A 72,089-nucleotide genomic window follows, 5' to 3' on the forward strand; every position below is an offset into this window, starting at 1 on the left:
AATTTGTATGCACTACAACACATATATTTTTGCTCACTTATCTATCATCATGAGAGAAGGGTTGTCTCGCCTGCTTACCAAACTGGCATGCTTCACAGGCTTTATAAAATTTTGCAACTCTAAAAGAAGGCAACCCTGTAACCAATCCTCTGGACTGCATTGATTTCAGCCTTTGCACATTTGCATGTCCAATACGTTTATGCCATATTTCAATGTCTACAACCACTCCTTTTCCCTTAGCATACATAGCAGCATCCATTGTAGGAATTCCAGCATCTAAAGTGAACATGCGGACGACTGACAGATGATTTTTTATGCCGAGAAGTGTTTAAAAATAGCCAAAATTTACAAATTTCAGGGAAAAATAGAATTCATCGAAGGCGTGTGAAAAAGTATGGAATGCATCATCATCCGACTTCTTTATTAATCTAGTACTAGTGTGAGTTGCATGGATTATCCAAAAATACTAGATTTTTTGGATAATTTTAGTCTATTTTTTATATTATTTATTGTAAAAATCCAAAAAATTTAGAAAAAGATTCTAGATTAGGATGGCATGCAAAAAGCTAGTTGCTTTTTCAGCCAATTAGGGGATTTTCACAAGAAGGACAGATTGACGAAATCGGGTGTGTCGCGATCACTGTAAATAGGTTGAAAACTGCAGATTGAACTAAAAGAAGAAGAAGGAGTGATCTGGGAGATCCGAGACCAGGTGTCTTGGCATCCTGGGGTTTTACCCCCCTTTAGAAGCCAACGGAGCCATCAGATTTAAGTTCGGAGCAGTAGAGAAAGAGCTGATTTTTTTTATCCACGTTTTTGGTCTACGAAGGAGCTCTAGGAGAACTAATGCCTAGAGATTGCTTCTAGTAGTGCAAAGATTCCAGGTTCTTTCAATACATATTGATTCAATTCATTGTGATTTGTTTTTGTAGTGTTTACCACTTGGGTATTCTCTATCTTCTTTTCCATCTCCTATCTCTACTTCCTTCTACTTCTGATCCCTGGTGGATTCGACTTTTCGACAAAAACCCCTCCGACATTGGTGAACCCGACGTGAAAGGTTGTCACAAAAGAAGGAAAGACAAGATGGGAGAATCTTCGAATACATTCTCCAGTGATATTTTGCAATAGTTGGTGCAAAATATGAATATGCTTATGCAGGTACAACAACAACAACAGGTGATGCAAGCTTCAGCTCAAACAGAAAGTGTTGTGATGAATGCTTTGCAAGCAGTTGAGCGTGAGGTGAAGTTATTCAATGGCAGGAATGTATCTACATATGTACATACCTATGCTCAGAAGATGAAATTCTTTGGAGTGGCTCAATCTGCATGGAGCCGGTATTTTGTATGTGTTACTGTTCATGAACTGAAATCACGGATTTCTGAATTATACTTGCAGGATGCAGAGTGGGTAGCCTTCAAGAAGACACTCAAGGAAGAATTTTACATTGAGGACACCAGTTTGATTACGCACAAGACTTTTCAAGAGTGGGTTTTACAACCCAATAAGAGTCTTGTGGCTACGGAATTGTTAAGAGAATTTGAAAGTCGATTTGAGCAGCTGGATCTTGTAGAACAACAAGCTCTTGCAAGTCAGAAAATTGAATTGTTTCTACAGGCAGCTGATCCTGAGCTTCAAGAGAAGCTTGATGATTTCCTGGAGGATTAGACTACAGAGACAGGTTTGAAAACAAGATGGAGACATGTCAAGGAAGTTGTTACTGCACTTGTGAAGAAGCATAGAAGAAGAGAAAGATTGCATGTCTCTAGCTTGCCCACTGTTACGGGCAAAATAGTTGAAGTATCCAGTAAGCCACCCACTTCTGTGGCTAACCCTATGGCTGTACCTGCTATTGTTCCCTCTGTTAGGGAAGATGTCTTGGATGAATTGCTCAAAGGGATGCGGGATCTTCAATTGAAGGTTGCAAAATTGGATGAAAAAGGACAAGAGGAAAGGAGACGGGCAGCAGCCCCTAAGCCTGGAAAAAGATGTATGTGGTGTGACAGTTTGCAGCACGAGAGAAAGGATTGTGCTGCCTATCAGGAGGCATTGGCACGACAGCTTATCTTTTGGAAAGATGGCAACATCCATGCACAAGAAACGGGATTACCTCTTGCTTTGAATTTTGGAAAGGGAGGTATGCAGAAGTTGTTGGAAGAATTGGCTGTTTGAAATGCTTATGTGGCAGTACATGCTTCTACTTTTGGTTTACAGTTGGATAGAATGCATGGCCAAGTGATGGTTGGTCCAAAGGCTGAAATATGGACACATGCTTTACATGCAACTAAAAAGAGAAAGGTCACTGACAGTGAAATGTCTCATGCAGGGCAAGACATTCGTGGCATAACTGGTTGGGAATCACCGGTAGATGCATATTCAGTGTATGCATATTTAGCGAAGGTACAAAACACGGATGTACTTGTGAAAGAAAAATGAAAAAGAGATGAAGATATTGCAGGGATATCTAAAAGAATGACAAGAAGAAGTGTGGATCAGCCTAAAGCTGCAAATCAACCACCTCCGAGCATGTTATAAAAGAGGTCAGTTAGGAGCAAAAACAGGATAACAAACAAGAGGGCAAAAAGAAGGGCAAGCAACCAGGATATAAGTTGCAATCTGACATTGAGACAGCACAGATCTTAAGAAGGTTCTTGAAGAACGGATCTTAAACAGTCAGGTGGAATTTACCTTGGGAGAGGTTCTTGGCATTGCCAAGCGAGAATTTCATGATGAGATCATTGACATAATTAAAAGGAAGCGTCAGTTTCTTGGTGATACCACTAGTGCATTGCTGCAATTTGAAGAGGAAACTAGTTTTTTGGGTATTCAGGCTGAATATGAGCATGAAGTAAGTACTAGATTATCTATGCAGGATGCTACTAATCAGTGGACAGCATGTGGAAAAGAGAAGAAAGTGGTTGAAAATGCATTGTCTTGTAGCAATATGCATGGTGGAGTAAGGCAAATGCAACAATATGGAGAAGAGACTCTAGGATTTATTCCTCGAAGTCACTACACAAGAAATCATTGGGCTAGAGCTACCACTGAAACGGTAGTGAAAATAGGGGAACGTGAAACTCCTTGTGTTGCTTTACTTGACCATGGGTCTGAGATAAATGTCATTGAGCGGGGATTGTATGAAAATGGTGCATGGCCTATGGACACTGATCATGGTTGGCATATGAGGGCTACAAATAATTCTTCAGGGGAGCTCTATGCTGCATGTCCTAATGTAAAAGTGATGATTGGTGATGTACAGGAAGAGCAACACTTCTTTGTGCAAGATAATTCCTCATATGTAGTGATTTTGGGATAGCCCTATATTACAGGTGTGCGTATGGAAACAAAGGTGCTTGATGATGGTTGTGCTTATGCAAGAGTCAGAAGCAAGGATGGGAGAAAAGCAGTCCAATTTCTTACTGTTTGTGTTAATCATCCTAGAAATCGTGATACGCTTCGAGAGTCTCCTTTGGTTCCAAATGCAAGGGAATTCAAAGATCTGGATTTTCATTAAGCACTGTTGTAGTAGTGATGTTCAGAGGGTGTACTCACCTCTTGATGAAATGAAGCATGTATTTACTATTGGTAATTCTCAGTTTACAGCAAACAGTTCATGTTGGTTTAAGCCTATGGAAGCTATGTGTAGGGCTGAACGCATATCTATGAAATGGGCTATTAAGAAACTGAGAGCATTGGGGCTGTTAGCTGAAAATGATGGCATTTCAGGCATCTTTTATGGGCTGAATATTACTGACACTATGGTTGAAATTTCAGCAACTATACATGCAGAAAATGAGGCTGAAAACAGAGTGTTGTCAGTATGTTCTTTGGATATGTATGATGTTATAGCATTGTTTGCTAGCAGGAAGGATTACAATGGGCTGAAGCACTTGTAGAGACAAAGTATAAGACAGTTGACAAAAAGGTGAAACCAATTGCTTTGCCACTTCCACGAGAGAGTGAGGGTATGTATGAAAAAGTGTCAAGGCAGCCAAGCTTACGAGTTCCTAAAGATATAGGTCATCAATTTACATCTGAAACATTACAAGAATTGAAAGTTGGTGCAAAAGGGTTTCTTTTGCCTGCTCTAAGAGAGACTGTTTTATGCAGATGTTGGCTAGACATGGGAAGTCATTTGCATTTCAGCCAAGTGAAATAGGTTGTGTGGATCCAAATGTTGTCTCTCCTATGGTCATATTTATTGTGCCATATGTACCATGGAACTTGAGGCCTATTCTAGTGCCTAAAGCTTACTTGCTAAAGTTGATGGATTTGCTAAATGAAAAGATTCGCATGAAGATCTTGGAGCCTTCTTCAGACCCATACTCAAATCGTTGGTCTACTGTAACCAAAAAGAATGGGGCTTTGAGATTTATTCAAGACATGCAACCGGTCAATAAAGTGACCATAAGAAATGTGGGTGCATGTCCTGTGGTTGATGAATTTGTAGAGGCTTTTGCAGGCAGAGCGATCTATTCTTTGGGTGATCTTTACTTGGGTTATGATCAGTTTCAGCTTGCAATTGAAAGTAGGGATATCACAACCATGAAGACTCCTTTGGGGTTAGTACAGATGTGTACTCTCCCACAGGGTGCAACAAACTTAATGGCACACATGACAAATGCTATGAATAGGGTACTCATGGATTCTATACCACAATTGACTATGCCCTTCTTGGATGATGTTCCAATCAAAGGGTGTGCAGTGGATGAAAAGAATGAAGAGATGGATGCTCATGGATGTAGATAGTTTGTTGCAGACCATATTGTGGATTGTGAGAGGATTTTGACACGTCTAGAAGAGGTGCATTTAACTCTTTCTGGACAAAAGTCTGTCTTTGGAGTTGAAGAGGTTTTGATTGTTGGGCATATGTGTGGGCCTTATGGGCGAAGGCCATCACCAGCAAAAATAGATGGGATTGATAGAATGCGAGATGTATGCACGAATGTATCAGAGGTGCATAGATTCTTGGGTGCATGTGTGTTCTATTTTATATGAATTCCTCACTTTGCACATGTAGCCGATGCTCTTTATGAGCTTCTAAGGAAAGGTCAGAAATTTCATTGGGAAAGGAAGCATTAGAAAGCAATGAAGAAATTGAAGCAACTCTTAAAATATTCTCCTACATTGAGAAAGGCTGACTATTCACATGGAAAGCCTATCATTATTACTATTGATACAAGCCCAATCGGGATTAGATGGGCGATTGGGAAAGATGATGAGGAAGGGCAAAGATATGCAATACGCTTTGGTGCTAAAGTATTGACTGAACGACAGAGAAGATATCCACAGGTTAAAAGAGAATTATAGAGAAATGTGACAGCCCTTAAATGTGATAAGGAGTATTTTATGGGTGCTCATGTAGTCATTGAGACCAATTGTTTGCCGGTATTGGGTATGATTACTAGTTGTGCTACTCCGGACATTGCTATGATCCGATGGATTGCATACATCAAATCTTTGAACCCTGAATTTCAGCATATTGCAGGAAGAGATAACCCAGTGGTGGGCAGACATGTTATCTCGAGCACGCTATGAGAATGAAGATGGGATGATGGATGAGGAGGAAGAAGATGACTTTTTTATGACTAAAAATGATGTTGCAAGAGTGAATTTAGCAATGTAAAGTGTTGCTGTAGCATTAACAGAAGCTTGGACAACAAAGAGAAGACACTTTAGGTGTTTTGCATCTTGTGTAGAAGTGTTTGTGGAAGACAAATATGCAGGAGAGTGACTGAGAATTGGTCAATATCTCAGTACATTAACAAAGAGAGATTAATGTCAGATGAGGAGTTTAAGAAGATCAAGAGGAAAGCCTATGGATTTTTCTTAAAAGATGGATACTTATGGAAACATGCTAAAAAGAAACAGGGTATGCCATTGCGAGTTTTGGGTGACAGAGCTTCACAAGTAAAAGTAATGCAAGAATTTCATGAAAGCTTGTGGGCTGGTCATAGAGGTGTTTGGGGTGCTTTTACAAAGATCAAAGAAAGATATTGGTGGCAGGGTATGTATAAGGATGTTGCTCACTTTGTGGAAACATGTAAGATATGTCAAATGTATTCAACTATGAGACATCAGGATGGATTGCAACCCACATATCCATTGTCTCTTCATTTTAAGTGGGTGGTGGATTTGGTCACAATGCCTACATGTCTTTGGCAAATGAGATATCTTGTGCTTGCTCATGAAGACTTGACTAATCAAGTGGAAGGGAGAGCTCTACATACTAAGATGACAAATACCGTATGTACTTTTCTCTTAGAAGAGATCTTTTGTCGATATGGTTGTGTGGGAAAAATTACAACAAATAGGGGTGAGCTAGATGCAAATGAGGCTCATGATTTCTTTGCACGGTTGGGAATAAAGATTGCTTTAACATCAGCCTATAACCCAAAGGAAATGGAAAAAGTGAAAGAGGTCATCCACCTATTGTGAAGGCATTGGCAAAAGCATGTGGAGAGAAGATAAAAGAGTGGCCACGATTGCACCCTTATGCTTTGTGGGCTGACAGAACAACTCACAGTGCTGTTACAAGATATATGCCTATAGAATTGATGTATGGTCAAAAACCTATCATGCCGATAGAAGAGATGACAGTCACATTGAGTGTGTTACCTTGGGAGGAGGAGTTGAATCGAGAGGAGTTGTTGGCCTTACGCATTAGACAGTTGGAAAGAAAGTCAGAAGACATAGAGGCAGCAACTGCAAAGTTAAGGGCAGCAACGATACAGAATAAGAAACGGTTTGACAAAAGACATAGACTGAGACCAAGAACCATACAAGATAGGGATTGGGTATTGGTTTATGATAGCAGTTTAGATAACCAGCGTAGCACCATGCGTAAAGTTTCCAAAGGATGGTTTGGACCCTATGTGGTAAGACAGGTGTTTGATAATGCTACTTATGCATTAAATGAGCTGGATGGAACAGCCATCAAACTTCCGGTAGTAGGGAAAAGAATCAAATTATTCAAAAGGTAGGAATCTACTACCTATGAGTTGCCAGAATTGGAAGAAAATAGTGGTCATGATATAGGGGCTAGCCAGGAAGATATGGAAGATGAAGAAGTAAAGGATATGGTTGCAGAGGATAAGGAGGACTCAAAATCCGGTGACAACTAGGATTTTGGCACATACCGGAGGATGTGCAGGTTCAGAGGGGGTGAATGTCATGATTTTATGAGGACACAGTGTGAAAAAGTATGGAATGCATCATCATCCAACTTCTTTATTGATCTAGAGAGTCAATGTGATCTGAGCTATTAGTACTAGTGTGAGTTGCATGGATTATCCAAAAATACTAGATTTTTTGGATAATTTCAGTCTCTTTTTTATATTATTTATTGCAAAAATTCAAAAAAGTTAGAAAAAGCTTCTAGATTAGGATGGCATGTAAAAAGCTAGTTGCTTTTTCAGCCAATTAGGGGATTTTCACAAGAAGGACAGATTGACAAAATCACGCATGTCGCGATCACTGTAAACAAGCTGAAAACTACAGAATGAACTGAAAGAAGAAGAAGGAGTGATCTGGAAGATCCAAGACCAGGCGTCCTGGCGTCCTAGGGTTTTACCCCCCCTTTCGGAGCCAACGAAGCCATCAGATTTGGATTCCAGCAGAGCAGAGAAAGAGCTGATTTTTTTTATCCACGTTTTTTGTCTACAAAGGAGCTCCAGGAGAACTAATGCTTGGAGATTTCTTCTAAGTAGTGCAAAGATTCCAGGTTCTTTCAATACATATTGATTCAATTCATTGTGATTTGTTTTTGTAGTGTTTACCACTTGGGTATTCTCTATCTTCTCTTCCATCTCCTATCTCTACTTCCTTCTACTTTTGATCCCCGGTGGATTCGACCTTTCAAAAAAAAACCCTCTGACAACAGGCCCTGATTTGTAGACCCGCAACAAGTTTCAAAACCCGAAATAATGAAAAATACATTATAATGACATTTTTACAAAGAAAATTGCTCTTTTTTCGCATTTGATGAGGTTTGCAATGTTCATATGGGCTGAAATTTGATGGACATGTTGTTTGCTGTTGGTTTTAGTCTTTCATAATTAAAAAATCAGAAAATATGCACTTAAAGTGTGGAAAATAAATGAAAAAAACCCGAAAATCATGGTTTTTAGAGTAAATGGGGTTTTTGGGCTTAAAATCGAAAAAGCATGAAACAAAACACCAATAAAATCTACATGGTTGTTGTTTAAGGACTTAAGAGCCACAGCTCTGAAATAATGCTAATTTTCTTCCATTTTTATTGATAATAAATAGGGAAAAATCAGGAAAAATGCTCTTTAAAATAGGAAAAAATAGGAAACGGACGAGAAAAATTATGGAAAATTATGGATGTGTCTGTGAGTGTACAATGAGGGTAAAGCATGAGGGTTTGCCTCAGGTTATCCCCATTTATATGTTTTTGTGAGTATTTACTGCTTATTTTGTGCGAAATACACATGAAATTACCCTTTTACCTATCACCGCAAGCAAAACATTAAACAGTAGGGAGAGAGGGGAGTTTGAGCATTGAAATATGATATTAAATATGATGTATTTGCTACATTGTTCATATAGGATGATGTTAAGTTAAATAAATGAAAGTACGGCATGAGTGTAAGGCTCTGTGTCTTCTCTCATCGTAGCAATCATGAGTTAGTATATGGAAGCATGAAAAGAATGGATTTGCACAATGCATGAGGCTGTTTTTTAATTGTTTGAGCACTTAATCATATATACATTTGCATCAAGCATCATTAAAAGGTATCAATTACAAGCTCTTGGATGCATAGCACTTGGTTTCTTTAGGACTTCACCCACATAGAGAGAGTGAGCAACCCGGTTGTAGGTCTAGACGGTGGGTTAAAAGGGGATGGATAAGTGAGAATAAGTGCATTCTTGGAACGTTAAATATATTGGCACTAAGAGTGGAGTTTGTTTCGAATGTGTTTGTGTGTGAAAGCAGCGCATCGAGGGGCCAATCCCCAAGATGTAGGAGAGCTACGGTAGGGCCACGGCAATCAACCGATGGGGTCCCCTTATGTGTGTAATACGTGGCATTCATTGCCGATATATGTTTAATCTCTCTCTGAGGAGATGGGATAAAGGGGACATCCATTGGATTACAGACTATAAATGCGCAGTGATTAGTGTTTAGGATAGTGTATCCCTCGACAGACGCTCTCGGTCCGCAAGGCCGTGAGGTGGGGTTGTTTGTTGAGGGTATGAGGTCTGGCTAGTACCTTAGCCAGTGCTGGCCCATTTTAGATCCCATCAGTGGTGCATCTGTCGGGAGCCGCCAACAAGTGGTGGTTCTCGATTCTAGGGACCAAATAGTTGGTTTATGTCCTCTAACAAGGACCGTCAAGCCAAAATACAAAAAGCAAAATGTGCTGAGAGGGCTAGACAGCAGTTGGAGATCGTAAGTCGTTATTCTCCTCAAAGGAGCAGCCCATTGCACATAAGTGGCAGTGGTTCTAGTAACCTAAGTGTCATAAGTAGCTCTTTGAGTGCAAGTGGAAGTCCTAGTACTTCCCTACTTCTAATTAATCAACCCACAACAAGTGGGGGTGTAGTTTTACCTACACAAACTCATGTTGTCAATCCAATTGTAGCCATGGCATAAACTATCGCAATTCCAGCAGGGACAACCTATGGCACAACCTATCGCAATTCCAGCAGGGACAACGGATTTGCTGGCATTAGGAGCATCGTTGCCCATTTTCCATGGGTTAGCAGAAGAAGATGGAGAACTCCACATTAAGGAGTTTCAAACACTCATGTTCAATTATCGAATCCAAGACGAAGGACACCTACTAATGATGTTCTTTAACATGGCGTTAAAAGGAAGAGCGGCAGTACAATACCATGGTCTCGAAGCCGGAACCATAACTAGCAGTGCCCAATTCTTTATGGCTTTTCGTAGAGATTTTGCCCCTAAAAAGGGTGGACAATATTGGTTGCGTGTCTTGAATGTAACACACCAAGAACCAAATGAGAATGTCTGGGCCTATGCCAAGAAATTAAAGCAAGTTCTTCGTAAACTAAATACTTATATCCCCATTCCAGCGGCTGCCCAATTACAATATTTCCTACATGGATTGGATTTTAATATCTAGGTGCAGCTGAGTAGTGTTGCTTTGGCCGACATTGACATCGCTATTACCCAAGCAGAAGGAGTAGAGTTGTGCTTGCAAGCGGCTTATGCAGCAAGGATAAATTAGAATGGTAATAACTTAGCCTTGACCAATGGGAGTCAAGAGGATCCCATGTCAAACGCGAATGGGAGAGGAGGTATCATGCTGAATTTGCCTATGTTACCAGCTCCTCCTAGCATGACTATGCTCATATCTAGTCAGGCGGCCTCAGTAAATAGTGGGGGCCAAACAATGAATCCTAATGTTGTCCCAGTAGGTCAACGGCCAATCCGTAATCAAGTGGTTAGGCCCATGGGATGACAAATTGACAATCGCGGCTACGAGTCGAGTGCCTCTAATGTCCTTGGTGAGTCAAGGACATGATGAAGCACTACACCGATATGATCTCTGAACAGTATTAACAAATAGCTGTGGATGTCAATTTTCTTAGGAAGCAACAGAATTTGATAGGGAATCGACGCCCTGAAGAGGTTGGCCCTTCAAGATTCGACTGTAAGTGGTGTGCTAGCCAACATTTCCCTAGGAAGTACCCGAATGTCAAATGTGATATTTGCGAAAAGTCTGGCCACTTAGCTGCTACCTGTTGGAGTAAGATCAGTTCTCTCCAACAAGGAAGTAAACAACCTAGTCCAGTTAACCATCGCGCACAAGGGAATAATCTCCAGCAAGATGAAGGAACAAGGCAAATACTACAATGAGAAAAGGTTGTTGTAGAGGAGTTGCCTCATGGTAGTGGAGTCAGCCTTATTGAGGCTGTACATGTCAATGATGTTGAAACTTCTAATCTAGGAGCCGTAACAAGAGGGCAAAAGATTAAAGAGGGTGATAAAGGAACTGTAAAACCTGTCGAGGGAAACCCTAAGCAGGATTCTAGGGAAAAGCAAGTGTGCTGAATCCGGATATGGATGGTGGACCTCTAAGGCCTGTTGACGGTAAAGTGGATCCCGAGAAGGATAGAGAGGTACCAAGAAAGAAGACAAAAGTCAAAAAAGAGGCACTAAAGCCGACAGTCCAATGACCAAAGGAAAGAATGGTTTGGCACGAGAAGATAACTTTGGCTAATTACCATGACTTTGGCCTAGCAAGTTCTCTTTGCAAAGTCAAACCAGATGTGAATCTCTTGCAATTGATTAAACTTTCTCCAGGGGAACGCAAGGAATTCAAGAAAATCCTGCATATGGGGTATATAGTAGAACCTTTGGGCATAGCTAGAGTGGGAGAAGATTGGTTCGATCATGCTGAAAAGCATTGCCCTAGGGTTCCAGCATATGTGGATGGCATGTGTGGATGGAATATTAGTGGAGCACGCTATCGTGGCCACTGGATCCTCTATCAATATCATAAGTTCAGACTTGATGGAGCGGCTAGGTCTCGAAATTCAAAAAGACGGCTCCACGCTTCTTAGGATGGCGGATGATAGTTTAAGACAACCGAAGGTTACATCACGAAAGTCCACATTACTGTGGCAAGCGTGGAATGCTATCTGGACATTAGGGTGATAAGGTTTGCAGGATATCCTAGCTATCAAATTTTGCTACAAAGGCCCTGGATTTTACAAACAGACTGTCAAGTCGATATACCCGCTAGTCGAGTGATTCTAGGTCAAGGTGCCCATCGTGTACTAGTAGATGCTTACCCTGAGTTTCCTCACAGTGAGAGAGCTCCTTTATCCTCCATTGAATTAGAAACAGTAAATGATCCATCTAATAGTGAAACATCATCGAGTGATGGATCTAAGGAAGGGTCCACTACATAGGATATTTATTAGATAACCTTGAATGAGCCGATAGAGCCTCATGATCGAATAAGAGACGTAGATGTTGTTGAGCTGGACCTTGTTACGCCCAATGATTCGGGCCAATAAAATTGGGTTCTATGCTTAGTTCGGAAGAGAGAGAGGACTATGTATCCCTGATTCAGGAGTTCCGTGACATCTTTTCTTGGAGCTATGACGAACTTAGGGGTATTCCTCCCAGTCTAGCTTTGCATACTATTCCTGTAAAGGAAGATACACGCCCTATACATCAGAAAGTAAGGCGTATGCCTTTTGAATTAAGGGACGGGTTGTTCGAGGAACTACAGAAGTTGCGGAAAGCACGTTTGATCTTCCATGTTCAGCATACTGAATGGTGCTCACCAGTTGTGATAAAGGAAGAAGAAGAACAATCAGATCCAACTTTGCTTAGATTTTAGAGAGTTGAATAAGAAAAATGTTAAAGATTACTACCCATTGCCGTTTATTGACCAAATTTTGGATCAACTGGCAAGTAGGGAAATCTATTCATTTATGGATTGCTTTGCAGGGTATAACCAAATGGCGATTGCTGAGCAAAAGACAAGCTAAAAACGACATTTATTACTGTCTTCAGTACCTTTGCATACCATGTGATGGCATTTGGGTTATGTAATGCACCAAGTTCATGGCAGAGAACAGCCAACAAGACCTTTGGTGACATTTCCCTTGTGGAGTTGAAAGTATTCATTGAAAATCTAGGGGCAGTCACCGTAAGGGATAGACAATTAATTATCTTACGGAAGTGTTCTGAGTGTTGCAGACAATTCTGCATAGCTCTCAACCCAGGGAAGTGTGTCTTCAGAGTCCCTTATGGGCTCTTATTAGGCCATGTGGTCAGTTCCGTAGGGATTGCAACTAATCCTAAAAAGATAAAGGTCATAGTCACCATGAGTCCACTGTGTACTCCAAAGGAAGTGCATAGCTTTCTGTCATCGGTAGGGTATTATCAGAGGTTTATCAATGCCTTGGCAGAAAGAACGTTGCCACTGACGAACTTATTGTCCTTTAATTGTCAATTTTCATGGAGTGATGCTTGCAAAGTATCTTTTGACGATGTAAAGTAGGAGCTTACCAAAGCACCTATTTTCAAAGCACCAAAAAGGGGTGAAATGTTCTATACATTTTCAACAGCAACTATGTATAGTATTAGCTGCTGTTTGGCCCAAATTTGGGAGGAAAAGTGGTACCATTCGATAGCTTTTGCTAGTAGGAAGTTGGGCATATCAGAAATTAACTACACCTATATGGAAAAGTGCCTCGCGATGGTATTTGCGACCAAGAAGTTCAAGCACTACATTCTTTATGAGAGGGTGGTTTTTTATACAAAGATAGAAGGGCTTTGTTGAATAAGTTGCAGCTGCCTGATCGTTTAGCAAAGTGGTTGGTTAATCACTTTGCAGGAGTTTGATTACGAGATTAAGAGCAAGCCGCCGAAGCTTCAGGGCATTGTTGAGTGTCTTGTGGATTTCGAAGAGCCAAAAGAGGTTGTGGTTGAAGGAAGTGACATGGAAACATTGTTTAAGATTGATACGGTGTCTATCCCCTCCTAGTATGCTGCTATAACGCACTATCTTTCTACGGGAGAGACTGGAGCTACTCTATCAAAAACCCGCGAAGAGGAAGATTAAACAGCAGGCATTGAAATTTTCCTTGATCACATGGACATTATATCGGCAAGGTGTTGATGATATCTATTGCCGATGTGTGATGCCTGATGAGGTTCCCTTTATTTTGGAAGAGTGTCATGATTTCACTTGTGGAGGGCACTTTGTTGGGCGGTTGATGGCACAAAAGGCTTTACGAGCTGGTTATTGGTGGCCATCCATCTTCCAAGATTCATTTAACTATGTTAAGAGATGTGATACATGTCAAAGACATGACAGTCGAGAGAATAGAAAGCGTCCACTTATGCCTATTATGGCTATCCTTCCATTTGAGAAGTGGGGCATCGATTTTGTGGGACCTATTACCCCGTCGTCTACTACCCAAAAAAGATACATTATAGTATCAAACAACTGATTACTTTACAAAGTGGTCAGAAGCACATGCGATGAGGCAGGACAATGCAAAAGAGACTGCTAGTTTCCTACTTGAGCAGGTCATCTGCCGTTTTGGTCCGCCAAAGAAAATAGTATCGAACGCACTTTTTGAATAAGGTAATTAGAAGCCTGACTAAAGCATGGAGCATTGAGCATAACAAGATGACCCCCTATAATCTGCAAGCCAATGGACAGGTTGAAAGTACCAATAAGCAGCTTGTGGGTATCCTATCCAAGATAGTCTCTGAAAAGAAATGGAACTGGGATACAAAATTATATGTGGCGGTTTGGGCATACAATACGACATTTAAATGAGCCACTGGCCACACCCCATTCAAATTAGTTTACGGGGAGGAGTGTGTCTTGCCCTTAGAAATTGAGTTTCCGACCATAAGATTTGCAATCAATCATTCTTTGGGTGATGAAGATGCCTTATTTGAGCGGTTTATGACTATAGCCCACTTGGACGAGCTCAAATTGCAGAGTTTGTTGCACCAGGAGGTAGTTAAACGTCAGATGAAGCGGTTGCATGATCTAAAGGCGAAGAAGTATACCTTTAAAAAAGGGCAATTAGTTCTGTATTACGATGTGCATAGGGAGTTATTTCCAGGAAAGCTGGAACCTCGATGGGATGGCCCTTACAAGATAGTTCGGATAGGTAAAAATAAGTCCACGGTTTTATTAGCTGATCTACAAGGAGTGGAATTTAAGAATAAGGTTAATCTTAATAAGATTAAACCTTATTATTTCTAAATATTTTAACGTGCTAAATGCATTGCAAGTCCATGCTGGGGCTGATTTGAGACCTGCAAGAGAGCTTAAACTGGTCGATGGGGCAGTTAATCCCTTATTTAGAGCACCCATATCTAGAGCAAAGATATCATCATGGGAGGCTTATTTTGTGGAGCAAGGGATACAAAGTGGTTGAGCAAGAAGATGATAGCTTTGTGTGGGAGATTAAAGTTTTCTGCCATCACTGTTTACAAATCTTGACAAGCATCCCTGTTGAGTTTAATGAAGAAGGTGGGATGGAGTCGTCAGTTCATCTTCTAAATATGTTGAATTTTGATTATCATACTTATGAATAGAGGAGTTCCTGATGGTTGGCTGTGTGAACCCCTTGTGGATGTACACGTTATACTTTGATGGAGCGTCCAGGGGGCCTCATAGAAAAGGGAGTGTTGGAGTAGTCATCCAAGATCCCCAACATAGAGTTACAATGAAATTAGCTGCTTATCTCGGGGTGGGATTCACTAACAACATGGTGGAGTATAAAGCTATGATTGTGGGATTGAATATTGCCAAGAAAGGTGGCATTAGGTGATTGTTAGTAAAAGGGGATTCCCAACTGATCTTAAATCAACTTACTGGGACATACATAGTGTGGAATCCTCTCCTTTGTATGTGTCGTCGAACTGCTATAACCCTACTTGATGAATTTGAGAGCATGTCTCTTTAGCTCATTCCACATTATTGGAATCAGTTTGCGGATTCATTAGCCAATCTTGCTTATGAGAAGGACCTCTTTTTCAATTGTGATCCTAGTCCAGATGTTGTTGTTGATAATGAGACGGGACCTAGTCGCTTGTGGGGAATGTTATCAAACCACGCGTTATATGGCAGGTGATGATTGATATGGGTAATGAGAAGAGTAGCCGAGACCCATCTACTACTACTATCTTGGACCCATAGGTTGATTCGACGACATGTTATGCATATGCCTCTTGTTGTATATGCAAGAGGAATGGGTCATAACTTGATGCATTTAGTTTAGGGCTGAGCGCCCTGTCTTTTCCCTTGGAGTGGAGCGTGTGTTTGTATATCTACCTTCTTCCAAGGAGGGATCTATATGAGCAGATTTGCTTGATTTCTTTAGGCCAAGAGGGCTAGTTGTTTTCAGGTTTTAATGATCTATTTCCTTAGGCCAGGAGGGCCAGCTGCTTTAAAGTTGGTAATGTCTGATTTCTTTAGGCCAAGAGGGCCATTCATCTGTTTGGTGCGGGTACAATTAATGGTTTTTTGTTGTAGTGCTTGCATCATACAGGTTAACGAAGTCACTGGAGGGAGCCTTTGCTGCAAAGGAGCTTCTTGTTGAAAGGTGAGAAGGATCGAAGCTTGCACTCGAGAGCTATGGCAGGAGAGCAAGAGCAAGAAAGAGAGAGACAAGAAATGGGAACTCCAACAGTCACAATGTGTGACCAGGCCTTCCTTTATTCAAACTGTCACTAAAAGAATAAAGAATAAAGTGACAGTGACAGGCGTCCACCACCTGCAGTGTGCAGTGGCGATGACTGTCAGTGTAGTAATACACAAGCGGCTAGGCGGAGGCACCTTTACCCCCAACAACCTCCCACTTAAAGGCAAATCTACCCTAGTGATGAGTGAAAAGGAAAAGAAAAGAGACAGTACAACATGTACACATGTACAACAAGATGAGGAAAGATGTCATCTCATCCCACGCCCATCAATCTCCTGAAGAAGGCAAAGCGCTCCGTAGAAAGGCTTTCGTGAGTAGATCTGCAGGATTCTAGTCAGTCGAGATCTTGACAAGATCAACAGACTTGTCCTCAATGACCCCACGTATGAAGTGATACCTCACCTCAATGTGTTTTGTCTTTGCATGGAAGACCGAATTCTTGGCTAATTGAATAGCACTCATAGAATCCGAATGCAGTCTAGGGGTAGCATCAATACCAAGGTCAGCAACCAAATGGCCTCCTTGCAAGCCTCAGTGACTGCAACATACTCGGCCTCTGTAGTAGAAAGGGCCACGCATTTCTACACCCTGGACATCCAAGAAATAGTACCTCCAGCATAGGTGAATGCATAGCCGAAAGTGGACTTCCTACTATCTACATGTCCTACATAATCAGAGTTAGTGTACCCCACGACTCCTGTATCCTAGTTGCCATAGCATATGCACATATCTGCAATGCCCTTCACGTACCTCATGATACCCTTCACGGCATCCCAATTCTTCTTTCTAGGTGTAGCCATCTAGCATGCCACAACACCAACTGCAAAGGCAATATCTGGATGAGTGGCTATCATGGCATACATAAGACTGCCCATTGCAAATGCATAGGGAATCTTGGCCATCTCGGCCCTCTGGTCATCTATCTACGGAAAATCAGCCTGTGATACCTTCACATAAGAAGGCAATGGATAGCCAATAGGCTTTACATCCTGCATGCGGAAGCGGTCAAGGACTTTATGAATGTACTCCCTCTGTGACAAGTAGAGGATTCCCTGATGCCTATCGCGTCTAATGCGCATACCAAATATATGAGCGGCCTGTCCTAGATCTTTCATCTCAAAGCTCTTTTTGAGCTGAGCCTTAAGAGCATCTAGCTCATCATGAGCTTTCCCTTCTATCAGCATATCATCCACATAGAGTACCAAAATCAATAAAGAACCATCATGGGCTTTCTTCGTGTAAAGACACGGATCCATATCACTCCTGCTCTAGCCCTATGACTACATAAAGGCATAATCAGAGTCAGTGTACCCCACGACTCCTGTATCTTGGCTACCATAGCATATGCACATATCTGCAATGCCCTTCAGGTACCTCATGATACCCTTCACGGCATCCCAATGCTTCTTGCCAGGTTTAGCCATATAGCATGCCACAACACCAACTGCAAAGGCAATATCTGGATGAGTGGCTATCATGGCATACATAAGACTGCCCACTGCGGATGCATAGGGAATCTTGGCCATCTCGGCCCTCTGGTCATCTATTTGCGGACAATCAGCCTGTGATACCTTCACATAAGAAATGGACAGCCAATAGGCTTTACATCCTGCATGCGGAAGCGCTCAAGGACTTTATGAATGTACTCCCTCTGTGACAAGTAGAGGAGTCCCTGATGCCTATCACGTCTAATGTGCATACCAAGTATGTGACCGGCCTATCCCAGATCTTTCATCTCAAAGCTCTTCTTGAGCTGAGCCTTAAGAGCATCTAGCTCATCATGAGCTTTCCCTGCTATCAGCATATCATCCACATAGAGTACCAAAATCAATAAAGAACCATCACAGGCTTTCTTCGTGTAAAGACACGGATCCATAGCACTCTTGCTATAGCCCTGTGACTGCATAAAGGCATCAAACTTATGATACCACTCCCTAGGTGCCTGTTTTAAGCCATAAAGACTTTTCTTCAATTTGCACACTAGGTGCTCTCTGCCAGGTTCTGCAAAGCCCTTAGGCTACTTCATATAAATCTCATCATGCAAGTCCCCATGTAAGAAAGCCGTCTTGACATCCATCTGGTATAAATCCAAGTCAAGCTGAGCAATTAAAGCCAAGACTAAGCGCAAGGTGGTCATCTTAACCACAGGAGAAAAGACCTCATCAAAGTCCACACCATACTTCTGCTTAAAACCCTTTGTTACCAATCTAGCCTTGTATGCTGGCTTGGGGTGTCCAGGGGTACTTTTTAGCTTGTACACCTACTTGCATGCCAAAGCCTTCTTGCCCTTAGGCAAGGAAACCAAATCCCAAGTCTCATTCTTATATAAGGAGTCTATCTCAAAGTGCATAGCCCTCTCCCAGGAGTGACTGTCACCCCTGCGCATAGCCTCATCATAAGTGAAAGGCTCTCCTGCATCTGTAACCAATACATAATGCATCGAGGGCTAAAATCTATCAGGTGGGCATCTATCTCTAGTAGACCGTCTCACGGTAGGCTCTGTTGCCTGCCCAGCTGCCTGTCCAACACCCTGACCATGAGTATCTGCTGCAGCCGTAGGCTGTCCAACTGGCTGTGCAGGAGCTCCTGGCTCCTCCTGAAATATGACCCTGTGGATCTCAACAACTCCCTAGGCTGCCTATGCATCTTGTCTTCATGGAAGACTACATCATGACTGCGGATGACTTTCCGCGCCTGCGAATCCTAGAGATGGTAACCCATCTCGCCTGCATCCCCATAATCAAGGAAAATGCATTTGACACTCTTAGGATCCAGCTTACTTCTCTTGTCCTTGGGCACATGGCAAAATGCCTCACATCCAAAGACACGGAGATGCGCATAAGAGGGAGGTTTTCCAATCCATACCTCCTCTACAACCTGAAAATCCAAACCACTAGAAGGTGATCTGTTTATGACATGCACAGCTGTACTAATGGCCTCAGCTCGAAAGCTCTGTGGTAGGCCTTCGTGGCTAAGCATACTACGTTCACACTCCTGGATGGTTCTATTCATCCGCTCAGCCAAACCATTCTGGGGGGGGTGTAGGGGGCGGTTAACTAACTCTTAATACCCCTCTCATCACATAACTGCTTAAAAGCACATGAGACATACTCACCCCCATTATCTGTCCTTAGGCATTTGATCCTGTACCCAGACTGGTTCTCAACTAATGCAAGCCATCTCTGAAACACAGCCAAGACATCGGATTTTAGCTTAATGGGATAAGCCCAAACTTTCTATGAAAAATCATCTATGAAAGTAACAAAATACTTGGCAGCATCCATAGACTGACAAGGCATGGGCCCACAGACATCCGAATGTACCAATGCCAAGGGCTCACTCATGCGTGGCCTACCAAACTTTTTATTCGTAGACCTAGTCTGCCTGCCATAAAGACAATGCCCACATGAATCAAAACATTCATAATCAAGGGGCAGTAAGTACTGCAAACCAGAAAGCATTTTCATTCCCTTCAAAGACATATGGCCCAAACGGGCATGCCAAAGAGATACATGTGGGATAGAACCCATAGACAAAACATGATCAAGGGAAGAAGCTGATACAATCAAGGGATAGAGGCTGACAGCCTTGGCACCTCTCGCAATCACAAGTTTGCCAGGAGCGATCTTCCATGCAGAGTCTCCAAAAGATACATGATAACCTGTGTCATCAAGCTGTCCAGCTGACATGAGACTACATGTCAAAGCAGGTATATGACGTACATCCTGCATAACAAAACTGCTACCAGAAGGAAACTGCAACCTAACATCACCAATCCCCACAATATCAAGAGAGCTGTCATCACCCAAGCGCACAAAACCCGAAACAGTACGGTATGAATGAAATCACTCCCAGAAAGGTGTCACATGAAAGGACACACCTGAGTCTAAGAGCCAACATTGTGCATATATAGAGTGTACCTCTGTCATTTGCGAAGCACTGGAAGAAGCTGCAAGGATATAATCATCATCATCAGCATCCTCACGCTGCATAACATTGATCTCTTCAATTTTAACACTGGACTTTGCAGGCACTATGCTGCGATCAGAAGACTTATCATGCACTTTGTCTTTCCCCTTATCTTTGCGCCTTTCATTGCGCAGTTCATGGCATTGTGGCCTAGTATGGCCCTTTTTCCCACAATGGTGACAAGTAACATCTGCATTCCTGCCACGGGATTTGCTACGTGACTTCCCACGAGACTTGGACCGAGATTTCTGAGAATCCCGTCCACGGCCACTGCCACTGCCATGCTTTCCATATCCATCATTCCTGTCTCTAACTGTCCTAGCATACGACATATGAGAGGCACCCAAATTCTTATGGTTAACCTCTTCCTGCAGAAGAGTACTCTCAACATCAAATAATTTCAAGGTGGCAATAGAGGCATATAATGCAGTGCGGAATACATCCCATGACTCATTAAGAGTACCAAGCAAGAAAAGAGAAGTGACATCCTCTGCAAAAGTGATGTCCTGCGAAGTCAAGTTCTTGAGTATAGCATGAAATTGGCTCAAGTGAGCAGACATAGTCACATTCTCATTCATGCGCAAATCCATAAGTTGCTTCAGCCAATACATCTGACTCGCTGGACTTTTCTTGTCATAGAGATTCCTGATTTTATCCCACAACTGCCATGCACTCTGTTCTTCCTCAAATACATTGTAATGAACCTATTCTGTGAGAGATAATACAATAGTGGACTTGCATAACTCATCAAGCTCAAGCCATTCCTCATCTGGCATAGTTGCAGACGGATGCCCGCTCAACCTCAAAGGTTTGATTTGCGATTTCTGCACCAACATCTGCCAAATCTGGCTCTTCCAATAAGAGTAATTCGTACTATCAAGCTTAGTGATGTTGAAAATAGCATGCTCAGTGGTGGACAAACTCGCCATAATGCAGGCTAGAAGATTGTAGATAGTTTAAAACTGCTTGCTGTTTACTGCAGAAAATGACCAAAAAGTCACCAAAATCGAGAGAAAATGGCGAGAAAAGTGTAACAAAAGCTGCTGCCACCAAGTACTAGTGAAAATACATCATTTCAAAATATTTCAGCATGAAAAATCCATGTCAGTCCATACACATATGCTTGCTGTAATAAATTACAGATTTCAGTAAATGAGAACTAACAGTGCCAAAATTGGATCCCAAGTAAATCAGATACTGCCAAGACCAAAGCCGACATCATGCGGGCATAACATAGGCATATAACAGTCGATAAGCAGGAATCCAACACCCAAACATGTCATACAAACATCTTCCCAACTCTGGCTCCTTTTCTTCACCTGAAACAAACTCATAAAGGCCCTTTCCAATGAGGAAGTTTGTCACACTGAACTTCCATGAAGGGTAGTTGTTCTTATCGAGCTTCTCAATAATGGGATTTCCACTATTCTCTGCCATTATCACAAAAAAGGATACAACACAGCAAGCTAGTCTTCTATATTATTTCACAACAAGTGTACAGCAATACACCAAGCAACCTTTTTCACCGATTGCTCAATAGTACATGTAATCTGCAACCTGTTTGCAAATGAACCTTCTGTTTGCTTCCTGGAAAACACCTCAAAAATTACAAATTCAAAATCTATAGCCTGTGCACCCACTTTCAGTCAATACAGCCAAAATCATAGTCTACCTTGAATCTGCTGTCCGCAACCTTGCGGCTCTGAAACAGGACCTGAAACGGCCTCAAATGCCAAAAAGTATCGCGATATATCCCTAAAGGGTTGATTTATAGAATATATAGTGCTCTGTTCGCACATCAAATCTCACAACAATCTGAGATTTTCACTCTACCCTACTTCCGATGCCTCCATAGGCACTATCCAAGAGAGAGAATGGAAGAATGGGAGAGCTTCTTACCCATTGCTTGATTGCTCAAACCTTGCTTCTTCTCCTTCACTTCATCCTTCAAAATCAGTCTCTCTCAATGACGCAGCTCTGATACCATATCAAGAATCGTGTGGTGGGGGACTTGCTTAAGCTATTGCGCCAAACACACGTTCTATACACAAGACAAAGCTCACTTAAGAACACAAGAAGAGAAATGCATGCCAAAACGTTTTCTTGCTTATTTCTTCTTCTTTTTTCACACACTATACAATGTACACAAAGTATAGATAAGATACAACATAAAGGAAAGTGGCCTACTAAGTCAAACAGTGCATAACAGACTACACTAATCGACTGGCCCTATATCTTTGTCAGTTGTAGGTAGGTGTAACAAACTAAATATAATAAGTGATAAATTAGTGGCCATGTGAGTTTTATAATGGCCACCAACGTGCTAACTGTAGATGTGTGGACCCATCTAGCCAGGCGGTCCATCATCAATGTCTGCACGTGTTGAGCTTGCCATCTCAATACTAGAAGGATACTTATTGACATGGTCTCTCTTGTCCTTGTGTGCATCAAGTAGTTCCTTTATAAATCTCTCATCATCCTCTCACTAGGGTTCTTACATGATTCTAGAATATGTTGTTAGCCCTTCCTTGGCAAGGTTGCCTTTATTGAAAGAAGTGATCAACTTGATGCTTTGGAAATATCAAGTATATTTGATGTGCTGCATAGTCCACTTCACATTTGGTTGCATGCTTGAGAGGTTTTCCAAGAAGAACTTTCTTTCCATATCGTCTCGATTTGAAAGCACATAGATAATGATTGGTGTACTTTCAATCTGTATAGTCATAATTACATTTGCCTAGGAGGGGGCATGGTGATCCTCTGTAAGGTTTGTTAGTTGTATTTGTAGGGACAAGATCAAGTTGGCCTATACATCATAAGTCAAGATATTGTAACCTAAACCTTTGTTAATGAAAGCATAATAACGATCTCTCAATTAGTAGTTATTTTGACCTCCCCATCCCCTCCCAAGAATGTAGGAGGCTTTAGCTCTTCATCATCGAGGTTAGTGTTTATGGATTTGGACTTTCGAATGTTGGTACTTTGTAGACCTAGTTAGGCTGCTACTATGGATGCCTTGTGTATTGGATAATCATGATGATCCAACACTCATTGGTAGCTCAAGCTTGTTCCTAACTCTTACTCCAACTATGCAAGGACAAACATCTATGCTATACAGTTTGGGGCAAAGGTCTTGAATGAGAGGCATAGAAGATACTCATAGATTAAAAGAGAGCTTTGGGGAGTAATGACTACTCTTAAGAGTGACAAAGAATACTTGGTTTTGCTTTTGTTGTGGTTAAGAATGATTTTTTTCCTTTGTTGTTGATGATCACTAGTTGCTCTTCTACACTTAATATTGCTATGCTTCGATGGATAGCATATATAAAGTCCATGAATCTATAATTTAGATATGTTGCAAGAAAGAAAATCTCGTTGCTAATATACTATCTAGAGCCAGATTTGAGAGCGAGGATACACTTATTCCAAATGATGGAGAGGTTGAGAACTTAACTATGATTGATCACACATGTCATGTCTCTTTAGTTTAGGATTTTTTAGAGGATCTCTATATAAGCTAATGATTGAAAATAGGTCAATACTTGAGTACATTGACAAAAAGACCTATCGGTATTTCTTGAGGGATGGGCTGCTATGGAAGATTCATAAAAAGAGGTAAGATACCTTTGAGAGTAGTCTGTGAATAGAACTACACAATTGTAGGCTTTGAAAGAGTTTCATGAGAGCTCATAGGTTGGATGCAAAGGTGTGTGGGCTACATACAAGGAGATCAAAGAATGTTATTGGTGGAAAGGGATGTGCAAAGATGTATCTCACTTTTTTAAGGCATGCAAGGATCACCTGTTATATTCTTCAATATGGTATAGAGATGAGCTTCATCTAACTTACCCACTTTGTATGCATTATAAGTGGGTGATTAACTTGGTTACTATGCTAATCGGGCTTTGGTAGATAAGGTACATTGTTCTAGCAAGGGAAGATCTTACCAATCAAGTTGAGCGTAGAGCATTGACGACAAATGAGTGAGATATGCAAGTCTCTACTTGAGGAGATCTTTTGCAAGTATGGATGTGTTGGAAAGATCACTACATATCAAGATAAGTTGGATGTGGATGAGGCTATGATAGCAACCTAGAAAATTAGCATACCACTACCCAAAGGATGGTGAAGAGGTGGTTTGGGCCTTATGTAGCAAAGCATGCCTATGGCAATGCTACTTATGTGCTTATAGAGCTTGATGGGACAGTCTTGAAAATGCCTATTGTAGGCAAAAGGATTAAATTCTTCAAGAGAAGTGATGAAGAAGCATATGCAATAGAAAACTTGGAAAAGGAATATCATATTGATAAACAAGTTGAAGAAGAAGTAGTGGATGATATAAAAGATGAAGATAAAACTTTGGATACAAAGAAAGAGGGGCTCAAGTTGATCATGGAACTTGGAGGTGATGAGGATGGGTAGTTGTGGCCCATCTAGAGGATGTCTAGGTTTAGGGGGGATGGATGTTGTGATTGTCAGAAGATGTAGATTTAGAGCATGGCATGAGCTATGGAGGATGGAAGATGTAGACAAGACTCATGTAGGCATAAACATTCATCCTTTACAAAAGTTAGAAAACTTTCCCAAAATCACATATACATTCCTCAGAACACTTATAGAAGATCTACATAACAGAATAGAACAGAACAGACACAGAGGCTCTACAAAAGTTCATCGGAGGGTTACAGAAGGTCATCAGAGAACAGCAGAACCTCATAACTCATACTAAAACCATTCCAAACTATCAAAAACTATTCAATAATCTTTCAAAATATTTCAACCTTCATCAATCATCAATCCATGCTTCATACAGAAGAAAATCAGAAAAAAACAGAAGCTAAACATAAGGTATCATAACCAATCAGAACCTCAACAAAACCTATCAGAACATCTCAGAGCTTCATATTTCTATTGAGAATCATCATGAGCTTCCAAAACATGATCAATATCATCCAAAACACTCTCAAAAATTTCCAAAACAACTAATCGTCACTCAAAATCCATCAAAATCAACCATTTAGGCCTCAAGAACAACAAAAATCAATCAAAAAGTTAGTCTTTTTCCACTCTCAACATATCCCCACACTTAGAAAGGAAGCGTCCTCGAGACCTAAGGAAAAGAAGAATACAAGTTTAATAAAGATCTCAATTTGAGCTTTTTTTAGTATCTTCAATAATCACCCAACCACGACCCCAACATATCACCTGTATCTAAGAAAGAATACAACTAAAGGAAAACACTGTTATGCATTAACATATCGTATAAACAATAGAAAGTCATAACAAATTTGTAAAGGATATAAGAGGTTCTTTATTGTTGCATCATAGGTTTTCCATCCACCATCAACATCAGTGTCAATAGTCGAAAAGAGAGCTCTCGAAAAAATCCATTATTCAACCAGCACGAACTCATTACATAAAAATTAATACAGCATAAACACAAAACAACCATTTGAATGGCACCTCCAAAAGAGAGATATAGCATTAAGAAGCATAAAAGATACATCTAGGGGAATCAATGAAGATGATCCCTCTTTAAAGCTTGATGATTATGAAAATGATCCATGGATAAGAATTCATCTACAAAATATTTTGGAGGATTCTGAAAGAATTGAAGGCAGCACATCCGTTCTAGCAAGACAAGATATCTGCTAGGTAAACAAAGGGCATGAAAATATAGGACATCCAGTTGTTGGGAATCAATGTTCACATTGACATTCATACAAAGCTTAGGAATGGCCTTTTGATCGTTATGGGAATGCCTATGCATATATGCTAGGTACCAAACAAAATGGGCTGTCAACCTCACTGAAGGATCTAGAGATTATGAATATTGTTGGGCAAAATGGAGATAATTGTGGTACGCTTGACTAGCAGTTATCCAGTCCCCTAGAATCAATGGCCAATTAATCTGTGGTCCCGTAAGAAAATCAGTTGAGCTCCATCCTCTTCTTCTTGGAATCTGTTGATCAGATCCTTCATATCCACTAACCAACTAAGGGGGTTGAGAAATTGAAGTGGTAGGAGATGGAAGAGGAATGAGTAAAAGAGGATGAAGAGAGGGGTAGGCAAAATCATAAAATAAGGAATAAGCTAAAGAAAGATTAGCTGAAAATTTACGCAAATCAGTTAAGAAAGGTGTTAATTGATAAGCAAGAAAAGTAGAAGGTATTTGGATAGATGGGGAAGGACAAGGCAGAGAAGGGGAAAATACTCGATCTTCAATGAAAGAACAATAGGTAAAGATTGGAATTTGAGGAGCAATGGGCCATTAGTTGATAATAAAATAAGCTAGGAATAGAGGGACCTAAAACAAATCTTTGATGGTTCTTGGAAAGATAAGTTAAAAGATCCACCCTCAATTGGCTAGTGTTCTGCACATGAGTAGAGGCTATATTCTATCATTAGTTCAAGACTATAGAATCAATCATTGAATGCCATAAAGTGTCAGGGCAAGTAGTCACTTTAGAAGAATAGCACTGGAACATTTCATCTATCCTCAACTCCAAATGGTTGACATATAAGGCAGCTTGTAAGACCACATCCCCTATATACCAAGTCAGATCTACATCATTTGGAATTAACAAATCACCTGGTAGATACATATAAGATAGCAACATGGTATCCAAAGTCACAAAATCTTCAAAGACCATACGAACAACTTCTGCCAATAAATCAAAAGATCAGGCTCCACTCCAACCATCATCTGGAAGAGGTAGATCCATCGTTGAGATCTTAATATAGAAGGCCAACTTCTGCAGCTGATAATGGACAAAAAAGGAATGGTCGGGAGGAACATACTCCTGAAATTGCTCAAATGTAGACCATAATAAATCCATCTTGGATTGTAATCTTTCCACTTTAGCTTGAAACAACGGACATAACGTGGCCTATCTCTAGAATGTTGAGAATCAGCAATCACACTCACTCAAACAGCCTCTTTGTATGGAGCTTCAGGGTCAAGGATATGCAGGCTAACTTATCCCATATGCACAATGGTGCCTACTGCAGTTTCCTACTTTCCTATAAAGCTTTGTACTTGCTTCCTTTTCTTAATGCAATGATAGTACTCTTTTATTTTCAGTGAACTGTCAGTGTCATTGTCCACATACACAAGATTGTGTTTATGAGTCCAAGTCTCAATCTTGGAACCTAATTCACTTGTGTAACAAACAGTGTCTTTTCCATTATGAGTCCACACTTCTCCTTCCATCCTCCATAGCTTCCGTCTTTGCCATGCTCTAGATCCCGCATTTCTCACATGGTATCAGAGCCCAGCTGGGCATGGCATTGCTTCTCCAACCTCTCTTGATTCCTCTCAACCTCAATCTAGCTCAATATCAGCTCATGACTTCATCTCCCAACTCTACTCTCACTGAAGCTTCCATGGCAGCCATAGCCAGCAGCACCCTGTCAGATTGAGCTGCTTATATCTCACTCCACAGGTCAAATCTCTTGGAGCTTCCTTCTGGAAAAGTATTTCCCAACTCACAAAGCTTCCCTGTATCACATCAATCTAGGACATTTGACCATCTGGAGCTCAGCATTGTGAAAATTCTCAATCTCTGCTCTGTGTCTGCCATAGCCAGACAGGACCTACCTCACTTGGAGCTCCAATAACTTCTCAATCAGGCCATTTCAGCTCTTGATTTCTTCTAGGGAGTTGTTCCTCTACTCAAGGCGCTTCATCCTGGCACGTAAATCAACAACATTGCTGCGCCCTGACCCTGGCATTACAGAAATCGTGGAAACCTGTCCTGAACTGTGCCGAATCTGTTCGCGCCCTCTGCGTGCTTCATACAGCCAGCAATCTTGACGATTATCATGGGGTTTTGATAGCCCATGAAGTCAGCTTCCTAGGCATGTAAAATTTTTTGAAAATGATCAAGTATAGCTCCTGCAATGTTGAAAAAACAAGGCCCCTGTCTCAGAAACCCTAATTCCACCATAGCCAAAAATTTCTCAAGCTTTTTTTTCTCAGTTTTTCTTTCTCCTGACACTTAACCCAAGTCTCTGTCGCTCTAATCCATTGACCCAGCATCAAATCAAGGAGGGGAAGGACCTGAGAAGATTGAAGAACAACCGAACGATCCCGAACAAGAAGAATCAAGCTCAACACTGACATAGCGTGTTTTCACACTGTCACTAACTGTGTCTCTTGGCACACTGCATTCTGCTCTTCTACTGATAAAATCTCAGAATTATGGTGTTGATTTGCTGCTGATCTTGCAACCTCAACATGGGAAAAGACTCTCCAAATGCTCGATTCAAAGGAGTCGGGTTTCACACCTGGCAAACCCGCATCAAGCTCATCTTGATGAAAAAGGGTCTCTGGGCCATCACAAATAGCAAAGAGAAGAAACCTCGGGACGCGGACCTTGCAACTACTTGGCAAAAGAATGATGACAGAGCCCAGGCCATTATCAAACTGGAGCTAGACGACAGTTATATCCACCATGTGGATAACTGTGAGACCTCACAGGATACATGGAAAAGACTTGACACCCTGTTCGGTGCACAATCTAAATCATCAAAGTATGGTCTCCTGATTGAGTTCTTCAGGCTTGAAATGAAGTCCAGCACATCACTTGCCACACATCTCAATTACATGGAAGGACTCCTAACCCAACTTGCAGGAATCAACATTAAAATGGATGAAGATGTTTGCATCGGTGTTCTACTTAAGAGTTTGCCTCCTGAATATAATAATGTATCAACAAATTTAATCAACATGCCAAATCCTCAACTTGTTGATATCCAGGCATCTCTGTTAGAAGAAGAAAAGAAACTCAAAAGCAAAGAAGAGCCCAGCACTTCAAAGGATGAACAAATGTTATATGTAAACAACAGATACAAAGGTAAAAAGGAACCGCTCTTCTGTGACTTCTGCAAAAGGACCGGACATACTGAGAAGATCTGTCATGCTAGGAAGAGGTCCCAAAAGGCCTATCTTGCAGCTGTAAAAGAAGAAGAAGACCATGGACCAAAAGATGAAGATGAAGATGAAGATGAAGACCACCAGGATCGGAAGGACAAGACTCATCAGTCCTTCTACTCTCATAACTCTGATAGACTGTTTTAAAAGCCTTGTATTTCCTTGCCCTAATGCTTCTTGCCATAAGCTTTATAAACTCCTCATGTAACTTGGCATTACAGTCCCTGTACACTTTGTGAGGCCCCTGCTACAGCCTCTAGATGTCCATCATGTTTTGGTGCCCACACTTAGCCTTTTCTGCAACAGCCTCTGGTGTCTACCATGTTTGTGGTGTGCCCACACTTTGCAGGTGGTTCTCATTACAGCCTCTACACAATTTGTGCCTTTCTAGTTGTGATTGAGGAGGGGTGTTGAGAATCAGCAATCACACTCACTCAAACAGCCTCTTTGTATGGAGCTTCAGGGTCAAGGATATGCAGGCTAACTTATCCCATATGCACAATGGTGCCTACTGCAATTTCCTACTTTCCTATAAAGCATTGTACTTGCTTCCTTTTCTTAATGCAATGATAGTACTCTTTTCTTTTCAGTGAAGTGTCAATGTCATTGTCCACATACACAAGATTGTGTTTATGAGTCCAAGTCTCAATCTTGGAACCTAATTCACTTGTGTAACAAACAGTGTCTTTTCCATTATGAGTCCACACTTCTCCTTCCATCCTCCATAGCTTCCGTCTTTGCCATGCTCTAGATCCCGCATTTCTCACATAGAAGACTTCCAAGTCCGCAGGGGTCAAAGAATGAACTGGTTGCACAATAGGGCTGTGTGAAGAAGAACGTGACTGGACCAGTTGCTTGTTAAGGTGCTAAATTTGGTTTCGGCTCTGGTCTAAGCTGGTATTTGCTATTTTAAGCTCCTCTGTCTGGGTGCGTAACAAAGCCTGAAGCTCGTGAGATTCTTTCAATAATCTATCTTGTTCCTCAGTTACATTAACCACTTGAGTGTTAGTGTCAGCCAACTGAGTATGCAAACTAGAAATTTCCATTTTCTGAGCATCAATGATCTTAGTCTATTGCTCCATTTGGGTACAAAGATCAGAAAAGGATTCATGACAAGAACCTAGCTCTACATTTGCCTTTGTCGACTCTTCTTTGGTCTGTTGTACTTCATCATAACAAGAGGAATAGAGTTGTTGGATACATGCAGTTACTGAGAGCTCAATAGAACGTTGAACATCTTGACATAGGAAGGGAATTGCGTCTCCAGCTACCAAGCATTGTACTGAAGGGATGGAAACCCTCATGATGTGCTCTAAAAAGATTCAGCATTGTGAGGAAAACTGGTAGGTGACTACTAGATTGATCAAGAACGGAGACTGGAGGAGGAGCTGGAGCTGATTCAGCCACTCGTTTTAAGCATTTCCTCTGAACTACCACAGGAGGGATAGGATCAAGATTCTCACTGACAACATCAGAGTGTTCAGTAGGGGGAGGAGCATCTGGTGGATCAACTATCAAGGTAGGAATTTCCTTCGAAGGGGCGGCATATGCCAAAAAGATAGAAAGATAGGATCCAAATGTAACATTAGTTACATTACCCCTGGTAACTTTGACAAAGTGTTGATCCATTTTGGACAAAAGGCAGGAACTCCAATCAATCGTAATGCCTTTCAACACTATTCTAGAAGTTCTAAACAACTCCTTTGAAAGGTAATTAGAGGGTGTCTTGGCAGGCATAAACCTATCCTGAAGGAACTGACATAGCTACTTCCACACAGGATTGGAGATCATGGAGACACTAATACCAGAAGTGGTAAGAACTTTCTTGGGATCCAACATATCCTGGGTCTGCTTCTACAACAATTTAAGGATATCCTCATTCAAGAACAGTTGTCTAGCAGTAGGGAAAGAGTCTCCCCGATAGGGTAACGACAGAGCCTTGCCCAAACTTTTAGGCATCAATTGGACAACGGTTCCTCTAACATAACCAGACCTCTTACTGTAAGAGGCTAGAAACTGATCACAAGTATCAGTATCCTCTGGAATGAGTGGTAATGAGAGTGTGATGAACTTTGTTAAGCCTACTTTGCCAATAAGTTCAGACTCCAGCAATAAAGAATAATCATGAGAGACCAATGGAACGTATTGGACTGGAGGAGGAGCTTGAGGTGCCATTCAGATAGATTACACACACACCACACTCACAAACAATCACAGGGAATTCTTGCAAAACAACAGAATATCTATCAAAAAGAAATTGACCAGAATAAGCGCACACAAACATGACTAACCGACTGACCACCCCAAAAAATCCACATCCTAGAAAAAATTCGGCATGACCTCTACATATATGCTACCGAAAGCTTCATGCTATTGCAACAAACATGCACCCGAGACCCCGTATCAGGCAGAAAAGAAAACTACAGACCGCACCCGTAATCGTATCATACAATCAAACCATAATACCTCAATAACCCACTCCAGACATAACCAGAACTTCTATAAGCAATGACAGCTCAAAAGACTGCATGTGCCCATCCCACGAAGCGCATTTATTAAAAAGAGAAAAAAGTGCAATGAGGGGAATGATTTTAGTGAAGGATTTGTTTTAATAAATTATTAACAATGAGTGAAATTTTATTAGGTTGTAAACCTAAATAAGAAAATGGCGGTTCCTTCTTACAATATTAATTACAAATTATTAGGGTGAAACGGTGCTTTTAACAAATCCCGAACTTCAATACCCAGACTCGTGTCTCTAAATGCATATTCATTAATTAAAAATTAAGTGTGTGTTTAGCTCTTTTTGTGTAGTGCGTGTACTTGTGACGGCGAGTTTATTTTGAATAAACTTAGATGTGTCTGTAGCGCACAAAGTGTGTGCTAAGTAAACAGCTGGGGGGAAAGCTAGCAAGAGTAGGAACTCATCATTTGAGGGGGATGTTGAGAAATAGACAAATGATGTATGCTCCAGGAAGAGATGTCCTGAATCCCATATGCACAGTGAGGAGAGTGTAACAACCCAACTACTATAAAGCATTATACTTGCAAGATGAGTAATGGAACATTATGGTACTTTTGTCCTTTCAGTTGAGAGTCTGTGAGTCATTGTCCAACCACACAAGATTGTGTTTATGAGTCCAAGCTAATCAATCTTGGAACCTAATTCACTTGTGTGACATTCCATCTTCAACTCTATGTCTTCATGAGTTCACTCTCTCTCTTTAAGCCACCATAGCCATGCTCTAGATCTGTTATTTTGTCAATAGTGCAACATGATCCCTCTTTCTCACTACAAAATGGGAGACTTTGCTACCTTTTGAATGACTTACGCAAGTTGGACAATCATCTTGCTATGAGTGTATTGGTATTCACCATATGTCTTTTGGGAATCTTGAGAAATTGTGCATGCATTGTTCTGCATTGCTTTTAGGTGTGGAGACTGAGATTGTGCCTTCTCATACATTTCACAAAAATTGTTTGAAAATGGTAAAGTTGTTTGACCGTCCTTGCACGATCAACCTTAAAATTTGTGTGATCTTTTTGATGATCTTCATAAGTATAGCCATGAATTTAAAAATAACTTTTGAGGGTATAATAGTGCCCTCTCATTTGTTTCAATGGGGGCACATGTAGATGAGGTTATAGGCTGTGCTAGAAATGGATATACTTTTTCAATGCATGGTTCAATGTATCATTGAATTGGTCCAAATGTTGCCTACCGACAAGCAATAAGGAAGAATATGATTTGCTCAAGTGTATGTGTATAAAACATATCATGAACTAGTTAATATAATTGCAAGCGAGGCCTTCCTTGATACACTTGAGCTCTTGTAGGAGCTTTAAAGTATGATGCATAGTTGTAATATATATGTGCACACTTGTCACTCTGTTGGGGATCTTTGTTAAAGGATAACAATTAATACAATAGATATAGTAGAAGTACTAATAGATACAACATCTATAACGATGAGTATAGTAGTAAGAAAAGCATCTACAATAATAGAAAAAGCATGGACAATTGAGGAAAGATACTAAACATGTTATATTTCAACATTGGAAAGGTTTTTGCAAGATTTATACAAGGGAGAATGGCTAAAAATTGGGTAGTACTTGAGTACATCAACAAGGAAAGATGGATGGTTAGATAAAGAGTTTAAGAGAATCAAGAGAAAAGCATATGGCTATTTGTTGAAGTTTGGCTTCTTTGGAAACACCCAAAGAGAAAGAAATATTCTTCATTGTGAGTGGTTTGCGGTAGGGCTACTCAATTGCTTGCAAATCATGCAAGATTTCCATGAGTCTTTGGGGTGGTCATAGGGGTGTATGGGCTACTTTTGAGAAAGTCACAAGTGCAAGAAATATGGGTGCAAGCCTTGTGAATGAAGTTACCATTGAGGATCTCAAACATGTTTTTTTCCATGTAGCCATGATGATGAGCTATATAAGTTATATATAAAACTCCATCTCCTTGCACATGCCCTGATTTTCAAGAAAGGGAGAGTGATGTGGTAAGTCTTACATAACCTACAAATATTTATATATTGTATTCATGAGAGTTTTGGGGTTGCATGAAATGGAAGATTTGCTTATGCAACCAACCCAAACTTTCTAGCTAGGATGTATCGACCATTCTTTGTTGAAGGGAGAGTGATGTGGTAAGTCTTACATAACCTAAAAATATTTATATATTGTATTCATGAGAGTTTTGGGGTTGCATGAAATGGAAGATTTGCTCATGCAACCAACCCAAACTTTCTAGCTAGGATGTATCAACCATTCTTTGTTGATGTAGATTGTATACATCCTAGTGTAGCTCATCATATTAAAATCTTCTTTGTAGCTTGTGACTTAGTTGGGCTTCTTTGTTGGATTGATGCCACACTCCCAAATTTTGTATCATTAGATTGTAGTTTTTGCAAGTTCCATAATGTAACCACGCTTGTTTGGTCATGTATATCAATTTGCAATATTATGGTTAATGATGTGTAATAGAACATGATGTCATAGGTATAGATCTTACTACAAAAGCTTGCCAATATTCCAATTAATTCATAAAACCTCGCCCAAGAAATCTTACAAAAAAATTTCCCTCTCGATACAATTGTCCTTGGATTTCCTCTTATATGCCTCTATGCTTTGATGTTTCTAGATTGACAAAGTTAATCACGTGGTTGATACAAACCCTAAGTGGTGTGATCTCAAGGATTGAATTCACACCTAGAGTGGGTGGAAGTGAGAATTACCATGCTATTTCATGATCATATACAACAAGATCAACCCTAAGCTTCATCTTAAGCATTGAAGGTCCAGAATTTGTCTATAATTGAGCTCTTTATAATGTAATGGAATGTTTTTTAGGTCCCTTGATCTTATTTTTGATTCTCAAACATTGAATGGTTGTTTCAATTGCTTTTAAATTCATAATAAGAAAGAGTGTGATGTGCAAAATTAGCCTTTCTTCCTTTCTAAATCAATGTGCAAGTGTAAAAGAAGTTTCACAAAGTAACACAATCACCAAGATGTTAACATCAAGTAGCAAACCATTTGTGTGAGGACCATCACCAAGCGAAAGAGGGCCCTTGGTAACAACTAAGACCAAACTTGCTTGGTGATGATTCCAAGGGTCACAGTCTCGTGAGGTGCATGTATTGATGGTGATGGTGGATGCCGTAGAGGGAGGGGGGTTTTGAGAAATAAAATATGGTATTACAAATGAATAGGTCATAAGATGGGCATTGTGGTTAATGGTAATATCAATGGACTTTTAGATTTTCTTCTTGGGGTGGTGGACTCGCAGGATATGCCTCTTTTAGGCGAGAGCATAATAGAGAGTGCAACAGATTAGCTGAGGGCTCAATAGAAGGCTAGGTATGTAGTGCATGTAGAATACACTACCAGGTGAAGGCAAGATTTAAAAAGTAGCAACATGGGTGGGTAGTCTAGTGTTTAATAAAAGACTAGATGGGAAGGGTGTTTGGGTATAGTAGTGGGGGGTGCCTTGAATTTACACTAGGGTATGTTCCAATGGATCAAGAATTAAGTGCTCATGACCTAATATACTGCACTATTGAGGATTTCCAAAACTCATATATGTTGGGGGATCATAAATGCAGGGGGTAGGGAGAGGGACCTTGGGACTAGAAATGCAACCAAAAGGGGTATATGATGAGAATCTTTCTTAGGTGTCACTCATCGATTCTAAAAGTGCAAAATGGGGAAATCCCCTTCTCCTCCTTCCCCCAAAACAAAAGAACAAAACCAAAGCAAATACATCTTTTTCATTAGGTGTTCTACAGTTTCCCTCTTATATCCTAGTGGTGGATCATTGACTTAGTTCTATGGGGGGACCTAGCTAGTACCTTGGATTTATGCTAGGGTACCTCCCAAACTTAACTAGGAAAGGTATACCTTGCACCTCTAGGGATCACTCAAGAATCGAGGATCACTAAAAAAGGGTTTAGGGTTCAAGATGCCCTCTCATGCTCTCCTGTTCTCTTGATCTCCCTTACTCACACCTCCTCTCTGTCACATTTGCTCTTGGCTGACTCTCTCATTGTACCCTTGCTCTCTTTCCCTTGGTCCTTTAACATGGTAGATCAAGGAATTCACCCAACATGGATGCCACTTTTTCTTCATGTGACATACCATTTGACAACATAGTAGGTATGGGGTAATTCTAACTACGTGCACCATTAGTACAATTGTGAGAAAACAAGGCACCATGTTTTTTAACAAAAAAAAACTAAGTGAATTGCAACTTGAGGAATCTAGAACCTCTTTAAATAAATTTTTGTAGTTTCCAAATAATAGATATCAACAATAGTTTAGGATAGGTTGATCTATCATTTTCTAATGTGTCATCCTCACGAAAATCATATAGTAGTTTTCTAAAAGGCTCTCATATGGCACAATGGTAGCCCTCATGTGTGGTGTAAACCCCAAAAGGGTAGGCTTTTTTGTCATTTTCTAATGTGTCATCCCTAAAATCATGAGTTTTCTAAAATCCCTCATGTGATATGGTGGTGACCATGATATGGTGTAAACCCCAAATGAGGCAATGCAAAGTGAGAGAGTCCCCTCCCACAAGTGAAGAGACCTCATATTGCTCTTCAGTGACCCTCGTGTGGGGTGAACCCTGAATGGATCGCCATAAAGTGATAGAGGTGGCTCTCTGAGGAGGTGGAAAGCCCTCATATGACTAGATGGTGATTCTCATGTGAATGAACCTCAAATGGGTCACCATCAAGTGAGAGAGGTCCCTCCTAGAGATGGAGAGCCCTCATGTGGTGACCTTCATGTGGGGTGAACCTTTAATGGGTCACCCCCAAGTCAAAAAATCACTGAGCCAAAAGTGGAGAGACCTCATATCATGAGGTCATCACTCTTGTGTGGAGTGAACTATGAATGGGTCACCACCAAGTGAGAGAGGCCTCTACTAGAAGTGTAGAGCCCTCATATCGCTAAATGGTGACCTTCATGGTTTAAACTATTTGTTTGGCTTGGATAATTTTTTTGCTTACTGCTTTTTCTCTCTATTAAAAACACGGAATACGATGAAGTTCAAGTTGGATTTTGAGGATGATGTGGAGGAGACCCCTAATGAAAATCTCTTTATATCCCTACTATAGTGCTTGAGCTCATTCCCATGCTTATGAGTTGTCAATCATGTTTAATATTCCAATCCCTATTGAGAATGTTTTACACTCCTGTAAAATGTGTTGGAGATCTAAGCACATGGAGGAATACATAAGAATCACTTTAAGTGAAACATACACCATAGAGGAAAATGAATATGTTTATACACATGACTTTGCGAATGACAAAGTCATGAAGGGAAAGCTAAGTAGGGTGTTGGATAAAATGAAAATGGATAAAAAGATAGAGAGAATTGTCCAGTATACTTACAGAGCCAAACAAGATGATAAACTTTGATGTAGAAGAGGAGAGAGTGGAGGTTTCTTTGTAAAGTATTGAGGCAACCCTAACTACTACTGCTCTCGATGAGCTAGAGACTATATAACCGATCGATGCATGTGAGGAAGGAAGCTTGTTTTGCCTACCTATACAATGTTGGATGGGCTAGACTATACATTTCTGTGGCTAATATAATGAACTTACAATCTCACTACCTTAGCCCAGTAATTTAGTGAGTTCAAGATGGGTAGTGGATGAGGTAGATTTGCATCTCCTAGCTAGCTCTATCATCGAAGGTGCAAAGTTAACCTAAGGGGTGAGTAGATCCTCGAAAGCATTGACATGGAGGCTAATGCTTATAAGTGGTGAAAATTTTCTATTGAAGAAGAAAGAGTCGCAATAGTTGAAAGGATCTACCCAATATGGAAATGTTCTAAAGCATGAGGCATAGGCATTAGGGGAGATTTGAGGTCTCAAGAATGCTATGTAAGAGATCCTAGAGAGAGAAAATATTGTAGGAAATTTAAAATTTTAAAAAAAATTAAAAGAGTTTACATTTTGATAAATGAATATATCTAAATTTGTTAAAAGATCATTATCATAATATTCTCGTAGCTTGCATCAAACCTAGAAATGTAGGCCGTTGTAAAGTTGATGATGACTTATTTAATAAGGGTCCTACCTTGTCTTGATAGAAGTGAAAGCAAATATTAAATTTGATTTTTTTAAATATCTCATTGCGTCCCTCCATCCTCATTCTCTCTTTTCCTTCTTCTTCTCCTTGTTGGTTGATTTACTCATTATTCAACTTTTTTGAAATCACACAATATCATCTTATTCAAAGTTACAAATCACGTCTTTACTATGGATCAATCATCCAATGATCCTTGTAACACTGGTAAAAGAGCTCTCTATCACCTTCATGTTGAGCTAAAATGTGAGTATGAACCAATCAGAAAAAGAACAAAACAAAGCATTGTTTCAAAGTCCATGAAACATGGGTTTCGATTTGAAGGGGAAAAAAATTTCATCTTTGGTTGGATTCCTAAAAATAATAATACTCCTCCTTTTTATAGTAGCTCTTCACTAATGTGGTTTATGAATGATGGTTATAATAGATTTTTGGGCTATACATTTAATCTTATTGTAGATAAGGATGTTCTTAAATTAGAGAATCACTTGTTAACAAAACATAGAGATGAGTTACTGCAAAGTTTACATTTTGATAAATGAATATATCTAAATTTGTTAAAAGATCATTATCATAATATTCTCGTAGCTTGCATCAAACCTAGAAATGTAGGCCGTTGTAAAGATGATGATGACTAATTTAATAAGGGTCCTACCTTGTCTTGATAGAAGTGAAAGCGAATATTAAATTTGATTTTTTTTAATATCTCATTGCGTCCCTCCATCCTCATTCTCTCTTTTCCTTCTTCTTCTCGTTGTTGGTTGATTTACTCATTATTCAACTTTTTTGAAATCACACAATATCATCTTATTCAAAGTTACAAATCACATCTTTACTATGGATCAATCATCCAATGATCCTTGTAACACTAGTAAAAGAGCTCTCTATCACCTTCATGTTGAGCTAAAACGTGAGTATGAACCAATCAAAAAAAGAATAAAACAAAGCATTGTTTCAAAGTTCATGAAACATGGGTTTCGATTTGAAGGGAAAAAAATTTTGATCTTTGGTTGGATGGAAGATTATATCCCAAAGATCCTAAAAATAATTATACTCCTCCTTTTTATAGTAGCTCTTCACTAATGTGATTTATTGGTAATCGTTATAATAGATTTTTGGGCTATACATTTAATCTTATCGTAGATAAGGATGTTCTTAAATTAGAGAATCACTTGTTAAAAAAACATAGAGATGAGTTATTGCAAAAACTACATGATTGTCAACTAAAGAATCATTCATTGGAAAAATGCATCAAAGCATACCAAAGAAAATAAACTAGTTTAGGCCTTTAAAATTGACAAACATCTCTCAATAATATTGAGCATCTCAAATGGGGAGGAGGTGGTTGCAGTAAAAGAATCGAAGCAACAAGTTATATCTTTTTACTTAAGAAATGTTGGTTCTAATAGTATCTTAGTTATGATGTTGAAATTTTTTAGGTATCTTCTTCAACCAAATTTAAGTGAGAGAGATACTTCAAAGGCATTTGAGTTTTATTATCATCTCTTGCCCTTCGCAATGCCAAAGAATATTCTTGAGAAGAAGAAGTTCAAAAAAGTAAAGAGAGAGTACTTGTATTCTTTTATTATGCATTATTCTTTGAATTCTGAGTTGGTGCAGAAGACTTTGGATTATATTGGTATTAGTCGGGATGCATATACATAAATTTTCTAGCTAATGTAATCAAATATAAAACAGGGTCAAATACGAAATTGTTTACTTCCAAGGCCATCTATGGTGAAGACTATTAGATAAAGAGTCAATGGCAAGGTGATGGAATTTTTGGGTGAGCCTTTCCATATCAAGGCCAACTTCAAAAGCAAGAAGAAAGAGGTTATTTACAATGAATTGAATAACATTTTCCTTGATTTGCCTACCTTGCAATGTTTAATGATTAGATTCTATGATTTTTCTTTAGAAGAGGCACAAGGAGTAGCTAGGTTTGTGATTAAACTTGATGAAAGTGAGATTCTAAAGTATACAAAATTAGAGAGGTTCTCCATTACTTTGATGAATAGAGGACTTTTATCAAGTCATTGCAATGATTCAATGTCATTTAGTGTTCAATTTGAACTCAATATTTGGTGGTTAGGAGCTTTTGAAGTAGAAACAAAGGTTTTTGATATATTGTATTTTGTTTTCCATCAAACTTTAATACTTGATGTGATTAAGACCGAACAAGCAGGAGAAGAGCTATTTGTCGAGGGATTTGCAAACTACAAGGCCGAATGGCACATAGCTAGTGACTTAAAGACACTCAAATGCATGTACAATGTGTCTAAAGGAGAAAACTCTAGATGTCTCTGCCTATATTGCATGTCCCCAACAACTGCACAACTGAGCTCAAGCAACTAGAATAGAGCCCCCTATGTGCATATCAAAGACTCACAATTCAAGTCAATTTTAGATATTCCTTTGGCCAATGCTCATATATATACACTTCATGCACTCTGCACAATAATTGAAAGGCTCATTCATCTTTACATAGGATTTTCTTGGAAGCTAAAACACCACAACATGCTCTAGCATATAAATCCTCATCATAGTTCTCTACAAAGTTCTTAGGTCAAAGAATATATTGTTCAAGCCTCATACTTTAGAATTCTCTTCTTTCCGTGGTAAGTGCCTCTGACGTGAAAGGGCTCATCAAGGACTTCAATCGCTTATTAGATTCATAACCATGTTGATGTATGCATCCCACTTTGTAATAAAAGTAGTGCTATCCATATCTTTTGGAGCCATTTGAATCTAAATCTAAAGAAACATTCAAAAAACTATACATTTCATATCCAATAACATCATGAAGTAAAGAGTCACTAGATGAAATATGAAATGGGTTAGTAATTACTATTGCATTAATTTTATTTCATCCTATACCGCTTCTAGTACATAACATTCTTGGAAAGACTATAATACCTGTAAGGATACTTTATGCGAATATCTTATTTTCTTCAAAGATAGTAATATTTACTTGTGTGATATAGGATTGCTACTTGGTATTGACTTTGAGAAAGGCGATTTGAGAAAGCAAACAAGACTAGAGGGGGTGAGCCTATAGCACCACCTTCTAGACTAGAGCCCGATCAAAGTAAAGAGGATGTACAAAAGAAGGAGAATGCTAAACTGAAGAAAAAGCTAGGGTGTAAGCTTGCTTTAGACATTGAGTCTGTGATCGACAAATCTGAAAGAGTGTTGGAAGAGAGGATCTTGAATAGCATGGTAGAGTTCACTCTAGGAGAGGTTTTGGGGATTGCAAGAGAGTTTCGCAAGGAAATTATAGATATGATCAAGAGGAAGAAACATGTGATTCAGACCTCAGAGGAACCAAACATGCAGGACATCATGATTGAGGGGCTAGTTGAGGAGAGTAATGATGATTCCCCACAATTATTTCTCTAGAAGACATTGGGCTCGAGTGACCACTGAGACAATGGTTAAGATTCAAGACATTGAGAAACTATGTATTGCTTTGCTAGATCACGGGTTCGAGATAAATATCATAGTTTACATATTTTCAAGGAGGCCGCCTCCTCACGCAACATGGCCACATCCTGTCTCAATTGCATAAAAAGAAGAGTGCATCCAGTCCTACACATGGTGGACCCTTGAGAACATCTTCTCCCTAGAGGACCTTCCATATATAATCAAATATGATATGCGCAAAGAGATTGGTTTTTGCATTGGTGGTCCAAAGGGCCTTCACCTCTCGCCACAGTTTTAAAAACCACGTATCAAATATTGTCTCCACATAACTAGTCAAGGTTCCATAGTCCTTGCTAGGGACACATAATTTTCATTGAGTGATTTTAAGGGCCTATGTTACTTTGCACTTTAAACATTTTAGTATGGTATTTTGAGAGAGAGAGAGAGAGAGAGAGAGAGAGAGAGAGAAGATGACATATAAGCAATCATTAGTAAACTTATAATTTCAATATCGAAATCATGCCTATTGATTTAAAAATTACAAGAAACATCTTTTCAATATCACTACGTGCTATATTTACAAACATAACCATCACAATTCTAACATTAATCCTCTTAGGATGATTTGTATTATGATATGATATATTATGTCCAATTAGAGAAGGCCAAAGTTAAAGTCCTTCTAGGTTGCAATCAAATAGAAATTTATCAAATCTAACCGGCTTTGGTAATTACATGGACTGAGTCTTTAAGAGAGTTTGGAAGCAAACACCAGGTGTGACGTGGCGGGTTGGAGAGGGAGGACGGGAGATACACCGCCACACGAGAATTTAAGTCGCCCTGGGGAAGCCACGAGCGCGTGTTGGACTTTGCGGACACGGCACGTGACCGTGCGTGAAAAGCACTAGCGCGTACTAAGCCAAAACTACATAAACAAATCCATCCCTACACCAGACTCTTTCTGCCTGCTCCGATACAAGCCCACAGTTTCGTGTCTTTCCTTTTGTAGCAAACCAGCACCTTCAGTCGACACAACAAAACAAGGCCACCCCCGGGGATTCTTTGGATGAAGAGAGCTTCGTCATACCTGCGAGACGGCAGCGGCAGCAGCGACCTTGTCATCTCCCTCAGGGCCGTCGCCTTCGTCGTCATCGCCGCTCATCGCTTCCGCATCACGCAGCAGCTCTCCCGCATCGCCCCCTCCGCCCCGCCCTCCCTCGGCTTCGTCCTCCTCGACGTCGCAGACGCAGACGACTCGCCTGCCGCTGCCGACCTTCCTGCCTTCCCTCCCGACCTGCGTTCGGAGCTCCAAAGACTTGTCCGCTATCGTGATTCCCAGGCTTTGCTCCACCTTGGCCAGCAAGCTGGCGTCGCCGATTATCTTCGTACCAGCCTGCACACTGGCCTCGGTGCGGCCGTGCCCATCCAGGAGGAGCTCGCTTACAGGCAGCGCATTTTTGGTACTAATGTATACCCTAGAAAACACAGCAAGTCTTTCTGGCATTTCCTGTGGAATGCCTGCCAAGATGTCACCCTTGGCATCCTTATGTTGTGCGCTGTCCTCTCCCTTGGTTTTGGCATCAAGAGTGACGGGCCTAGTGAGGGCTGGTACGATGGTGCCAGCATTGCCTTCGCGGTTATTCTCGTCATCGTTGTCACTGCGGTTAGTAACCACAGACAAGGCAAACAATTCGAAAAGCTCAACCATGAGAAAGAGAACATATACGTGCAGACCATTCGGCGTGGAAGAACATCCTCTGTCTCAATTTTTGACCTGGTCGTAGGAGACCTTGTGCAGCTTCGCACAGGAGATCAAGTTCCCGCTGACGGCCTGTGCATTGAAGGCCACTCTTTGCTCATCAACGAGTCCAGTGTTACAGGAGAGAGCGATGCCTTTACTGCTGATCCTATTGAGCATCCCTTCCTATTGTCCGGGTGCAAAGTGGAAGATGGATTTGGCTTGATGTTAGTGACCGCAGTTGGAATCGACACAGAGTGGGGCACGATAATGGCAACTATCAGCACCGACAACAATGAACAGACGCCTCTTCAAAAGCGTTTGGATGCTGCTGCAAAGCTCATAGGTTATGTTGGACTCATGGTTGCCTTGCTTGTCTTGGTCATCCTGCTTGTCTTCTACTTCACAGGCCACAAAAGTGACAGCAGTTCTGGAAAATTTCAAGCTGGAAAAACTAGTGCAAGTGATGCCATGGACAGCGTGGTTCACATTCTTACCATTGCTGTGACTATTATTGTGGTGGCCGTTCCAGAAGGTCTTCCCCTTGCGGTTACTCTGACGCTAGCCTATTCTATGCGCAAGATGATGGCGGATAAAGCTTTAGTCCGACAACTGGCAGCTTGTGAGACCATGGGTTCATCTACCACTATTTGCACTGACAAAACAGGTACTCTTACCCTCAATCAGATGACTGTTGCCAAGTCATGGCTAGCAGGTGTATACACTAATCATGAGGATGGTGCTCAGGTGCCAGTCCCGACTATTTTGGAAGATGTTTCTGGCCTCCTATATGAAGCCATAGCACAGAATACCACAGGTAACGTGTTCAGGCCTCCAGGTACTGGAATGGAGAGGGCAGAGGTCAGTGGCAGTCCTACAGAGAAGGCCCTGTTGAGGTGGGGCTTGAAAACTGGCATGCAGTTTGAGAAGGCCAAGGCTATGTCCACTGTTTTCAAGGTGAATGCATTTAACTCCAAGAAGAAACGAGCAGGAGTTGCGGTGAATCAGAATAATGACGGTAGAGTGGTCATTCATTGGAAGGGAGCAGCAGAAATGATCCTGTCCATTTGCAGCAAATGGATGGATGGAGGTTTGGCAAGTGACATTACCTCATCAAAAAGGAAGGAGCTTTTGGAATCAATCGAGAAGATGGCAGAAGATAGCCTTCGTTGTATAGCTTTTGCCTACTGTGAAGTAAGATCAGGAGACATCTGTGAGTTTCTAGAAGGATGGGAGTTGCCAGAGAAAGATTTGACATTGCTTGCTGTGGTGGGCATGAAGGATCCTTGCAGACCAGGGGTGAGAAATGCAGTCTCCGTGGTGAAGAAAGCTGGAGTGAAAGTGAGGATGGTGACGGGGGACAATCTTGTGACTGCAAAGGCAATTGCAATTGAATGTGGGATTTTAGAGGACAGTGAAGCCATTGTTGTGGAGGGATCGACCTTCCGGAACTGGACTGAAAGGGAAATGAGAGTTTATCTACCCCGTTTGGCTGTCTTGGCAAGGGCACTGCCTTCTGACAAGCTGCTGCTTGTGGAAAGTCTGCAAGCCAGGGGGGACGTTGTGGCCGTAACAGGAGATGGCACTAATGATGCCCCCGCTTTACACAAAGCCGATATTGGGTTGTCCATGGGTGTGGAAGGCACAGAAGTAGCAAAGGAGAGTTCTGATATTATTATTTTGGATGACAACTTCTCTTCCATTGCCAAGGTGGTGAGATGGGGTCGTTCCATAAACTCAAACATACAAAAGTTTCTGCAATTCCAACTCACAGTCAATGTGGCAGCATTAGCGGTGAATTTTGTGGCTGCTGTTAGTTCTGGGAGTGTGCCATTGACAGCGGTACAACTCCTCTGGGTAAACCTCATCATGGACACACTTGGAGCATTGGCATTAGCCACCGAACCACCCACAGACAGTCTCATGCTGAAGCCACCAGTGGCCCGTGAGGAGCCTCTTATCAGCAATATCATGTGGCGCAACGTGGCTTTACAAGCTGCTTACCAGGTGACCATCCTCCTCACCCTTCAGTTCCGTGGTGAATCACTTCTCCACCTGTCAGGAGCAAATGCAGCTCTTGTCAATCGTACCATCATCTTTAATACCTTCGTCTTTTGCCAAATCTTTAATGAAGTGAATGCTCGACAACCTGAACGGAAGAACATCTTCAAAGGCATATTGGACAACCGCTTATTTATGGGCATTATTGCTGTCACTCTGGTGCTGCAGGTGGTGATGGTGGAATTCTTGGAGAGGTTTGCCTCCACGATGCGCCTGGATTGGCATCAGTGGCTCATCTGCATGGGGCTGGCATCACTCAGTTGGCCCATTGGCCTTCTTGGGAAGTTTATTCCTGTCCCAAGCACCCCATTTTCAGTGCGGGGGATCATAAAGAAGGCTACTTGTTGATATTACCTTTAGGAATAGCCATCAGTAGGGAAGCTTATTATCCCCGGCCCAAGCACCCCAATTTCAGCACATTTTGGTATGGGCGTGTGTAAAGAAGGTTCGCATGTAGGAATCATAGCAAATCATGTCTGTAATTCAGCTCTGTAATCATATGTCATACTGGGGTTTTTAAGGCTGAAGAAAACCCCATATTAGTAGTGATAGACATCAGTAGTGTGCCAGTACCTACTGATGTCTCTCACTATATACTCCCCCTCAGTGGGGGTCTGATAACATTATACTAGTTTCTTTGGTGATACCTGGATATTGTTATTTGATGAACGTTATACTTTGTTTTGTTGTGGTGATGGCTGGATATTGTTCAAAGGATTAAAAGCTGAAGACCTAAATGGGCAGTTGCACGACACTCATTTAGTTGGAGTCAGAATTGAAATTTGTTCTTTTTATCTAATCTGAATAGCCATCTCTAATAGCTGGTGACTTTTACATCTAGAATAGCTGGTTCTAGTTGCCAATTGAAGATGATATTTGAGCCATGGCACGTGCTCACAAAAAAGGTTTGGGTGATAATAGCAAAAATATAGCAGAAATAATACCACACTGAATCAAAAATCTGATCTCAAATGTGGTATTTGTGTATGCCAGTGTTGGGTGAGGATTGGTTTCTTTTGCAAGATTGGAGGGGCTATTGTTTAAGTGCTAATGACAAGTCTTTTGTAGACAAGTTGCATAAGTAGAGCATATAATGCAAGTTGAGTGTAAACATGTCTAATAATCAACTTCTAATTTTAAAATCTTTGTGCAAGAGTTCTAATTCAACCTAGATTTGTTGAGAGCATGCTTCACAGACAAAGTTTGTGGTCCTGAGTTATCTATCATCCTATGTCTATTTATGTGAATATTGTAGACATTGGACTCAAGATGTATTGAAATTTCTACTTTCAGCTTACCAATTGAACTACAATGGCTGCACACATTGTGCGTTGTGTGGATGGATATCCTCTACATTGGTACTTGTGCTTATGTAGATTTGTGATAGATGACATGAACTAAACCTCTAGAAGTTCATGCTATGTAAGATCTTATGAAGGTGTAATTATGATGATGCAAATATCTTTAGGAAAGTTTGCAATTGTTACTATTGCAAAATCATTACGGTCAATACGTGTCAAGAATGACACTTTTGTTAGTCATTGAATTAATGAATGCTATCTGTGTAAGAATATAGCATCCTTGTTTCCTCTACTTAGAACATAATATAGCCCATTTCATGGATTTCTCCTACCGTTTAATACATTTTTTTGAAATTTGACATCTTTTCTAGTCGCAAAGGTCATAAAGCAAATAGAAGGTATCAAAAGATGTAGAAATGAGATGCAGTTAATGTTATATGTTTTGTAACTTTCGAGATGTATGTGATTCTTTTTGAGTTTATCAACCTTTTCTCTTTGAGTTTCTTTCTTTACATATTACCTATGCTTTCATTTTTACATGGCATCCACAAGGCATTCTCATTCGATAAACTCTTGCATGGTCTTTAACAAAAGTGCAAATGAAAAGTGGGAGTCCAAAATATCTAGTATAAAAAATTGGGTTATCATGCTACCAACTTGCAAGGGCTCTCACAAGGTAAAGAAAACGAAATGAGAGAATATCAAATATCAATGGAAGGAATGTATTATTAGCTTCAAAATTATAGCCCAAGGGTGGTTTACATAGGTGCAATATGCAAGATAGTCAAATATGATCCGTTCAATTTGTCCACTCCGTGGACTTAGTATAGTTTCAAATGTATGGAAAAACATCTCGAATAAAATTTAGTGTTTCATATAGTCATTGAAAAATACATAGAAAATTTAAGGGTTAGGCTAGTAAATATTACTTGATTTAACATGAGAATGGTTATCCATAAGATAGAGCATCACAAGGCATTATCCATTCAATACTAATACAGTTTATAAACTACAAATGTCTTTGCTTTACTTTTTGACAATAAGTCATGAATATAATGAGAGGTTAGGACAAAATGTAAATCCAAGACTCTAGTCGTAAGTAATTTTCAAGATCTAATTTGATTTATAATATTAAAGAGACATACAATGGATCAAGAAAAGAAGCTAGTTGTAATGATGAATTATGATTCATGGATCATGGTATAGCAAGTCAAAAGTGGCAAGTATAAAAAGTAGTAGATAGTATATACAAAAAGAAAACTTAAGGCTAAGACTTAAGGTGAGTTGTGTGTAATGCAAAGGCTTCATGAAGAGGGCTAGGCATTATAATAGAGGCAAGGGAGGGAAAGAAGAGGAGGTAAAGAAAGAAAATAAAAATAGAGCTATACTTAGAGGATGAGACACAAGGAAAATGAAGATGTAGAGGTAGAGAGAAGTGAATGGAGGAGAGAGAACAGTAGAGGAGCTTGTAGGAGAGGTAGAAGAAGAGGTGGTAAATGAGGTATAGATAGAGGTAAATGATTTCGACTTTCTTATTAATCTAGAGATTCAATGTCATATTAGTCATTAGTGTTAGTATTCATATATGGGTGGTTCAAAACGACCTCATTTTTGAATAATTTTAGCCTATTTTGATATTTCGGACATTGGTTTTTGTAAATATCCTCAAAAGGTATAGATTTTAAGAGCGTTGGGCTCTCAACTGTGCAATTTGTAAAGGTAGATGGGCGGTAGGAAAGAAGCTAGAAAGATAAGATAACAATGGGAAAAAGGGCCTAGGCCACAGCTGGCCATGTAAAAAAGGAGATAAGGAGATGACCGCCCAAAAGGGATTTAGAGCTTTGTATATAAAGTTGAAAAGTGAATAAGAAGCTCATTCTTGTGTGTGGCCAAAAGTAGCTTTCTTCTTCTTCTTCTTCTTCTTCTTCTTCTTCTTACTTGCTTAAGCTTGTTGCTTGAGAGAGGAAGTGTGAGAGTGTGAGGGAGTGAGTGTGTGAGGGTGAGGGACCGTGGTGGAGAAGCTCTCCATCCTCTCCTCTCCTCTCCTCTCCTCTCCTCTCCTCTCCTCTCCTCTTCTCTTCTCTTCTCTTCTCTTCTCTTCTCTTCTCTTGCTAACGGAAATGGAGCTTGGAGCGTGGAGCTTAAGGATGGAGCTTGCTTGAAGCTTGTACTTGGATCGTGGAGCTACCGGAGTGCTCGGGAGAGAAGGTAACTCGATCGGGCATGGAGGTAAGCTCACTAGACCCGTAGAGATGGATAGTGCATCGGCTATATGCCATTAGTGCTCGGCTTGGAATGCTTGAAGCAATAAGCGGTCCGTGGGTCTTGGCGGTTGATCACATCCACATTTTGGTTCTGTTGCGGGGACCAATGAATTCAAGCCTTGAGCGCTTGTGTGCTTCGAATTGAGCATTAAAGTAGGGTTTTCCCCGAATCATTGCTTGAGATAGATAGGTATTTAGCGAGGGAGTTTGAAGAGATATTCAATCTCCTTAGCAAGTAGGTTTTTGGTTTTCTGGATTTGGAAAAGTAGGTTGGAGTAGTGTAGGTGTTTTGTTTGTGATTTGGATGCATTAGGGTAGGAAAAAACAATGAAAATGAAGGAAAACAAGCATAGGGTTTTTGTTTTCATAACAGGGTAAGAAAGTTTGATTTGCTTGCTCATTTGTATTTGGACTTTATTTTATATTCCACATATATGCAATTCTTCATTAGGGTCTATTCTTATATTCTGGAAGTTTGTGCGACCCCTCATAACCAAATTCATTAGAATCGAGTTGATTTTCGTTATCCCCGAAACTCGTCCGCAGGAATCGAACATTGTTAAGAGTTTGATTCCCAAAATCGGACTCAAAAGGTCCGACTCCCAGAATTGGACAAACCCATCCTGTCTGATCGGACATACCTTTTCCAATTTTGAAAATCAAATGTCCCATAATCGAGCATCCCAAAATCGGATGCACGAAAATTAGACCAACCCATAATCGGATCACTCGGACTCAGACTGGTCCGATCGGCCGATTGGACCAACCTAGACTCGGATGTCCGATTCTAATAATCAGACTCCTGAGAATCAGACAGAAAACTATCAAAATTGGACAAGTAAATAGAAGACAAATTTGACGCATCTAACCCCTGAAACCGATCCAGAGACCATATAGAGCCAAAAGCACATCACATATTATCACTGGGATGAAATCTAGAGCAAGTAGTTTGAAACTTGGCTACGAACGGTCCTTCCAATCGCACATATAGAAACTGTTCAAACTACTTGGCTCTACCCCCTCCGCACCGACCCCAAGTAGATTAGAGAGAAAACGCGCGCCGTGACAGGTCCTCCAAATTAGATCCTAGTGTAGTAAGGGCTTTGTACAAGCATAGATCCTCACTTGCAAAACAACAGCCAAAAGCCCATACCCGAACAGAGACCCTAGAGCCTCAATGGGCCAATCTAGCCAACAAGGGCAAAAGGGCCACACCACAAAGACATGTATAGGTTGCATTCGAACTGCATCTAGTCAAAGCGGAATGCAACAACATCAAGCTACAACTGTGTGGATGACGCGACATGACAGCCCTGACGATAGATGTACCTTGAACGGCACTGCACAGAGACAACCCAAGACATCAGTGGAGAATCCACATCTGGTCGTGCAGTTGGGGACTCAAAGGCATGTATTAGAAGGATTAAAATTATAAGACAAGACACAGAAGATGAAGACACAGTATCACCTGCTTATCTTAAGGTCAAACTCACCGTAAAAAGAGAGCACTGTGTCGATGCTCTCATCGATGAAGAAGCTGATCTTGATAACTTGACCTATAAAGCATGGACTCTATTAGGCAACCAGAGCTTACACCGACTAATGCAACTCTTAATCCTTATGGGGAACACCCACAAGTCCTTATAGAGAAGTGTAAAATCCTTATAACTATTGAAACGGAAAGCTTGCATATCCTATTCCATGTTTCCCCAAGTAGTGCTAATTGTGGAAAGGAAACCCTCCTAAGAAGACCCTTCAAAAAGGCGACAAAGTGTGAGGCTGATTACGTGGCACAGAGGATACACTTGACACTACCGGGTGTGAGGATAATCACAACCTTTAGTAAGGGTGACCTCATCAAACCTCGAGAGAAAGATAAGGAACATCCTAACATACCAAGCACACCTAGCAATGACTTATTGAAAGAGTTTATAGAAGTGCATGTTGAACAAAGAGAACCAGTGAGCGAGGCCATGCTTAAAACAAGAAGTTCATGAGACAATGACAAGGACAACATGCTTTGGACTTACAAATATCGTAGAAGACCACAAAAGAAGCCTAAGCCTTATAGACAAAGGTATCGATGGAGAGCCAACACAATGTTACGATGGATATCCAAAGCATTGCTACATGCTCAAGGGTATTACCCAGGTAACCGATGGATATGGGTACCAAAACCCCCTGCTAAACCACCTCTGTCAGTTGAAGGCCAGGACGTATCAAGAGAGAAGAAGCACAGGAGGAAATCTAAATGAAAAACCAAGTCTCGAGTCAAAAACATTGGAGTGACCGAGCCCCTCGCGATCGAAATCAAGAAACCAAACATGACTATTCGAAGGATAGATCCTCAACCTAGTGTGCTTGACAAGCAGATATTAGATGTAATCATTGAGGGTACACAAAAGCCACTAGTGCCTAAGGAGCCTTTGATTTCCCAAGAGGATAATAAGCATCATAGGCACAACATTGCTCATGGTAAGATTAATTGCTCAATAAAGCAAATGGTAGAATCATCTAATATCCACAAGCAAATCTTCCAGCCAGTGCCAAAGCCACTTAGGAGTCCCAAGTCTCCTACACCCTCTTTCCCTAAATGGCCACACAGGAAGCACAACAACAGTCATCAAGTGCAGCTACTCAATCCCAATCTCTATCTCTGTCTGATCTTGGTTCTACAATAGAGTCACCCAAACCTCCAAAGCAAGAGAAAGACAACTCTAAACACAACGCCTGATCTGATAAGAAGCAATGGAGGCATGTTCCAATGGGTAAGGACAGGAGTCTAGAGAAAACGCCTGACTAGGAGCAACTGCCAATACAATTGGATGAGGGGTTAAACGCAAGAGAATTAGCTGAAGAGCTAGACTCTCTAAGAAGAGAGGCAGTTGTACCCTCGTAACCTCACGAGGCTGTTCAATAGGCCGCGGCTATGTCCCATAAGGACATGCCAAAAGAAGAGAAGGCTGAGGCCCAACCAAGCACATCAACATCTGACCTAGTTCAAGGTCCTGAGTTCTTAAGGGATACATCGCAATTGCCCAAGAAAAAGAGGAGAAAACAACGATAGTTGCTAGTGGTTGTAGACACCAAGAAGATTGAGACCAAGAGCATTGAAGAGTTGAGGAATAAAGCATCGAGTCCATCCACCAATGAATCCATTGCTATCTCTCCTAATAGCAGTGAAACCTCAGACACATCCGTGTGTTCTGAAAAATCAAAGCAACCATTACCATCAATGGTTGCTTGCAACACTCAATCCAGCGAAGAAAAAGCTCACATTGACAAATCAACAGTGGATACAACACTGTCACAACAACGTGACAAGACTATACCAATCACATATGAGGAGAACCGTGACACAATACCAGCAAAGCCTCAGGAGATACATGAAAATCCCAAGGATATACCAATCTTGCTCATCTAGGCCCAACCCCCCAGCTATGATGAATCCTAGAGAAACTCCTAGAACCTTGCATGAGATAGCAACCGAGCAAGCCTTCGTAGAACATAAAAGTGTCACAGAGTGCTTGACTGAGTTGGATCCTAAACTTAAATTATTTGCACACGTCTACATCCTTGCATACATGAGCACATTCCCTAGGGAGCAACTTGAAGAATACTTGCCAGGTTCTCTGTCCTAGGAAGAGCAAAAATATCTTAACGACCACTATGGCACACTCCTACATAAGTGCATGCAACTCATCCTCTAACGAGGAGGCCAACAGACTACGCTCAACGGTGACATTCAACGAAGCGCTTTGCCAAACAAATCTCTTAGAGATAGAGCAATTAAAGCAACAATCAGAGAGTCGGAGTCAATTTGGAAAACGTTGGTTTGAAACCCACATTACAATGGCCGAACTAGGACCTGATAGGTCTCAGAGGAGCGATTGGCCAAATGGCAGTCTCAAAGATATCTAACCTATGTAGCGCCAACTTCCTTTCGAGTACTGACTACCATTCAGGGTATGGACTTAGCCGTAACTAGCCAAGAGAACTCTCTGGTTGATAAGATTCTCACTGAGGAGAAGCTACATGTTGCGAGTAGACTCGAACAAGGTACCATGCTACTCGATGTTGCAAAATACCTGTTGTTATTGAGTAGGCTGCCACGAGTACTGGATGCGTGTGCCACACTCCACTACAATCCTGAGTTCTACCATTGGTTTTTATCCTCATGAAGTGACATAGATCTATAAATGTGTATATAAATAAACACTATGTTTTGTGACTATGTATAGATAATACCAACAAAAAAAAAGCCACCACACACACAGGCAATGATAACCAAGCGCAAGTAATATGCATCGAAGTCAACACTGTGGGATTCAGATAAGTGATGCCTTTTTGAGCTACACCTGTTCATTATGGGGTCAAAGCATATGACTTACATGTACTCTCACAAGTTGCCAAGTGAATGTAGTACGACATAGGTCTCTGTATGAAAGCGTTCAATGTCCAAGTCACCACAAGACCACCAACCCCACAGGAACCATTATGGAGAAAGTGACAGAAATACCAAGAAACAAAGAGCCATGATGGAAGCTCTATTGGAAGAGAAAATCACCCTTGCAAAAAGCACACATTGCATTTGAGCATGGCCTAAAGCATATTCATTGCCTACTCTCCCTTTCTTAGCCAGACTCTACATTCAACTCACTGTAGTTGCTACCTCGATTGTTCTGATGTCTCACAAGTTACAAAGAGGTTTGCAAAATCTCAAGGGTATCTCTTCAACTGTTCCTCTGGCATTGAGGCAAGTAACACAATCATCCTTGTAATATCTATTTTTCACAGCCTTTGGATCTCAACATTTCTTAGTCCAAATGAAAGGCTGATAGCCTCAATGTATTGCATTGGTTGTATTAATTTTATCCCAAAAAAATTTTTAAAAATGAAAAAAAAGAAAAAGAGATAAATCAAAAAAAAAGAAAAAACAAAAAGAAAGAAAAGAAAAGAACAGGAAAAAAAAGAGCATTCACGATCCAACACAGCACCTAGGGGTCCTCAAATTAGGTACGTCCAATGACCTTGGTCGGCTGGCTCCATCCCTAGTCCCCTAGCCCTTCACACATCCCCCACAATTATTCAGAACACATCAAGGCCAGGACATACCTAGGGAGCTTGTGTCACCTATGGTTAGACTTGTCACCTTGAACCATTCGCACAATTCTTTTTTGCACCCCTTCTCAATACTATTGCAATCAATAGTGGTAAGCAAGACACGAAAGACCATGGAAAGGACTCTATACTCTTTGAACAATACAAGTAGCCACCAGCTACCAAAAACTAAGGCATCACTGAGCTCAATTATGCTACATCGCGTTGACAAAATCACAAATGATGTCTCAAGAAGCATTCAAGGACATTACTCTCGGCTTGCCTAGAGTTCCCTAAAGTTCGACTTGTCTCCCAAACTAATCTAACTCTGTCTTGTGCACGATAAAAATACTAGCACTACCCCCACGGAGAGACCACATATGAGAGGTTTTCAATTGCAGGTATTGAAGACTCCAACAATAATATCGTCAGCTCTATATCAGCACTCAACTCTGCATTCTTTTTCTTTATTATCCTGCAAGCCCACCAACAACTCATTGCCCACAGAACCCCTAGAACATCAACACCTGTGCCAACCCATGTGTGCAACTCCCAAAAAAACTAGTATCACCAACTTGAACAACCCTATCACTGACCAATCAGACCACCAAAGTGCCACCAACCACCTTCACCCGCACCACCACCAAAACTCCTCCAAGGCAAACCACAGCAGTCCCTTCCACCTACGACTTCGATGCATGCCCAAGCCTGCTACCTATGACAATGAGTGCCATATGGGACTAACACTCATCTAGGAGGGAGGTAATGTTAACCCTCAAACAAACAAGGTGGAAAATCTGAAAAATCTAAAGCAAAAGACAAGGCCAAGGTAAAAGTGAAACAAAAGACGAAGGCGCGCTAAGAAGAATCTGAAAACACAAGAAATACAAAAAATTCATAAATCAAGGAGAAAGGTACACAAGAAAAAACACATATCAACACTTTTGTAAAAGAGCGCAAGGCGCACCATGATTTATTTTAAGAGCATCGGGCTCTCACCTGTGCAATTTGTAAAGGTAGATGGGCGGTAGAAAGGAAGCTAGGAAGATAGGAGGGCAATGGGAAAAAGGACCTAGGCCACGACCGGCCATGTAAGAGAGGCGATAAGGGGATGACCGCCCAAAAGGGATTTAGGGCTTTGAATATAAAGTTGAAAAGTAAGTGAGAAGCTCATTCTTGTGTGTGGCCAAAATTAGCTTTCTTCTTCTTCTTCTTCTTCTTGCTTGCTTGCTTGCTTGCTTGCTTGCTTGCTTGAGAGAGGGAGTGTGAGAGTGTGAGGGAGTGAGTGTATGAGGATGAGGAACTATGATGGAGAAGCTCTCCATCTTCTCCTCTCTTATTCTCTTCTCTTCTCTTGCTCGTGACAATGGATCTTGGAGCACGGAGCTTGAGGACGGTCTTCCTTGAAGCTTGCACTTGGATCGTGGAGCTACCGGAGTGCTCGGGAGAGGAGGTAACTCGATCGAGCGGGGAGTAAGCTCACTACACCCGTAGAGATGAATAGCGCATTGGCTATGTGAGAGGTAGCCATTAGTGCTCGGCTTGGAACACTTGAAGCAATAAGCAGTCTGTGGGTCTTAGCGGTTGATCGCCTCCACATAGACCATAGGAGATAGAAGACAAGAAAAAGAATAGGCAAGAGATTCAAATGAATCCCAAGAAAGCTGGAAATTAAGTTCTCTTCAAGACATGTCCATGCGTCATGAATCAATCATAAAACCTTTTTTCAAGTTTGCCAAAGCCTTTACACAATATAAAGACAAAGCTAAATGATTTTAAGCACTATGTATTGATAGAACTTGAGAAGATAAACAAATTTCTTGTATAGTACTCTAAATACACTTCAACCCTATGTATTTGTAATTATTACAGTAGCCATAAGTTGATTGTTTGATGGATAAACTCCAAGACAAATGGTTCTTGGATTATCTAGACAATGTCTACTACTACTTGGAAGCAATTTCCAAGCATTATATCTCATGAAGCTCCGTGTCATACCAAAAACACGCACCAAATACTAGCTTCTTCTCCATTGCTTAAATGGAAATTTTGATGGTTTCATTAGCTCCAAAAGGGGGGTAAAACCATAGGACACCTCTTCAAAATTCTTCATGATCGCTCCTCCTTTTTTCCAATTAGGAGTGTTTTTTATTACTTGAAAACTACAATCGTGTGTTGTATGAATTCGAGAGCCCTTTTTTTGCATGAGATTTTCCAAAACTAATTGAAAAGAAACTTGCTTTTTGCATTATACCCTATTTTAGATTTTTCTACATCTTTTGAGAATATTTACAAGAAACAATGTCCAAAATATCAAAATAGGCTAAAATTATCTAAAAATCCTATCATTTTGAACCATCTGTACTATGGACACTAACATTAATAACTAATGTGACATTGACTCTCTAGATTAATAAGAAAGTCAGACGATGATGCACTTCAGAGTTTTTCACACTGTGTCCGCAAAGTGGCACGGCATTTAACCCCCTTTGAACCTGCATATCCTCTGGTATGTGCCAAAGTCCTAGTTGTCACTAGATTCAGAGTCTAGAGTTTTTTACACTGTGTCTACATAGTGGCACGACATCCACTCCCTTTGAACCTGCACATCCTTCGGTATGTGCTAAAGTCCTAGTTGTCCTCCCTAGATTCAAAGTCCTCCTTATCCCCTGCAACCATATCATTTGCTTCTTCATCTTCCATATCTTCCTGGTTAGCCCTTGCTACCTAGTGATTTCTTGTGTAATGACTCGAAGGAATAAATCTTGGAATCTCTTCTCCGTTTTGTTGCATCTACCTTACCTCACCATGCATATTGCTACAAGACAATGCATTTTTAGCCACTTTTTTCTCTTTTTCACATGCTGTCCACTAATTAGCAGCATCCTCCATTGATAAACTAACTCATCATGCTCATATTTACCTCGAATGCCCAACAAATCAATTTCCTCTACAAACTATTGCAGCAATGCACTAGTGGTGTCTCCAAGAAATTAACACGTCCTTCTAGTTATGTCATGATTTTGTCATGAAATTCTTATTTGGCAAGGCCAAGTGCCTCTCTAAAGGTGAACTTCACCCGACTATTTAAATTCCATTCTTCAAGAACCTTCTTGAGATCCGTGGCTGTCTCAACATCAAATTGTAGCTTATATCTTGACTGCTTGCCCTTCTTTTTACCCTCTTGTTTGCTATCATGTTTTTGCTCTTGCCCAACCTCTTCCATAACTTGGGAGGTGGTTGGTTTGCAACTTTAGGCTAATTCACACTTCTTCTTGTCATTCTCTTAGATGTTCTTGCATTATCTTTATCTCTCTTCTGTTTCTCTTCCACAGGTACATCCGTGTTTTGCACTTTTTCTCAATATGCAAACACTGAATATGCATCTACTGATGATTCCTAGCTAGTTATGCCACGAATGTCTTGCCTTGCATGAGACATTTCGCTATTAATAGCTTTCCTCTTTTCAATTGCATGCAAATCATGTGTCCATATTGTAGCCTTTGGACCATCCATCACTTGGCCATGCTTTCTATCCAGTTGTGAACGAAAAGTAGTAGTATGTACAACCGCATAAGCATTTTGATTAGCCAAGTCTTCCAACTTTTTTATACCTCCCTTTCCAAAATTCAAAGCAAGAGGTAATCCCATTTCTTGTGCATGGATCTTGCCATCTTTCCAAAGGATAAGCTGTCGCTAAGGCCTCCTGATAAGTAGCACAATCCTTCCTTTCATTGTGCAAACTATCACACCACATACATCTTTTCCCTTGTTTAGGGACTACTGCCCATCCCCTTTTTTCTCGTCCTTTCTCATCCAATTTTGTGACCTTCATATGAAAAACTTGCATGTATTTAACCAATTCTTCTTATACATCTTTCCTAACAATGGGAATAATAGGTAGGTGGCTTATTGGATACATCAAGTATTTTGCATGTAACAATGAGCAAGCTAGATATATGTAATATTTATCTTCTTCTAGGCTTTTTCACCAGTGCAGTAGCAGCATCCTTAACATACCTCCACTATGTTTTAAGCCTTGTCTTTGTGGTCTAATCCTCTAATAAATCATCAAGCTTCTCTTGAAGCCAAGGATCTACCGCTTGTAGAAACAATTCAATTCTCTGACTTACAAGAGCATGCTGTCCTACAAGGTCTAACTGGTCAAACCAACTTTCGAATTCTCTTAATAACTCTATAGCCACAAGACCCTTATTGGGTTTTAGAACCCACTCTTGGAAAGTCTTATGGGTAATCAAACTAGTGTCTTTAATGTAAAATTCTTCCCAGTGTGTCTTCTTGAAAGCTACCCAATCAATATCCGACATGTACAATTCAGTGACTCGATCTTTCAATTCATACACACTAACCCATATAAAATATTGGCTCCATGCAACTTGAGCCACCCCAAAGAACTCCATCTTTTGAGCATAGGTATGCAATTATGGAGATACATTCCTGCCATCAACTTCATCTCACGCTCTACTGCTTGCAAAGCATTCATCACAATAGTTTCTATTTGAGTAGAAGCTTGCATCGCCTATTGTTGTAGCATAAGCATGTTCATATTCTACACTAACCGCTACAAAACATCACTAGAAATTTTGCTTGGAGGTTTTGCCATCCTGCCCTTCCTTCTGATAATCTTTTATGTCGGGTTCACAAATGTTGAAGGGGCTTTAATCAAAAGGTCATATCCATCGATGATCAAAGAGAGAAGGAATTAGAGAATAGGAGATAGAAGAGAAGAAAAAGAATAGGCAGGAGATTCAAATAAATCCTAAGAATATTGAAAATCAAGTTCTCTTCAAGGCATGTCCATACATCACGAATCGATCATAAGATCTTCTACCAAGTCTACCAATGCCTTTACACGATATAAAAATAAAGCTCAATTATTCAAAGCACTATGTATTGATAGAACCTAAGAAAGTAAACAAAATCCTTGCATGGAACTCCAAATACACTTCAGCCTTGTGTATTTTGTATTATTACAGTAGTCATAAGCTAATTGTTTGATGGCTAAACTCCAAGATAAATGGTTCTTGGATTATCTAAATAATGTCTACTACTACTCGAAAGCAATCTCCAAGTATTAGATCTCCCGGAGCTCCCTATCATACCCAAAACGCGCACCAAACACTAGCTTCTTCTCTCCTACTCAAATGGCAAATATGATGGTTCTGTTGGCTCCAAAAGGGGGGCGAAACTTTTGGACACCTATTCAGAATTCTCCCGGACTGCTCCTCCTTTCCAATCCAAAGTGATGTTTGCTACTTGAAAGCTATGATTGCACGCTGTGCAAATTTGAGAGCCCTTCTTTTTGGCATTAGATTTTCCAAAACTAGCTAAAAAGCAAGTTGCTTTTTGCATGTCACCCTACTCTAGAAGTTTTATATGCCTTTTGAGAATACATACAAGAAATAATGTCCAATATATCAAAATAGACTAAATTTATCCAAAAATCTTGTCATTTTGAACCATCCATACTATGGACACTAACATTAATGACTAATATGACATTGACTCTCTAGATTAATAAGAAAGTCGGATGATGATGCACTCTAGGGTTTTTCACACTATGTCTGCATAGTGACACGATCGCAGCACATTCTATGAAATTCGTAAAGAATTTACATATATTATGTATGCTAATTAAATCATAAATTTTTTTAGTGATAATAGTTTTTTTGCATATTATGCAAAATATTTGGTTCCATCAAGAGAAGGTGTGTATGGACATATTGAGGATTTACCATTGCCAAGCCTTGCATCCTTGAGCTAGAAGACTCTTGATGAAGTAATGCTAAAGAGTTTTAAACTCAAAGTAGCCGAAGACATTCAAAAGTCCATGACTCCTAGAAGAATCTCAAGAAGAATATGCTTTTCATTGTTTATATCCTTACACATATTTGTAACTTGTTTTAAAAAAGTGAACTTACGAAGGATGAGAGGTCATATTAGTGAGTAGCAAATATGAAAATAAATCACCAAAAGTCAGTCTGTTAAGTGATTTACCTTTCAACATATGAAAAAAAGATATGTGAGGGTGTGGCATTATTAAAAATTTAAAAAAAAAACTACAATATTTAAACTAGACTTTGAAAAGAGATCCAAATAGAGAAGTAAATCAATAATAAATATATTTTTAATGATGTCATTGCTGAGGGAAGCAATGTATGCCCTATATAGAAACAACGCCCAAAATAAGACAATGAAGGTGCAATGAACTTTGAAAAAGTCAATTTAAAAAAAGAGAGGCCTTACCTTAAACAACAATAAACAATTGAATCTATATCCCCGACAAACATTAACAACCATTTAACCAAATACTTTGCCCATCCTCTCATATTTAATTGGGTCAAGAGATTCAATCTTTCTCTTGCAAATCACAAACTCACTTTCAACCTCCTCTTTAATTTTCTCCTCCATGGCAATCTCTCTTTAAGCTGCAGTCTTTGTAGGATATAAGTGAGTAACATATTCAATAGTAGACTCTTTCTCCTTTCTGACCAATTTTGGGGGAACATGAAGGATCTCAACGGCTTTATGATCAGCAGTTAGAGGGTAAAGGCTTCAATACTTTGTCAAACCTATACCTTAGCCTACTCACTATATTGAAGTTCTTATTTATCAATGTGATCCATGTGTATGAGTAGCATAATTTTAGGCAGCATTCATGAAATCAATGGTGGAATCCTTTGCAACGTCATGTAAACAAAGTATACACTATTTTTAAAGTCCATCAATAGTAACATCCTTGGACAATCTATTTGAAATATCCTTGATCACTCTAATAAATGTTGCTATTGGGATGAGATGGTTGGTTTCCTTTTGGGCTTTCTTGATCTCTCTAAACCACCTTGACTTCCTCTTTCTCTTCATTATGGCTACTTTGAAAGGCTCCTCAGTTGGCACAACTAAAGGTTCACTATGTTCAGAAGCATCTAGAAGATATAAATGTTCCATGTTCAAGAGTAGTAGAAAGACTTGAAGGGTGAGCATTACAGGAAGGTGGAGTTTGACTACCATTTGATGATGTGGCATTAGCTGAAGGGTGAAAAGGAATTTCATGAGGCATTGGAGAACCCTTTGAGATAGCCAAGTCAACGTTTTCCTCTATAAGTACATCAAAATTATTTCAGGATAGTTGTTGTATATAAACCTTTCTTGCAATCTGCTTGGTCCTGACCATTGAATATGTTTGCATTCACAAGAAAGAAGAGCCAACAACAAAAACGCAACCTACCAATATGTCATGAGGAGAGGAAAAACGAGCTGAGGATAATAGTTTGTTGCATTGTATCTACATAATAAACCTAAGATGGTGCAAGGAGCTTACAGAGGTCGTTGGCCAATACAGTGCAAGAGTGCACCTTCAAATGAGGATGAAGGCTATCTATTACGCCATATCAAAAGACACATGAGTTACTATGCAAGACCATATGCCAATATGCTGTGATGATGTGTTGTAAGCAACAAGAAATGCCACCTATCATGCCATATCAGAAGTAAGAAAGCTCGCTGCAAGATCACCACTTGATACAACACAATTGGGCTGGTTGCTTGGAATATGAAGGGCCTCAATCACTCTGTATTGGAGGGTGCGAGTAAGAATTGCTAGGTGGTGTGATAAGAGCACTTAGATATGGAAGACAACATGACAAAATAACACACCTGATGAAAAAATCTGACTTATATAGTGACACGTGTGCAAGTGCCATGTATGAAGCCATAATTGGACCTAGGATCTAGGGTTTCCAATGGTTTGGGTTGCACCACCTATCCAATGATTGTATCCAATGGTTTGATTTTTTCCATTGTTAAGGAGCTAGGTTTTCCAATGGCTAGTTCCAATGGTTTGGGTTGTCCCACTTGTCCAATGATCGTATCCAATGGTCTGAGTTTTGCCACTACTAAGAACCCCTATAAAAAGGTCCGCTTTACTTTTTTGCAATCTTTGTTTCACTCTTTCTTCCTTAACCTTCTCATGTTTATGTTATTTATCTCCTTTGCCCTTCCCATCTAATATGGAACAACTGTGTAACTATGCACATCCATGGCCACAGCTCCTCTCGTGTTGTATTCACATAGGTTTATCTCAACACTCCTATGTTCAAAAAGAATAACCTTTTATATGGAGCAACAACGGCACTGGCTACATCATCAATAACCTCCCCTCATGCCACATCGACATAACCCTTGAGTGCAACTTCTTGATCTCTATACAAGGCTTTCTTCACCTTCCTCAGTTTTGTATATTGAGTCATTGTTGAGGAGTCATGATCCCTCCGTATTTCTTCTACTGAGGGAATGAGTCTTCAAAGGAAAGTAAGAATAACCTCGACACCATCCAAGGAGTCACGAAAAAGAAAGGAATGCCTTGTCCAGATGTGCTTTTTTCTACCACTTCTTCAAGTTCCACATGAAGTGCAAGATGTCAAGGAGGACATCTAGCAAAGGAAAATCCCCTTTTTTGAGGACCCTACATCTCACCCAAAGTATAGATATTACACCCTTTGAGAGGCTTCTAGATTTTCTTATTTAGAGTGCTATTGAATTTAATTTTTTCCAATTATTAGAAATATATTCAAACCTAAATGGGATCTAGATCAAGTAATAAATCATTCCAAATATTTTTACAAAGAGCACTATGCAGAGTGTGAAAATTTAGCAGGTCCAATTGTGCAAGTGGACTCCATGATTTTGTTCACATACCTATTGGAATGTCACCCATAGAGAATACATTATTTGGAAAGAAGGGTAGAAACCATTCTTTGGACAAATTTTATTCAACATATATTATATGCTCTCTTCACCCAAGAAAATGTATGCTTATGTTGAAGTTTTATGTATTCATTGTGTATGCTCTTCAGAAGCATCCATTTAGCTCTATTGAGCAAAAATTGGAGACAATGAAATCCTCCAGCTATTGTCTGCTCAAGGAGTTGGTGGTGGATTACAAGAATGTGGAGAACCAAGTTGATCCTGGAATGGAGGCATCTGTTGTTTGCAAAGAATCTAGATGTTTTTCCTTCTAAAGCTAAGATTATTATTGAAGAAAGTGTTGTTGAGATCCCTAAAGTATTTGAGTCACCATTGAACTTTATTGTACTCTCTTTGCTAACTTTTCAATCAAACACAAGGAGTGCTTATTGTTATTTGATATCCAAAGGCTCTTTAATTTGAGAAACATGATCTCCACTGCAATCTTGTTTATTGGTGTTGGATAGCCCTAGAATATGACAGTTGTTGAGTTAGGGACTATCATGAAGAGAGGCATTGAAATGGATTTCATGGGAGGTTCAAGGGCAAGATCTATAGTGTCTAATGCATCTTTGTGACTCATGTGTTCATGGGCTGAATGATACTCCAACTCCTTAGTCAATAGCAATTCTAAGGAGAAAATATATCTAGCCAAAGGTCAAGTGGTCGAAGGTTCATTAGAGACTCCTTGTAATAGTGCAAAGATAGCATCCAGGTCAAGGGGGGATGTTCTCCAAGGCTCCATCTCAATATGGGTTGTCTCCTTCCAATTACCTAGGGAGTCTAAACCATTGCCCCAACCTTCAATGATGGGACATGTATTGCGCATTCATGGTTGACCGAGTAGTAGGTCATACTCAACTCTTTTATAAAGACAAAGTTGACCTTGAGCACCACACCCCTGCAATCTTGACTGGCCAATCCCTCAATATTCCTAGTGGTCTAGCTTTGAACCCATCGATTAAGGTCAGATTAAAGTGTCCTAGTTCAATCGATGGATTTCCCCAGGCACTTGAAGTACGCTTTGGTTAACTATAGTCACACCAGCTCCAATCTCCATGCTTCCTCATTGCATAGTGTCTCTAAGTATCTCCAAGGGTTTCCACATGAAGAATTGCATATTTCTCTCCTTCGCAAAATGTGTTAACCCCCAAGTGCTTAGATTGTGGAGTGGGCACTCAGGATTTGTGCCTTCTACCCATGCTCTCAATCCTTGCTAAATCAATGGACTACCTGTGAGTAGACTTTTGAGTGGGATGGTAACTTTAGTCAATGTAGGTGTGCTACAATGATGGAAGGCTCGATGTTTTTGTAGATATATTGTGAGTGGCTTGCATCAAGAACTAGAGAAACCTCTTGTTGCATTGGTTGTGGATCATTTGCTCATTCAATTTTGTGATCTCCTCTATTGGCCGTAGCCTTGCTTGAAGAGATGTGTCAGGTACGTGACACATGTTGGGGAGACTGATCATCTCATCAACTTGCTCTCTTTGCAACTCTTTTTGTGTTGCCTTCACCCATTTCTTAACTTTGTCAATAGCACCTAGCTATTAAACTTGGCCAAGATATGAGTTATCCTTGGAAATAGCTTCCTTTGGTCTAAGGTGTCATTGTAGCACTCTTTATGCTAGTGATGAGAGTAATTTGTGGTATTGTGGAGAGGCCTCCACTCTTAAGTTTGAGTTCAACTCTCTTTCTCCTTTTCTTATCACTCTTTTTGCTAGTTACTAAGCCATTCATTGTCATAGGACCTTTGATGCTTACTCCCCCCATCTTGCTTTGTGCGTGATAGCATGCATTGGAATGGGAATACTATCTTCAACATTACTTATTTCCACTGCAAATAGGCTAAAGGGTACTAAAGGCGCAAGGCATTACTATTATTTGCCTTGCATTGCGGACAATTAGGATAAATGTGTGTAACTCCACATTCTAGATAGCACTGGTCAACTTCCTTTTCCTTAGCTTCCTCTTGTTTCTATGGATACCTCAAGAAAACATGTGTTGGTTGCTAACAATTCCAACAAGCAATGGGATCTCTGGTTGACGACATGCCTCGCCCATGTCCTTATCCCAATATCATGATTGGTATGTGTCTCTAAACCATGAGTGTCAAATGTCCATCATCATAATAGAAAAAAGGGTTCATGTACTCTTCATCCTTTGCGGGTTCCTCAACGAAGTGGATAGGGGCAATGCTAGGCAAGCATGTGATTATTGGCATAAGGGTCTAGGTATTCTTAGGATTAATCTCCTCTCTTTGCACAACCACACATTGCTTTGGAGGGGCCGATAATGCCAATTGTGAGGCAAGTGGGGTTTGTCTTAGATATTTAACACCTTGATTATACTACTGATATGCAAAATTAGGTTCGAGAAGCCTTCATGGGACTTTGCAATATGTTGCTTCATGGCCAAAACATCCATACTTTGTGTGCATCCTTGGTGGTTGGGACACTCTGAGGGGAGACAATCTCCACCATAGTGTACACACTACCTGTTTTAGTGATATGGCGTTGAGATTTTTAGCAACTTTTCCATCTTAGCAACTCTTGATGTTTCTTCTTAACAATAATAAAATCAAATCTAGCATCTCTTTACTCTTTGTGTGAGTTTATCTTATACGAGTTTCTTGGTGGGATCTCATTATTGTGCATTTGTATGTACTGTGTTCCTTGTGGAGGTCATCTACATGAATAGGCTTATCGAGAATATCTTGTTGATGGAGTGATTTAGCTTGGAGTTTCTAGCTAGAATTTTATATATCCTTCCATTATGGATACCCTTGATGAAGGCCTTGGCAAAGACTACCTTGGCCATGGGTCTCCTTATAAGAGGAGTGAATTTAGACATGCTTTGAAAACTTTAGATGTAATCTCTCATGCTTTCCCCTTCTAGTTGTTCTATATTCATTAGTCACACAATAAGGTTATCCCCATATCCAGCTTTAGCAAATTATTTGATGATTAAACGTTTTATTAGTAGAAAAGAGGCCTTCTCTACGGTGTCCAACCTTGTAAAACAAGTTTCCTCCTTTTCTCCTAAGTAAAGTCCAAACACTTCACTTGCTTTGGCATCATCAAGAAGATTGTTTGCCTTACAAACTTGCTCAAATTGTTCTATGAAGCTATAGAGGTCATTACTAGCTCTAACTCCTTTGATATTAAGGGAATTTTTGCTTGATCTCTATTTCTTGGTGTGTTATCCACTCCTATCAAAAAAAACTATGCAATATGGGTTCCTACTTGCAGCATATCAATGTGGTCAAACAGGCACCTTTACACAAGATCTGAGAGGGATCTTGTGATGAGCATGTAGCTCCTACATTTTGCAACATCCTTTGGATACTATCTATTTCTTCTTGCATAGTTGCAAGCTATTGTTTGATGTCATTATTAATGTCAACTAGTCAAGTGATCATGATCATTTCCTTCGCTTGTAGTTCTACAAGTTTATGTTCTATGGCTTTTGGGGCCATGTTTCTATTATCAAAGCTTGTAGCTTGCTAGAAGTTATCAATTGTGGCCGAAATTCATCTGAATCATTGCTTGGATTTTCAAATATATCCATGTTGCTAGTTGAGGTCCCCATGGTGTCTATGTTGACTAGGTTGATGACATGATTAATGGATCATGCACTAATGTATTTTAAAGATCAAGAGCTTGCGATTAAGACTTGGATCCTTGGGGCAGGTGGATTTTAGAGCTTGCTTCCCCTTTGCAAGCTCATTCATTTACTTTAGAGTTTTTAAGATTTGGTCTATGGTCCAAGTTTGTGACATACCAATATAATTCTCAAACTTACATGTTGGAAATCCAATACCAAAGTTGATCTTCGAAGCATCAATCAGGAATTCAATGTGTGATGAGTTCTTATTTTGGCTACTTATCTTGTGTGTTGGATGTTTTTTTTTAAGGGCTTTTGTATTTCTAGTCATTTTTTTGTTTTTATAAGAATAACTAAACAAAAAATCTAGCATCATGGAATACACCACTAATTTAGATGTCATGGTGATGTGCAATGTGTAGGCACATGTGTGGTGTCTAAGGTCTTAGTATTGCATGGTTGTGGTCCTTAGACCATTATGTGTCCCTATGGTATGCTTGGTGGTATGTGTGTGTGCCTAAGTGTTAAATTAAAGTTCACTACATTGAAAATATGTGTGCTCAATCCTTACCAATGCAAAGTGAGTGTACATTGTTCTTGTGCACAATCGAATATGCAAGTGTGCTTGCATGTGCATCAGTGACGTCCTTAAGTGCAGAGTGTAAGTCTCTATGTATAGTGAGTCCTAGAGTGGTTGGGGAATGTGTGCACAAGTATATTCAAGTATGCTTGAAGGCACACAAGTGCAAATAGTTGAACTCACATGTGCACTAGTGCTTACCTGTGTTCACTGATGTACCTTTGGTGTATGCAAGAATTGTAGGTGGTGCATATGTGAGTGACCTAGGGTTTGGTGTAGCATGTAATGATTGTACTAATATCTACATGTGCAGTTGAGTTATGTTGTGCCCTAGTATGATAGTGTGAGCAAGTTTTATGTGCACATGTTTGTAAGTGATACATGTGTGTGCATGTATCACTAGTTGATGCATATGCATGGACTCCTAAGGTAGGCTATGTATGGCAGATGGATTAGGTTGATGTATGGGTGATATGGTAGGTCAACCTATATGGTGGTGTGCTATGTGTGCAATACACTCATGCACGATGCCTCTTTTACCTCAGCTTCCTAGAAACTCCCTCCTTCCCCCTAGGATAAGAGTCAAAGCTTGAGGAGAAGCAACTTCATGTGAAAGTTTACATTGTGTCTGCGTGTAAGTTGTCTATGCAAACTATGCCTACATGTAGTGTGTCTACATGCACTGTGTGGGTTGTATTCTAATGTATGGGTGGATGCTCAAGATACTCAATCAAATGTGTATCCACATTTGTTCATAGTGTTGACATCTTCTTCCATTGATTCCCTCTTTCTGATAGGGTGGACTTAGGGTTGTAGACAAAAATAAAGATTTCCAATGTGGTGTAGTATGGATGCCTATGTGTGTATAGGTGTAATTTTCCCATTACTTAGTTTATTTTAATAAACAATGTGCATATACATTCCAAAGAAATTTGATTTATGTTGCATATTTTTTTATGAAACTAACTCTACTTATGAAGATAATTGTTATTATTAATAAGGTATTATATGCTAGTTCATGGAAGAAAGACTTGGGAAACCCTCCCAAGACTAGCTTATTAAAACTATGTTTGTAGTATAGAACAATAAAAAGAACTAGCCTAGTGGATAGTCATTTGGCACTTAAGTACACTTGGGTGACTACACTGTTAGAATGGGTGACCTCCTAGGAAGATTTTCCTACAAGCTAGTGGAAGCTTCGCATGCATAGCCAACAACACCAATGAAGCCTTCGTAGCCCATTTCCAAGTATGCCAAGGCCAAGATGCCAAGGTCTATGCCTTGGTCGCCACCTTGGTCATGTACCTTGGAGTGACGCCCACGCAGCGCACAGTGCGATATTCGTCAATTTTTATCTTTGCGCTACAAAAATGGAGCCCTTTCCTTAATGTCATCAATGATGTCATCAAAAATGCTAAAATAAAGCATTCTCTCTTTATCATTGATGACATCATCAAAAATGCTTAAAAGCAAGCGCCCTCTCTTTATCTCCCTCCCCCCCATTACTATATAAACAGGGGTAGAGCATGACATCAAAGACACACAACGATCCATGCAAAAGTCTCTCTGCTACTATTGACGCTCTCTCTCTCTCTCTCTCTCTCTCTCTCTCTCTCTCTCTCTCTCTCTCTCTCTCTCTCTCTCTCTCTCTCACCCATCAAGCTTCTTCCATGGCTCCCAAGAGAGGTCGTGATGCTGAGCAAGGTCACGCTTGGAGGAATCCCTAGCGCAAGGAAGTGGCCGCCACTGCTGCTAAGGAAACTCAACATGATGCTCAAGTGCAAGCAAAAGTTAACCCCGAAACTATTCAACACAAAGACCCAGCCATCCCACAACAAATCGAGGTTGTGGCCATAACCCGTAATCACGATGGATGGCCGAACGAAGATAATCATGTTAGTACACAAGAAAAGAATTACAATTAGTTAGAACTTACTTTAACTTACAAAAGCATTATCAATTGATTTTTAGAAAAGAACACGGAAATTAATGAAGGGAATTGATTCTATGCGTTGCATACATTGACAACTGTGTTAAAAAAATTTGATGGTTATGACTACTTTTGAATTTGTGAATGATAAATTATGGCTCTTATGATTCCGTGCTTGCACAGACAGATGACTTGTGGATTGTGGTGGTTCAAGATGTTGGGATCCCCAACCCAATGCTCCTTAACACTCTGCAAAGTGTGGAAAAACTCACCTGCGGATGGGGGTCCTATGCTCCCGAGGGAGGTAGGTGTTTTGGCTTTTGATCACTCGAGCACCTGAGAGGGCAAAGGGCCGAGTGTTGTGCCCTTGTTATGTAGGACAGCTCTTGAGGCTCAAGGAAGCTTAGAGGGGCTCTAATACAATAAATTCCTTGGTGACTACGGATGGAGTGCGATCACATACATCCCAATCCTGAGGGATTGGAAGATCCTATCCTAGGCTAGACGGTGTCTTTCTACGGAAAGACGGTTTTGTATCACTCTGCGGAGTGATGGTGAAATAAAGTATTTGATTTTTGAATTGTTTGTTGTGTGCTAAAGATCGAGTTTAATGAACCCAATTTAACCGGCATAATAAAAGGAAGCTGATTTTATATGTCCAAATAGTGTGGTAGCATGTTTTGCTAATTAGAAAACTAAGCAAACCCCATCTAGGAAAGTGGGAGACTTCGATCTTGATGATTGAATGGTTGGGTGGGCCCGATAATTCGAGTAACTTTCCACTATTAGATAGAGCTGATTAAATCATGACCCTCCCAATACCGATAGGATTAGTTACCAGGTTCAACACCATTTTAGGGGGACGGAGCTGAGATTTTACCTTATGGGTAGGGAGATCGAGTTACACTCTCCCTTGTCTCTCACTCTCTTTGAACCAAGCACGGTGTTAACCTCACTCCTACCTTTGATTGATTACAAAGTGGTATTTCTTAGGTAGGTATTAGATTGTTGTTATGAGTGACTTGTCCACTCTTCCCTTGTGAAGTAGAACTAAGACTCCCATGTTCAACTAAGTCCAAGGTTTCCCATAGCGAGACGGTATCGAGGGGTTTTTGTTGAAAGGTCGAATCCACCGGGGTTTTTCTTGGAGGGGTTTTTGTCAAAAAGTCGAATCCACCAGGGGTCAGAAGTAGAAGGGAGTAGAGATAGGAGATGGAAGAGAAGATAGAGAATTTTGTCAAAAGGTCGAATCCACCGGGGTTTTTGTCAGAGGGGTTTTTGTCGAAAGGTCGAATCCACCAGGGATCAGAAGTAGAAGGGAGTAGAGATAGGAGATGGAAGAGAAGATAGAGAATGCCCAAGTGGTAAACACTATAAAGACAAATCACAATGAATTGAATCAATATGTATTGAAAGAACCTGGAAACTTCGCACTACTCAGAAGCAATCACCAGGCATTAGATCTCCTGGAGCTTCTTCGTAGAACAAAATGTGCATAAAAATTACAGCTCCTTCGTTGTTGCTCGAAAACCAAATCTGATGGCTCCGTTGGCTCCAAAAGGGGGGTAAAACTCCAAGACACCTGATCACGGATCTCCCAGATCACTCCTTCTTCTTTCAGTTCAATCTACAGTTTTCAGTTTGTTTACAGCAACCGCAACGCGTGCGATTTCGTCCATCTGTCCCTCTTGTGAAAATCCACTAATTGGCTGAAAAAGCAACTAGCTTTTTGCATGCCATCCTAATCTAGAAGCTTTTTTCTAACTTTTTTGGATTTTTATAATAAATAATATCAAAAATAGGCTAAAATTATCCGAAATCTAGTATTTTCGGATAATCCATGCAACTCACACTAGTACTAATGGCTCAGATCACATTGACTCTCTAGGTCAATAAAGAAGTCGGATGATGATGCATTTCATACTTTTTCACACTGTGTCCTCATAACATCACGACAACCGGGATGGTGATGTGCATGGATATGAATTTTAGTCGACTACTAGAGGACTCCTCCAGGTTTGTTGGAGGAGGCACCTCACAATAGGCAAATGGGCATTGTTTTGTATGAGTGAGTGGATGAGTACACTACATGTGTCCATGGATGTACAATGAGTCTATCAATACACAAATATTCTTGGTGGATGTGTAGTGCTCTGTGGATGCACTATGCACAGATGAGTAGGTACCACAAAGCTCCTACCTCCCCTTATCTTCCTATGATCCTCCCTTCAAAATAGGTTGGATGTAGGTTGTTGATAAGGTGAAGGTACTTGTTGGTATAAACTTGTGTGTAACTTGTATACTAAGATGTGTAACTAGGGCATGTAAGGTATATGCAATACTATACGAGTGTGAGTGTGGAGCATGTGTAGGTGGATGCACTATGTGTGTGTCGATAAGTGCATAGTGCACTATGGGTGCATTAGGTATATATCTATGGTAGATACAAAGTGCACTATGTATGCATTGTGCAATGTGTATGTATGTACAGATGCACACAAGTGTTAGTGGATGTCATTTTTAGCTTGATTGTTTGTGTGACTATTTGTTTTGTTGTTTTGTAATTAGATTTTTTGTGTCTATCTAGATCGGGAAACTGTTTGTGATGTTATTTTAGATTTGTTGAGCTTGGAAACTTAATAGCCCTGGTTGGTGTTTTTTTGAACAAATTGGAGCATGACTTTGATGGTAGCCACTGGACATTTTGAAACATGTATATTTTCTTGTTGATATCTTTGCACAACATGGGGATTATGGGTTCACAAGCACTTCATGTTGCACTTGTTGAATACACTGCACTCGATAATTGTCTCCTAATTTTATCAATTGCTTCCATACCAAGGGTTGGGCTATGCACTTTTTTCACCATCATTGAGTACTAGCATAACATGATGTCTGTCGCAACTACATACAGTAAATCTTAGATGCACGCATACTTGAGAGAGCACCTCCATTATGCACGCATTGTTCCTTGCACGCACGAGAGTTGGGATATCCATCACCATACTAGGAACCATTGGATGAGTAGGAAAGGTGGTTGGGTGAGTTTGAGGGTCGTGAAGGATGCCTTCAATTGTGAGATGGGTTGTTTTACTCGGTCAAGATCATGAGGATCACTATTTTCCTTAGAGATTGTGAAACTTGGGTGGGTGGAACAGAGTACAACATTTCTTCTTTGCTAAGAGTTCAAAGATGAGGTTAAGGATTGGAAAATTAATCAAAGAATAATGTTTGCATTTCACATGATGCATGGGCACTCATAGATAGGCTAGGCACTATATTTTTCAATGCATTTATCTTTTCATATGTGGCATTGCTTATATGATTGGATGGCATAAATTCCAACTTTGCATATCTTCTCAACTCATATGTGATTGAGCATTGCGTACAACTTCTAAGCATACTTTGGGTTAGGACACTACATTGAATCAAAAGTAGGTACATTAAAAAAATTATACTCTTTTGAAGAAAAAAGAAGACATGGGTTTTTTTCTTAGAGAAAGATTTCTCCTACTTTAAGCTTCACGATCTATGTTTGGATTTTATTCAAGCATCAGTATACTTTCTCAAGCTTTGGGGGAGCCATCTATCACAATATTTTATGGATCATACTAGCATGCTTC

The 72,089-nt window shown here is 40.3% G+C and overlaps 1 protein-coding gene across 1 annotated transcript; it reads left to right on the forward strand.

The window, feature by feature from the left end:
* Positions 1-42,097: 42,097 nt before the first annotated feature.
* On the forward strand, positions 42,098-45,785 carry LOC148039987 (calcium-transporting ATPase 8, plasma membrane-type-like). The gene is made up of 2 exons (XM_087695572.1): positions 42,098-44,865; positions 45,088-45,785. Exons 1-2 carry the CDS (start codon positions 42,187-42,189, stop codon positions 45,265-45,267), a joined length of 2,859 nt encoding a protein of 952 aa, XP_087551698.1. The 5' UTR covers positions 42,098-42,186; the 3' UTR covers positions 45,268-45,785.
* The last annotated feature ends 26,304 nt before the right edge of the window (positions 45,786-72,089 follow it).

The sequence above is a fragment of the Lygodium microphyllum genome, chromosome 2 (assembly GCF_053477565.2).
Source record: "Lygodium microphyllum isolate KBCC chromosome 2, Lygodium_microphyllum_v1.1.10, whole genome shotgun sequence".
Taxonomy (NCBI): domain Eukaryota; kingdom Viridiplantae; phylum Streptophyta; class Polypodiopsida; order Schizaeales; family Lygodiaceae; genus Lygodium; species Lygodium microphyllum.

What these genes read in the sequence shown, in the direction of transcription:
- LOC148039987 (XM_087695572.1), top strand. Translation starts at nt 42,187, where the DNA reads ATGAAGAGAGCTTCGTCATACCTGCGAGACGGCAGCGGCAGCAGCGAC. An exon ending in CTTTACAAGCTGCTTACCAG is followed by an intron (nt 44,866 to 45,087) that starts GTGACCATCCTC and finishes CTGGTGCTGCAG; the next exon opens with GTGGTGATGGTGGAATTCTT.